General features: G+C 37.4%; 5 protein-coding genes and 1 pseudogene across 11 annotated transcripts in view; 3 read left to right on the top strand and 3 right to left on the bottom strand.

Annotated features, from left to right (window-relative positions):
* The first annotated feature begins 15256 nt into the window (after window positions 1–15256).
* LOC103445900 (uncharacterized) lies at window positions 15257–19288 on the top strand. Of its 2 annotated transcripts, none has more exons than XM_008384953.4 (11): window positions 15257–15558; window positions 15665–15712; window positions 16112–16276; window positions 16355–16421; window positions 16647–16711; window positions 16811–16889; window positions 17015–17133; window positions 17245–17324; window positions 18232–18301; window positions 18583–18660; window positions 18751–19288. In XM_008384953.4, exons 1-11 carry the CDS (start codon window positions 15358–15360, stop codon window positions 18817–18819), a joined length of 1041 nt encoding a protein of 346 aa, XP_008383175.3. In that variant the 5' UTR covers window positions 15257–15357; the 3' UTR covers window positions 18820–19288. The 2 variants fall into 2 exon arrangements, 1 of the variants encoding a protein (XP_008383175.3); XR_011577185.1 differs by having other exon boundaries at window positions 15281–15558; window positions 17245–17995; window positions 18181–18301.
* Window positions 19289–21053: 1765 nt separating this feature from the next.
* LOC103445899 (probable ATP-dependent DNA helicase CHR12) lies at window positions 21054–33060 on the top strand. Of its 4 annotated transcripts, none has more exons than XM_008384952.4 (12): window positions 21054–21494; window positions 21825–21984; window positions 22639–22703; window positions 22937–23125; window positions 23595–23744; window positions 27604–27960; window positions 28523–28782; window positions 28936–29151; window positions 30343–30550; window positions 30639–30792; window positions 30961–31563; window positions 31972–33060. In XM_008384952.4, exons 1-12 carry the CDS (start codon window positions 21318–21320, stop codon window positions 32682–32684), a joined length of 3252 nt encoding a protein of 1083 aa, XP_008383174.3. In that variant the 5' UTR covers window positions 21054–21317; the 3' UTR covers window positions 32685–33060. The 4 variants fall into 4 exon arrangements, with proteins under 4 accessions (XP_008383174.3, XP_070671054.1, XP_017190699.3 ...); XM_070814953.1 differs by having other exon boundaries at window positions 31977–33060; XM_017335210.3 differs by having other exon boundaries at window positions 21115–21494; window positions 22934–23125.
* A 532-nt stretch (window positions 33061–33592) lies between these two features.
* On the bottom strand, window positions 33593–37406 carry LOC103445898 (RAN GTPase-activating protein 2-like). Of its 2 annotated transcripts, none has more exons than XM_008384950.4 (2): window positions 37101–37406; window positions 33593–35642 (listed from the first exon to the last, which is right to left on the bottom strand). In XM_008384950.4, exon 2 carries the CDS (start codon window positions 35629–35631, stop codon window positions 34000–34002), a length of 1632 nt encoding a protein of 543 aa, XP_008383172.3. In that variant the 5' UTR covers window positions 35632–35642; window positions 37101–37406; the 3' UTR covers window positions 33593–33999. The 2 variants fall into 2 exon arrangements, with proteins under 2 accessions (XP_008383172.3, XP_008383173.3); XM_008384951.4 differs by having other exon boundaries at window positions 33593–35655.
* A 3675-nt stretch (window positions 37407–41081) lies between these two features.
* Window positions 41082–41827, bottom strand: LOC103445897 (small ribosomal subunit protein uS9). The gene has a single exon (XM_008384949.4). The coding sequence runs from the start codon at window positions 41679–41681 to the stop codon at window positions 41244–41246; it is 438 nt and encodes a 145-aa protein (XP_008383171.1). The 5' UTR covers window positions 41682–41827; the 3' UTR covers window positions 41082–41243.
* A 4170-nt stretch (window positions 41828–45997) lies between these two features.
* LOC139193014 (uncharacterized) lies at window positions 45998–46740 on the top strand. The gene is made up of 2 exons (XM_070815972.1): window positions 45998–46467; window positions 46560–46740. The coding sequence occupies exons 1-2, from the start codon at window positions 45998–46000 to the stop codon at window positions 46738–46740; spliced, it is 651 nt and encodes a 216-aa protein (XP_070672073.1).
* A 19725-nt stretch (window positions 46741–66465) lies between these two features.
* The window catches only part of LOC103445920 (uncharacterized), a 6222-nt pseudogene continuing 1025 nt past the window's right edge, over window positions 66466–71662 (bottom strand). Inside the window, exons 2-4 of the transcript XR_011577559.1 lie at window positions 71038–71511; window positions 70928–70952; window positions 66466–67613 (exon numbers count right to left, since the gene is read on the bottom strand). The product of XR_011577559.1 is annotated as an uncharacterized protein (transcript). The remainder of the gene's footprint in view (window positions 67614–70927; window positions 70953–71037; window positions 71512–71662) is intronic.

The following is a 71662-nucleotide window of genomic DNA, read 5'->3' on the forward strand; positions in this document are numbered from 1 at the left end:
AAAATAAAAATTAACTTTTTAACTTGCCACACGCAACTGCTATAGTATAAAGGGTTCTATGTTTTAATATTACGTATATTTCTTTTACAAGCACTAATGTGATGGTTATGACTCGAACTTGAAAGACAGTGGGTTGAAGATTTTATTGAAAATGTTGGAAAATAATTTTAAATGTGAAAATAAATACTCTAAAATATGAAGGAATCTATATAATTTTATGTGTTCATCGTAACAAATTTTTTATTAAAAAATTATGTTTTGATTTCACTAAACGAAATAATCATAAGATAAACAATAATAAGCTTAAACTAATGATCATCGTACTAAAAGATCACTAAATTAACATTATAGTTCACACTCCTACTTCAAATGTCGAGGCATTGCTTTGAATTGAAAAAAACCATTGTAAGAATTATATAATGATAAAAAAAGCTCAGATAACAAAATAAAAAATTGAAAACTAACTGCAGAAACCGATCCAATCCAAAAATAAATAAAGACTTTTTATATTAGCATCTCACAAAATGTTGAATGCACCACATATTAAAGTTTAATATTAAATGATTTATTTATTCTACTATGCAATAACAATTTTTGTAACATCTCACATCGACCAACGGAGAGGAGGTGATGTGCCTTATATGTACATGCCGACCCCCATATAGCACGAGGCATTTTGGAAGCTCACTGGCTTCAGATTCTGTAAGAACTCCGAAGTTAAGCAAGTTCGCACGAAAGCAATCTTAGGATGGGTGACCTACTGGGAAATTCTCATGTGAGTTCCCATAAACAAAACCGTGATGGCGTGGTCGGTTCTCAAAGAGGACAATATCGTGCTACGGCGGAGTGGAGCTCGGGATGTAGTAGACCCCCAGTGGAAATGTGACAATTTGGTATCAGAGCCAATCTACCGTTCGATGCAAGTGTGAGAGAACGAGGATGTCGGGCCCCTAAGGTAGGTGGATTGTAACATCCCACATCTGATGTGCCTTATATGTACATGCCCACCTCAATGTAGCACGAGACCCTAGTCGAGATGTGACAATTTGGTATCAGAGCCACTCTACCGTTCGATGCGAATGTGGGAGAACGAGGACGTCGGGCCCCTAAGGTAGGTGGATTGTAACATCCCACATCGACCAAGAGAAAGGGGGTGATGTGCCTTATATGTACATGCCCACTTCCAAATAGCACGAGGCCTTTTGGAAGCTCACTGGCTTCGGATTACGTAAGAACTCCAAAGTTAAGCGAGTTCGCGCGAGAGCAATCCCAGGATAAGTGACACACTAGGAAGTTCTCTTGTGAGTTCCCAAAAAATAAAATCGTGAGGGCGTGGTCGGGGCCCAAAGCGGACAATATCGTGCTACGGCGGAGTCGAGTCTGGAATGTGGTAAGAGCCCGGGCTGGGATTAACATATTATTTATCTTCTTCAACTATCAAAATCCCTCCGACCTTCTATTGTTGAACAAAAGCCTATTTCACACCCACCTCTTGGCTGCTTTGGACCAATTTGGCATCAACTTTTTCAACCTAACCATAAGATAATCTTTGATATAATGTAAGGCAAGTTAATAAAACGTTATCACGCTGATATTTGTTTGTGTTTCGAAATTAGATATGGAAGAGATACCAAGGCCGAAGAAGAATCCTATATTGTAACTTCATGTTCCAAAACTAACGACACAATGATCTTACAAAATCAAGGTCATTTTGGTTTAGAGAACGTATGGTTAACTTGAAATGAAATTTTACATGCACTTATTAGACATACTCATTATCTGGCCTCATTTCACGTAAACCTTATCATATAACAATGCTACAACCCACCACGGGGTAGTTCAGTAACAGATGATGAATTTCAAGCTCATATTTCATATGGCACATCTTGGGTTTCATTTCTGATTTTGGTCAATCACACGATAATAGCTAAAGAGAAACTGAAATGCCTCTGTGACCCGGCCTCCAAAAGAATAGACTACCGTGACAAAGACTCACAGAGACATTTCAGAGCTATTTTAGAAGAAAATTAACATTATATACGACCCAAATGCCTCATGCATTAACTTTCCAATGCATGCAATGACATTATTTGCCATGAATTCCAAATTATGTATGCATGCACTCCTAGATCTCGTTATTAAGAAATTGAAAAGAAAATTAACATATAATAAGTATGATTAGTAATGTTCAGAAATAGTATTTATATATAGTTCACAAAATGTATGTAAATTGTTTAGTACCGAATGGGGAGGATATGTGGATAAAGATGCAGCAGCTTTAGAGCAACTCCACCCATGTGGGTTGCTCGGGGGACAGTGGAGAAGAAGGGGCCGGAGGTCTGGTGGAGAGAGCTCCAGCCGTGTGCAGGCCGAGCGACGGTGGGAGCCCGAGCGAAGGGGGGGTGGGGAGTCGACGGGCCTGTGGCCCGAGGCTTTGCAATTTTTTATTTTTTTTGTGTCAGAGAGAGAGAGAGAGAGAGAGAGAGAGAGAGAAAGAGAGAGAGAGGGGGGGACCAGTTGCAATTTTTTATTATTTAAACAAACAGAAAAAACTATTATTTTAATTGCTTATTGCCAGGGGGAGGGTTTTAAGGGTGGAGATGTAAATGTCAATTACTGTTCATTAATGGTAGTTACTATTCATTTAAGGCAGTTACTGTTCAATATGGTGGATTGAATAGTGGATTGCCAGGGGGGAGGGCTCCATGGCTGGAGTTGCTCTTAGACATTTCCTTGATGAGGATGCGCATAGAAACACAAACTTTCTTCTTCCAAACTCGATAAGCAACAAGTGTAGAATTTTAAGATGAATGTTTGATGTGGAGAGAAATGCAAAAATGGTTTTAATTTATATTTAAAAATAATTAAATGGTTTTGATTATAAAAAGAAAATTAAATATATGGAAAGTGTACCTAAGGTGTAATATGGCCTTTATATAATAGAAGCCATATCGCCAATAATTATTTACATTCTAATATTTTAGATTTAATTTTAAGTTTTGCATCCACTAATATTTGGTAAATATATTAATTTTTATATAAAAATATTAAATTAGTTAATTTATTTAAGATGAATGGAATATAATTAGAGTATTTAACCTATATCTAATAGAAACAAGCGCACGGTCGAAAGTCTTATATATTGTTATATAACGCGTCCAACACTTACGATTTTCAATGTGGGATTCAACATTCTTTGTTAATTTAACAAGAATAATATAACCGTGAATAAACGCTCACTACCACTAACGTGCAATCCCATAGTCAAATGTGTGTTTGTTGTTGACACACCCCAACCCGGTATGTTCACAAGGATTCTGAATCGAGTTGTGCTGGCCGACACCTGGAAGGTGACGAAGCTATAAAGTGTAAAGATGTGGAAAAATATGAATAAACTTGAACCTAAGAGTGCCTAAATACTAAAGTGCACTGGTGAGCGAGAATAAGCTCACTTCACACGTGACGTTAGAGCATAAGTAAGTATAGTAGAACGGATAAAGATTATACCCTCAAAAGTAGCCTTCTATCCTGAAATTGCCAAGAATTCTTGTCGATACAAACATTCAGCAATTAAAACCTGGAGGGGTGCAAAACAGAAGATGTGAGTGGGAAAAAAACAAAACGTTGAAACCATAATTATCTTTGTAATAACCCCTCTTTGTATATTTTCTGAGAATTCACCATGTATAAGTATGATATCAAATGTACGCTAACATTAAATCCAAAAGTATACCACAACACAGCAACTCAACAACAATATAAATAATCATGTGCTTAATAATTCATACTAGTACATAAGTCGGAGTCACCTATGGTGACCTGTACAACTGCACCCATATCTCATCAATCAATGTTAACTCATAAGTCAGAGTCACCTATGGTGACCTATACAACTTATCCATATCTCATCACATATGCTAGCTCATAAGTCGGAGTCACTTCTAGTGACATGTACGACTTATCCATAGCTCAATAAGTATACATGCACACGAGTCGGAACCAGCTAAAGTGGTCTGTACGACATGACTGGGTGTAAATAAATACGCTCAAGTGCTACGATCACGTGAAGATTGTGCAAATAATCGCGGATCACCTATAATGGTCTGTACGACAGGATTGTGCACCTACCTTGGATCCAAGGTAAGCGTAAGGTGTGGGAGGTGAACATCACGTGAAAGACTGTGACCTGGCCACGGGCAGGAGCACTAACACCAGGGTGCATGTTTATGAGCTCTAACTATATCTATTGTAACATATACGATTCTTGGGCAACATGTACGACAGTGTTAGAGTTGCCCATCATTGCAACCTATACGACAAGGTCGGAGTTGCCTAAACATACATGTAGTCATACCATAACCCCATTAATTCAACTAATACCATAAACTCACCTGAACTTACCTGAGTGTCCTGCGTTCACCTTTGCACTTCAAAGCGTTCATAATAATTGTGTGCAGGTAATATACATATAGATAAACTATGATGAAATCTGATACTCAACCACGTTATAGCATTTCCAATTATATACATATACATACATATATATATATATATAATGTGGCATAAAAATGCATAAGCTATAATGCCATACTCCCGAATTATTTATTTTCGGGAATACTTATAGGTGACAAGCCCAACTAGACACTAGTTTAATTAATTATCATTACTTACGTTTCCTTACTTCAAATTCTTGATTGTTTACACATTGATTTATGACCAACATTTAACCACCAAATCATAAGGTTAAATCTCATATTCTCCACCAATGTCTCTCACATTGCTCAATTCCCTAAACAAGGCTATTGTCTTAATTATTGTATGGCTGCATCTAACGTCTCGTTAGACTGCCTACGTACCCTACACAGGGATCAAGCCATTCGTAGTTCACATTAGTACTTCAAAGCGTTCACAGTAGTTATATGCAATAATCAATTTATAAACGTTTGTGGAATTGTCAATCATATATATATATATATATATATAATATACAATAGAAAGGAAAAGACTCACTCATCTGGAATGCTACAACTCCCTAGCACACACATAGAGGTGTCATGAACGATCAGCGCCTAGAACAATTATCAAATCACATCTCAAAATTCTTATCGATAGAATACATAATTTACACAAAACGCATTCCTACGTAACTCACTTCGAAAGATCTACATCCCAGATTTTCAATCCGTTACTTTCCAAGATTCACATTATGTTCCTAGAACCATATCCTAATGTTTCATTATGATCCAACGGTCGGATCTCCACTAATTGCCAAAACCAAGTGGCGGTCAACATTTTATTTTATGAACTTACATATCCAATTCAGGAAGATCTGTACATCGGATTCTTGATCCATAAGTTTCTATGGTCCTCAAATATTATGTACTATAATGTATTAAAATTTGGTGACAATCCAACGATCGGATCATCAATTCACATAATGTTCAAGTAGAGGTCTTTATCAAAATTATGTTCAAACGATGAGATTTCATCAATCGAACTTTACCAGTGGAATTGGGGTGTAAAACTTAGCTTAGAAAAGTCAGGGGTGACTCGGCTCACGCGCCGCCGCACACGGCGGTCAACTACCCCGATTCGCCGGAAAATTCAACTATCTCCAAAAATCCTCAAATTTCACAGAAATGAAGATCTTAATGAGAGGAACAACTTTTATACCTTCCACGTAGTCCAAAAGTGGACAGAAGATGGTCAATTTTGCCCATGAAGCCAACAGGTGCCTAAAGCTTCCCAGTGTCGATTCGTCGTCTACGGTGGTCCAACGGGGTCAAGGTTGGTTAGGTTTTGCTCCTAGGATGATGGGCTACAAAGCCCAAGTGGTGGCATCGGTCATTGCTTTACCGATTAGCCAAAAAATTGAAAAAGGTGGCCGGAGTACTATTGATTTTTGTCGACTTTTGTGGTCTCAAACCACCACATACTGTGGTTAATCAAGGTGGTTCTTGGGTGGGTTTTATAAAGGGAAATGAGAGCTTTAAGATGCTGGTGGTGCATCGAAAATCTCCACCGGAGTTGGTCGGAATCAGCCTTGGAAAATGGGAGCTCGCGGTGGGTGTGGGTCGACGGAAGGCTACTTCCCTTTTCTTTTTTTTCTTCCTTTTTTCCTGATTTCTGACTGGGCTTCTGCCCTTTTTCTACCTTTTATCTAATTGGTCCTCCTTAACCAATTAACTAACGTTAAATAAACAACTTCAAACGTTCGTAACTATACCGTTATAATCCAGACTCGCAAACGACTTTCGTCTATGTGTTCGTACCAACGATTACTACTTAAATATGCCAAAAGAATAAGACACACATTCCTTTAGATGATGGTCAACATAAATCAAAATCCTTACCTCTAGGCATTTTCGTCAATTCTCTCGATTAAAATAAATAAAAACGAAATTTTAGGGACGGGTTGTCACAGTTGTTGCACTAAATTTTTCTCGATTTAATATTTGATTTAGTTAGAGTAGTTGCTGGTGAATGTTTTTAGTCATTAATCGAAAAGATGGAAGTCGATTTTCACATACATCATGATGTATCGACAGAAAAAGATTTATAAACATCAAAGCATAGTTGTATCGTGCAATCAAGTTTTAAGTGGTCATACATCTTCTTAATGTTTAGTTCACAACATAAAACATTGTCATTTACATATAACAATTTGACGAATGTTTAGATTGAGCTCAAATATAAAGTTAATAAAATAAAACTACAACAGCCTAATTGAAAAGAAACTCAAACTACTAGGGTCAAATTCAATTTTATTTTCTGTCACTAATTACACTATTGTAACCAAGTAACTTGCCCATAAGAGCAAGTCCATCCCTAAAAAAATGCGCCAGCACCTAACCTATGTAATAGACTCGAGCGTGTATCACACACGCTTGACGCAAAAAAAAAAAAAAATCAATGGGCTTTGACATTAGGCTTATGCAAGCATGACGTCAGATGGTCCAGCTATTGGGTCTATCGATTCTGAGCCTGTCTCTTTGTAATACCCTAGAAAATTTAAAATATATGAAAATGTAGAAAATTTATCGATAAGTAGAAAATGCCCCTCATTGATTAAACGTAATTTTAAGAGGATGTATTTTATCCTCGTATATTTTATTATATTTCTTGACATATATGGATAGAGTTTGATCCTACGAGCGTGTAGGCGAAAATCGTTCGTGAAACGGAGTTATAACGAAGAAGTTATTAACGATTGAAGTTGAGGGCAAAGATAGTGATTTTTCCATTAAATTGAATGGTTCCAGATTTTCTGGAGAAATTGGAGTGTCACGTGTGTGGCTATGATGAAGAGGGATGTAGAGAAAAGTGAGAAAGGAGGGATCAAATTGCCCAATCAAAAACAGAAGAAATGAGGGGAAAGAAGGGAAGAGAGAATGAGAGAACTGGTTAACCCAGTTTCTCCACCCGACCCGGTTCCTTGACTCAGTCCTACCTTCTTCGTCTAACCTTTGTTCGAGGTGGTTCCGATGTCTATAGAAAACTCTCATCAAGCCCAATGTCTCCATGGCATTAGATTTCTAACCCAAATTCACAAATCGAAGCCACAAAACCCAAGGGTGTCCCAGTGGTTTTATCCTTTTTCCGGTGAATCCGATAACGATTGTCGTCAATGTCTACCACCAAAAGATTCCCCTTAACCCCAGGGACAAGGTCCAAGCATTGGATGAGGTGTCGAAGTTTGTTTTGGTGGAAAATCGACAACTACCCAAATATTGAGGGTTTCGTCGGAAAACTGGGTTTCTGTTCGCCGGAAACCGCCACGCTTGGCGGCGGGTGGCCAGTAAGCCGATGCTGCCGTTTTAAGCCAATTTTGATACCCATAATCTATATTTGATATGCAATTGGTGTGATTCACTTGTTGAACATAGCTAGTGATTGTTAGTCACTTGAATGATTTTCGAAAAATGAGTTAGAAATTGGAATTGTGAACTATGAATGACTTGATCCCTTTGTAGGGTACGTAGGCAATCTAACGAGGAGGTTAGATGCAGCCATAATATGATCAAATTTCATTTATGTGGCTAATAGTATATTGATTAACCATGATTTTATTTTGGCCTATCACTAGATTTAGCTTCCCATTTAGAATTTTTGGGTCGTTACACTCTTGCCTAGCTTAGGCTGGGGTGGAGTGATTTGGCTGGGGGCCAGCCTGTTTTGGGTGCTGGGTGCTGGGCAATCCACTCCTGGTGGACTTGCTCTAAAATAACTTTCATGTCAATGTTTTTCTCTGACTTTTGCATTTTTTTCAATACCTCGTCTGCCAACTATCTGTTTTTTGATTGGTTTATATATAGACATAGATATATAGTTAAGAGTTGGAAAAATTACATACAAAGTATACTTTTAATACTTAATTTTATATTGAAACAACATTTTAAAACATTTCAAGAAGAGACAAAAGTTAATACATGTGATAGATTCATCATTGCATTTTTTCACTAGAGTGTAAGTTACACAAATACCCTATACAAATTGATTATACTAAAAATTACCCTTTAGTTGGAGGATATGAAAGCGAGTCTGCAGTTAAAGGTCTCTCGCTTGGCAATTTGGTCATCCCATCTTAGTGTACATTTTTCATTTCAAGATCAGACATTTTTTCTCTGTTATCTCATCGAATTAGAATTTTATATGAATTTTGAAGGAAAAAAAACCGTCAATAAGACTTCCACCCACCCACCCCACTTCGCTCCGCCGTGTGCAAACTGTCAATAAAACATACACCCACCCAATCCACCATTGGCACTCCCAGATCTCCTTAGTCCTCACCCAGCCAAGCCCTTTTCTCTCTTCGTCTAAACTTCCACACTAGGTTCATATAAGAGGTTTTGATTCAACTCACTGCTTATCACTACCTTTCAGATTTCAAATGTGCAGGGAGACATCAAAACCAAGTTTGAAATGTGCAACAAGGCACGCTGTTTTAATTGGAATCTCTTAATTGGTTTATAAAGTTAAATTGTAAATTATATAAAGAAACAAAAATTGAAAGAAAAAATGGGTTAGTTTGGTGGTGGTGGTGGAACCACTTTGGTTGAAGGTGGAGATTGTGTTGCAATCTTGCATAAAGATGGTGAAGGGTGAGATGAAGGTGAAAACCATGGGCTCAAAATGGATAGTTTTCCACTTTTTCTTATTTTTATTTTACTTTTCTTAAAATGGCCCCGCATTGCAATTAAATGCTTTAAGTTGCGAAATAGGAGTTCAGCAACTCGTGCATAACTCTCTTTAGCAGCAAGGCTTGCTAGCAATTATCTTCTTTACATTTACGGTGATAAAAATAAAATATTTATATTTACAGGTTATATTGATTCTGCAAAAATGGTCAAAGATAGTTGAACTAATTTTGCAAAAATAAGACAGGTTAAACTGATTCTGCACAAAATGTAAAAATAATCGAAGACCAGTTGAACTGATTCTACAAAAATAGTCGAAGATGGGTTGAACTGATTATGCAAACATGGTCGAGGGGTTGAACTGATTTTGCAAAAATGATTGAGGACAAGTTGAACTGATTCTACAAAAATAATCGAAAACGGATTGAATTGATTCTGCAAAAAAATGTCAAGGGGTTGAACTGATTTTGCAAAAATGATCGAGGACAGGTTGAATTGATTCTGCAAAAATAGTCGAAGATAGGTTAAATGTTGAAGACGAGTTGAACTGAATTTGCAAAAATATTTGAGGACAGGTTGAACTGATTCTGGAAAAATGGTCGGGAACAGGTTGAACTGATTATGTAAAAGTGGTCGAAGACGGGTTGAACTGATTCTGCAAAAAATGGTCGAGGATTGATTGAATTGATTATGCAAAAATGGTAGAGGACAAGTTGAATTGATTCTAGTAATAAAAGGATATAAACTAAGTTTGCATATAGTTTCAAAACTGATTATGTAGAAATAGTCGATGATAAGTTGAGCTTTTAGCACATATTAATTTTGTTAGAGTTGTGACAGTTAGATTTTATTATCGGAAGAGCATCCGGTCCGGATCTTTCCCATCAAATGCCCAGGATCAAGTGATATAGATATTTGAAATTTGATCCAATGACTACAAACAGGGAGGCTTTTTAAAAGTTATAATAATTGTAGCCGTTAGATCAAATTTCAACGGCTCAGATCACTTGATCCTGGGCCTTTGATGAGAGAGATCTGGACCGGATCCTCTTCCTTTATTAACAACCATAAAGCCTTGGGGGTATGGCTGATATTTTAAAATATTGTTTAAATGTTTTTGGCTGGGCTTTAGTAGTTTTTATGCTTTTGTTTCTCATTGACATGTTTAAAAACTAGTGGAGTTTCTTGAAATATAGTCAAACATTTTGTTTCTCTATATAAAGCTCCCTTGAGTTTTGTTATGTTTTTCTTTTCTATTATTTTGTATATCTCGTGATGTTAATCAAGTCGCATGTCTTTTTTTTTTTAAATGTTGTTCTAGTTTTTTATATCCAAGTTTGGGGATGAATAGTTTTGTGTTGTCCTATGTACTATCTATGCCGATTAATAAAACGGATAATTCAAAACTAAAGAAAAAAAACTTTAACGAAAAACTCTCAGTACTGTTCATTTTTACACTAACAAGTCAATCATGGTACTATTCACTTTACCCTTTATTTTGTCATTTTCGTTAAAACTCAAAGTTTTAAAGCCTTATTCATTAGTTTTCCTAAGAAAAAATGGTTAATTTTTTTTTTCTATGAAAACAAAATAATTATTAAGCGGACACTAAGGGTGTAGTCAAACTCGGATTTGACAGGATTTTAAAAGACTTTAAAATCCTAGTGTAGTCAATTAAAAGATTTTAAAGGATTTTAGAATCCATTCAAATCTAGATGTAGTCAATTAAAAGATTTTAAAATCCATCCAAATCTAAGTGTATTAAAAAAATTAAGATTTTGGAGGATTTCAATAAGTTGTGAATTTTGTGGGATTTAAGAGCAAGACTAAAAAGAATCCAACCTCACCCCTTAGGATTTCAAATCCTTTTCTATCTGGGCAATCCTCAAATCTCTACCAACCCCAGCTACACACAGGTAACCACCATATACTTTGGTGGAATCTCACCCCCTAAGATTTCAAATCCTTTAATAATCTAGGCAGTCCTCAAATCTCTACCAACCTCAGCCATACACAGGTACCACAAGGTACGTCTGTGGCAAAAGTGTGAAATCCAGCCCGTTCCTGGATTTCACTGTTATGATTTACATATTTGAATTATTGAGATTTTGTATTATTGTTTGAGAATTTATTTTAATTTGTTTGAATTTAGATTCTTATTAAAGTAGTTACGAGGCTTAAAGTTTGGAAATTAATTATTTAAAATTTGTAGACCATTCGAGATCACAATTTATATTTTCGAATAGAGCTTGATCTCACGAACATGTAGGCGTAAACCATTCATGAAACAGAATTATAACGAAAGGGTTATTAACGATTAAAGTTATGGATATTTTAGTAAATTTGGCCCTCATTAAAAGGCTCCAGATTTTTTGGAATGATCAGATTGTGACACGTGGATGGCTAAGGTGAAAAGAAAAGAAAAGAAAGGAGAGAAAGGATGGGGAGAGAAGGACCAATGAAAAACAGAAGCAAGGAGGCGAAAAGGAAAGGGGAGAAGGAGGGGAACCGGACCCCCTTCGACCCGGTTGTAGTTTTGACCCCACCCGTCCATATTTTTCGATTCCAGCCACCGTTGATGACGGGACCGGTGCCAAAATGGTCCTTACTTCAAACCCAGTCGTTCTCTATCCTTTTCACACCCAAAAAACTGACGCAATTAGAGTGATTTTAAAAGAAATCGTACAGGGGGAGGGGTGCGACCGGTTTGGCTTCGATTCACCAAAACCTGAAGCAATTTCCTTCAACCACCAACACCAATAGACTCCCCAACCTCAGAAACAAAGCCCGTGCATTGGTTGGGGCGTCGAAGTTGTTTTGAAGTCAAATCAATAACACCTAAAATCAAGGGTTTCCGACTGTTCATGGGAAATTTGAGATGTTTCCCGGCCAAATTGGACATGGCCACAGGTATGAAACTTGCTCCCCTCACTGAGATATACTTGCCTGTAAAATTTGGTAATTTTTAAAAATAGTTAAATTTTCTGGCGAGATGGGGTAGCCGGCCGCCACGTGCGGCGGCGCGTGGGCTGAGACCCCACATGCCCTTCCTAAACTGATTCGGATACCCTGATTCCTTATGTGATGTTCGATTGATGAGATCTCGTCGTATGACTATAGTTTTGATAAAGACTGCCACTTGGACATTAAATGAATCAACGATCTGACCGTTGAATGGTCACCAAACTTTAATATGTTATAGTACATAATATTTGAGCACACTAGAAACTTACAGATCGGGAATCTAACGTACGGATCTTCTCGAATAAGATTTGTAAGTTCGTAAAATAAAACGTCGACCACCCCTTGAATTTGTGATTGGCGGAGATCCGACCATTGGATCATAATGAAATATTAGTATGTTATTTTAGAAGCATAATGTGGACCTTAGGAAGTTACGGATCTGAAATCCAATGTGTGGATCTTTCGGATCGAATTACGTAGAGTTATGGATCCTATCTTTGACTGAGAGTTGACTTTTCGACGACATGTCTCGAAACGTTAGTACTACGGAAGACTAAGTGAAGTCTAGTGGGCCTACATTGGTTAGAGAGTGACTTGAATATATGTGATATGGTTATTACCTTAATTTCTTATATTAATATCATTTGTGAATATGAATTGGTCTTATAAATATGATTATATTGAAATGTGATTTTTATATATTTAGCCATAGACTTATGTTTATTAAACATGATTTGGCTTGTGTACTGATGATGATTGTGATATATGTGTGTTTAATTATTTTTTAGTAATGTGAATGGTAAGTTTGACAAATGTTGTGACGATGTGATCATAGAATCCTATTAGAAGTATTCTGTAGAACTTATATGCTTATGAGACATATTAGTTGGTGGCCATGAGAAGTTGATGGTGTAGGTGACTACGTTGTAAGTGGTGGGTAGGATGTGTGTTGAATTTCCTGCACCATGGAGCAATGGTACATGAATGGTCCTGCTTAGTTAATTCGCAATAGGGGACCATACTATTTATGGATCGTGCTTGGTTAATCCGTGATAGGTGATCCTTATATCTTTGATATGGCCATATACACACACTCAGGGGTGATCATGCTTGGTTAATCCACGATAGTTGATCACTGCCTAACAGTTTCGTAGGTGTGACTCTGCTTGGTTAATTCGCGATGGGGGTCACTACCTACTTGGTTAATCCGCGATAGGGGACCATATTTTTTATGGATTGTGCTTGGTTAATCCGCGATAGGCGATCCTTATGGCCATACATACTTAGGGGTGATCATGCTTGGTTAATCCACGATAGGTGATCACTACTTAACATATGCGTATGAGTGACTCTGCTTGGTTAATCCGCGATAGAGGGTCAATGCCTACTTGGTTACTGCATGGGTGGTTCTGGTTGGTTAATCCACGATAGGGGGCCACTTCCTGTTTGGTTACTTAAGTAGACTTGGCTTAAATGTGTCGCTCTATCCTTAGTTTTTATATATTTGTGACAATGGTTTCAAGAATCTTGTGAATTGAGTTAGAAAAGTTGTTGGACGTCTAGGTGACTCATTCAAGATTTTCTACGATTCGATTATGATTTCATAAGGTATGAATTTAGAAGATATGGGAATGATTGTTATTATTTTGATCATATTAATTAATTAATGTGGCTAGAGAATGGTTTTGTGCTTCATCTGCTCTTAAATATGATGTATGTTGTGAATTGTGATATCATGATGAGACATAATGATTTATATGTTGGAAGAAAGAGAAATCATGATTTTCATAAGGGTTTTTTATGTAGCCTGAGTCCAGGAATTTCATGTTGTTAGGTTATAGTAAATGATTGAGGAATGCTATGCTTTTCTGCTTGAACTCAGTGGGATAAACGTCTGATTTTGTGAATGGTGAACTACGAATGACTTGATCCCTATTGAGTGTACGTACGCAGTCTAACGAGGAGGTTAGATGCAACCATAGAGTATACGAAAAATTACTATGCGATTTGATTCTTGAGTTCTACTTTGCCCATATCCCGGAGGTGGGGATATGTTAGAGATACGAGTATTTGATGACGTCACGTTTTGATTCTGGACGTATGTCGGGATCGGGATATGACAAAAAAGGCAGTCGATGGTGATGGTTGTTGGTGGTGTAGTGTTCAAAAGCTCACCAAAGTTATGTTGATCTATCAATTGAGAAAGAGATGGAGCCATGATTGTGTGAAAGTGAATCCGAAAAGGGAGGGGATAAAGTGGCTATCGAGTAAAGTAGGGCAAGGGGAAATATTTTTCTTTTTTTTTTTCAATAAAAAAAATTATATGAAAATCCACCACAATCCACCAAAATCTACAAACTAAATCCATTCAAATTCTTTAAAATCCATATGAATTTTGTAGGAGTCTTCCTAAATCCTATCAAATATATCACTTTTAAAATCCTTTTAAATTCTTTACAATCTTAGTTTGACTACACCCCCTAACACTGTGTTTGGATAAGGAAATTTAAGATTATTAAGCAATTTCAAACTAACGGAAATAGAACTGGCGAAATATTATTTTTTAGAATTTGTGAATTTTCTTGTTTGGCTAACCTAAAATAGCAATAAAATTTGAATACATAATTTTTTATTCTTAAACTCTCACTCATAAAAATGACACCTATTTATATGAAATTTAAACTTAAGAATTGGAGGTCCCAAATTCCAAGATCTTTTTTCACGCGGAAATCCAAAATTTCTATATTTATGAATCTAAATAAAGGAAGTAATGCATTTCAATTTATAAATTCTAATTTTTTGGTCAAAATTTCAAATTTATTTCTCTCATTTAAACATACATAGTGTAAGTTATTGGCGAGTGTGGTATTTCTAAAAGAAATGTGGGGTACTAGTTAGAATTTTCTATTTACAAGCTCCAAACTCTATTTTTCAAGGATAATGCTAGGGGGATTAAATTTGTAAACTTTATGATGCATCATTTAATTTATAAAAGCTTAATAATTTAATTATCAACTTCTATATCATTTAATTTATAAAATTATATATATAAATTTAATCTTTCTATATCATTTATCAAAGCTTAATAATTTAATTATCAACTTCTATATCATTTAATTTATAAAATTATATATATAAATTTAATCTTTCTAACATTATTCTTTATATTTCGAAAAAAAAAAAAAGACCCTGAACTCTAAAAAAAAAAACCATCGGAAAGGCGCGGTAAGGACCCAAACGACCACGTCGAACAGAAATGGGGAAGAAGAAGAGAGCCGAATCAGAAGCAGAAGCACAACCAGAAGATAACAAAGTCGACATTGCCAATGGAGATTCTCATAAGAAAGAGAAGAAGAAGAAGCACAAAGTCGACGGGGCCGCCGTGATACGCACCGTGAGCGTCGCCGTCCCCGGTTCAATCATCGATAACACTCAATCCCTCGAACTCGCCACCAGAGTATATTTTCTCTCCGTCCAAACGGATATTTGCTTTCTGTTTATCGTTTCACTTCCTCTTCAATTTGCTAATTAATTAATTTTATTTATTGCTAAATATTTCTCAGTTGGCCAGTCAGATTGCTCGTGCTGCGACGATTTTCCGAATCGACGAGGTTTTAATTTTTAAACTTGTTTATTTGAACTATGATTACCAAAATTAGAGGTTTAGGCTCTGTTTGGATTGCTTCGATAAGGGCTAAAAGCGCTTCTTGACAGCCATAAGTGCTTCTGTCTGCGTTTGGCAGAAAAGTTTAGAAGTGCTTATGGCTCAGAGAACGATTTCTGGAGAAGTGCCTACGAAAATGCTTCTTCAGGAAGCACTTCCAAGCTGGAAAAGCACTTGGATTGTAAGCAAAAATTTTATCTTGTTTATAAATGAAAGCACTTTTAGCGAAAGCGCTCGCGACATTAGTGGTTTCTATAGAAGCAATCCCAAAAGGTCCCTTAGTTATATCAGTTGATGTTTAAATAAGCATATTAGTCTATTTTGTTGTTGATTATTGTGTAAACAGGTGGTGATATTTGACAATAAGAGTGAGTCTGGCTCATTGCCAGAAGCTGATTCGGATGAGAATGAAAGTGGTGCTGCTTTTCTTGTACGAATTTTGAGGTACCTTGAGACACCTCAGTATTTGAGAAAAGCTCTGTTTCCGAAACACAACAGCTTAAGATATGTGGTGAGTTCTTCGATTATGCATCATATGTTGTTTTTGTTTATTATCAGCTTGTATTCTCGACTTACATTGGTTTGACAGGGTATGTTGCCCCCGCTTGATGCTCCGCACCATCTGCGAAAACATGAATGGGGTCTGTTTCGGGAAGGTAATATATTGAAATAATGCTTCTTCTAAAATACAAAAACTTGTCTGATACTTGCTTAAAAGATGACAATGTTCAAGATATTGAACAAGAACCAACATGATAAATGAAATGGTCCAGACTTCGGATGTACATGGGATGATGGGATTGTGCTACTTAGTTTTGTTTGGTTGTTTGTTCTTTCTGTTTAGATCTATGACCAAATAACTTTGAGAGCTTGCGTTATAGGTTTCACACTGAAAGAAAGACCTCCCAACCTTGTGGGAACACTAGTTGATGTGGGCTTGAGTAAGGTACTCTCTCACATTCTAGTTGTACTGCAACTTGATAGTTTCTTCCTCGCCTTTCCCTCCCGACTTAACCATTAGTTAATTTAATGGTGGAATATGCAGAATGTCATTGTTGATCAAGTACTTGATCCTGGAACCAGAGTTACTGTGGCTATGGGGGCAAGTTGGAACTTGGATGCTGGTAATGATTTTGTCCTGAATTTTTTTTGGGCCTTTCCTATTCTCTCTGTCGTCCATTAGTGGAGGCTTTTGCTGTTGACTATGAATCTTATGTGGGTATTGGCCTTTTCTATTGCATTGATCTAGATATCTCACGGCAGGTTGTCTCATCCTCGAAGCCTAGGGAAGAAGCAGGAACGTATTGGGGGTACAAAGTGCGCTATGCTTCCAATATTACTTCAGTAATGAATGAATGCCCATACAAGGTATTCATGCATTGACTCTCTCTCTCTCAGCCCCCTTCCCTTAAATACATGATTTCTTGTTAACCTTTCAGATATGGCGTTTCTTTACCAACTTCTGTTATTCAATCACAGGGAGGCTATGATCATTCAATTGGTACATCAGAGCACGGTCAGATTATTAATTCCTCTGATCTCACTATACCTACCTTCAGGTACTTTTCTCTGAACGTACTAACCATTAATAACATTTTTTTTCCTTAGATGCTCTGCATTTCGCATTATCTGGGTAGCTGGTCTTTAGCCACTGAAGGCAATTGTTGTTCTTTGTATGTTGTAATTTGATAGATGCCTACTGTAGTTTGTATTCATTGACTAGATTGCTTAGTTATTGGGCAGGATCTGGTTTTACCTGCTATGGAATTTCAGCCTCTTTCAATCTGTTAACCTCTTTCTAGATGCACATTCTTTTAGGGATATGGAGAAAAATAACATGATACTCCTTCCATTTCTTTTCTATAGGTACTTCAATTGTTAACTTACGTGGGTTCTTTAGTTTTCTGGTTAAGTAAGTTCGCCTGGCGGGCCTTCTCAGAGATTGGCCTGAGGGCAACCGTTTCATCTCTATTACAATATTCTATCTGTAAAGTTGCATTAAAGTTATTAAACAGAAAATGAAAATTGTACAAGCGTTTTTTCAGTCAATATTTTTTTATTCGAATAGATGACTGTATTCAGTTGTGTTAAAGCATCATGGGTATTTGAATTTTTTTTATAATCAGTTTTTTGCAACATATCAGAATTCCTTTGATTTTTATTTTTAGACACTTCATATCTTCGTAGTATTACTTCTTCCAACTATATTACAATTTTTTTTTAGCATGAGGCAAATGTGAAATTAAGAGGTCGCACTTGGTGCGATGGCAAGTGCCTTCGCCCATGAGCGGTAGGTCTCGGGTTCGAGACTTGGGAGCAGCCTCTCCATAAATGGGGGTAAGGCTAGCCGACATTCACCTCTCCCAGACCCTGCGTAAAGCGGGAGCCTTGTGCACTGGGTACGACCTTTATGAGGCAAATGTGAAATTAGATACTTGTTAATTGACTGAATGAATATTTTGGTAGGCATCTATTGATTGCTTTTGGTGGACTTGCTGGATTGGAAGAGAGCGTTGAAGAGGACGCTAACTTAAAGGTACGGTTCCTAGGGCTTTAGTGTGATACTGTGAATTGATCAGGGCCTTGGTTTTACAACTTAAAGTAGATATTGAGTAGTAAAAAACAAACTACTCCGTACATCTGAGCAATCTAAAAAATTTGTTAGGACAGAAAACAGCCCCTTATGGACTTGTGAACATCTTTATGATCTTGGAAACGCTTGCATGAGGCAAAACATCTAGTAGCTAACTTAACTGAAAGTAAAAATATAGAAAGGAAGCAGTGATTGAATTCTGTTTTTATTGGATCTTTTTTAAGGCAAAGAATGTGCGAGAGGTATTTGATTTGTATTTGAACACATGCCCGCATCAAGGGAGTCGAACAATTCGAACAGAGGTACTTATGGTGTACTCTTTGCTCTTCTGCTTATGGATGAAAAGTTCTTACTGAAAATACTGCGGTACTATTTTGAATTTTCATGAGCAGGAAGCCATTCTCATATCACTTCAGTATTTCCAAGAACCAATCAGCCGAGCATTGAAGAGAACTCATTGAAGGACATTAAAAATTCCCACAGTTGTCAAGATCACAGGGAACCTGAAATCAAGTCACGATTCTTCCGCATCGTAACTTGGCTTGTAAAATTATCCTCTTCTTTTTTGTTCATTTGTTTTTTCGCAACTAGTCCACAAGCTCAACCTTAAGCTGCGCGATTAAGCGGACAATTTGTGATCTGAATTAAGCTGATAGGTTGGAAGGAAAGTATGGTCAGAAGCTTCATTGATGTTGAGCATCATTGATGTTGTAGTCCGGGTTAGTATTGAAGAGCTTTTGTATTGGCGCTTCGAGTGGATGGATCGAGCGCAGCTAGTGAATTTCGGAGCATTAACTCATTGTTTTCTTGTTGTAAACGTGTGAGATTTTTTTTTTGGGAGCTGAAATGGTTACATCATCTTACAATTTGTTCATCATTTTATTGATGAAATCATTGTCCTTAAAAATATTTATCAGAAGTTTTAGTTAACTTTGATGTGTTGTCGCCATCTTATTGGAATCTAAGAAAGCCAATAACCAGCAGATGATGTTTTACTGCAGTGGCGGAAAACAATTATGTTTATGCATCTTGTGTAGGTTCGATCTTTCTCCCCTTTACAACTAACAATTTAACGCACTCATGCTATCGTTTGCTAAAAAAAGAAACCAATAACCAAATATGGATTTCAAGTGTTGTTAATAATACGATATTTTGAAAATAAAATTACTCTAATTCGAATTTTTTTTAATTTTTAATTTATTTTTTATGTCAATAGGGTATTTGAACTTGGGTGTGAAAAATGGGACAGTGTGTTTGTCATAACCAAACCTAACTCACATCTACCAAAATGGAATAGGTGATTTGGCTTATTAGTTTTGGATGTGAAAATGCAAAATATTAATAGTTATTGTTGAATAAAAACCGAAAACTAAATCGATCAATTTGATTGGTTATAATTTCAAAAATGGTGGTGCTATCCACACATCACTTTTTACTTTTTAAACACACCTTATTAATTTATGTTATTTTATCATCTTAAATTCATTCGATTAGATGACAGAAATTGAAAATGGTATCTGAAAGGTAAAAAGAGTGTATGGATAGCATCATATTTTGAAAAATAATCATTATCAAGATAGTCAATTTGGTTAACGGTAAAGTGCATATGAAACCAAAAGAGATCCGTACACACCCTATGCAAACAAAGAAAATTGACTAAGCTCTAAAAGGTCGATTTTGCCACTCCGTTTCATGATTTAAACGCCTTGTCCTTGATTGAAATGTATAGCAAACTACGCAACTTCAATTATCAAAATTAAATCTACAAGTTCGTAAGTGAAAAAAAAACCTTAAAATAAAAGTCAGTTGGAAACAAATTACATTACCCAAAAAATCCTTTGGAATCAAAAAGACCTCAAAGAAAGACTTTGTAATTTCTCATTTAATAAAAAAGGGACTTTTAGATCTAGGTCCAAAAACATAGATGATTTTTAGGAATGAGTCCAGTTATCTAATTACATGTTTTTATTTCTTTTATATTTTTGTCTAAAAATATTAAAATCAATTAAAATCTTCCAATATTATGCATTTTCCAACTCCAAAAAATATAATTAATATCTTATAACAAAAAAAACTAATATACTAACATAAATTTATCTGTAAAACATTCTACCCTAACTCAAGTAACAAATATATGAATGAATATTATACCTATAAGTAAGATATGAAACCTAACTAAAAGGTAAAAAAACATAGATACCTACCAACAAGACACATTAATCTTAGTTGATTATAAAAAATCTATCATATAGGTAGATGAATTAATTAACCTGTGATATAGGTTGATTATAAAAATTAAAAATAAAATCTATAAATGAGGTTTAAAGCAGGAGGAAAAACAAAAAAGAACAAAAAATAAATAAAAAGAAATAATAAAAGAGATAATTAGGAAGAAATTTGATTTTTATAATAAATCTTATCATTTAAGAGCTAATTATTGATAATAAAAATAATTAAATTTAAAGAATTGGACTTATTTTAATAAATTAGACTATTCCTACTATTGGCTAAAAAAATTAGACTTATATCAAGTTTCTCTATAAAAAAACACAAAAAAAAGTAGCAAAGGGCACAACCGGTATAACCGTCCCTATTTCTCATCCGCCCAGGGGCATTTCCGTCAAACAACAAAAAATAGAGCCGTGTTTGGCATGAATACAAGTACAAGAATTCGGTCGTAATTTTTCCAATAAAACCCAAAAGAGAAAAAAGACAGCGACAAAACCCACCCGAACGCCGAAACGAAGACAACAACCCAAGTAATCCGATAAACAGAGAGAGAGAGGGGACAAGAGAGAGAGAGAGAGAGAGAGAGAGAGAGCGTGTGATATTTGTAAAGCAACATCTCACAGATAAAAATTCCTCCCCAACAATAATTCATTTCAAAAAAAGACCGTTTGAAATCAGATCGTATTTGGGAGGGGGTCTGTGCGTTCTTTCTCTCCCGCCAAGGTCCCCCATGGCCGAGCTGGACAGCAGCAGCGCCAGCCTCGACCACGTCCACAAAACCAAGTCCCTGATCTGCGCCCTCAACCTCCTCTCCCGCAACCTCCCCCTCCCTCCCGACCTATTCGACGTCGTTTCCTCCATCTATGAATGCGCCCCGGATGCCCCTCTCGACGGTGACGAGGGTTTGGTACGGTTTCTTCCCACTCCCTTTTGGTTTTTCGAAATTTTGGGTTTTGGGGTTTTGGTTCTTGGGTTCTTGCCAATTTGGCGTCTTGGGTTGGTTTTTTGTGTGAATTGGCGGTTTGGGTTCGTTTCGATTTCAGGGTTTGGTTGAAGGTTGTGAAATATGAGATTTTGGAGGAAAAAGTTTCGACCTTTATGTGTTAACTCAATTTAAATTGTTCACTGGAAGAGTAAGGGTTTTTTTTTTTTTTTTTTTTTTTTTTTTGCAGCTTCTTGTTGTTTATCTTTTTGCTTCGTTGATTCGAAATTTATTAACTATATGTAATGCTTGCAGGATGGCCCTCATAGTTCTGCTTCAGGAGAGGATTTGTTAGCAGGCCTTGGAGATGCACTGTTGGAACAACGTCAAAATTTCACCTCGGGTGCTTCATTAATAGAATCGAAGCAAAAACGTTATGAAAGCCACATTCAGCATCGGTTAACCGAACTTGAAGGTGACTAGCTTTTACAATTTCATGAGAACTAATCACCTGGTGTTTTACATTCCTTTGCTCATTTGCCATTCCTGCTAGACTTTATGAATGATATTTATTCAGCATCTAATAGCACTTTCGTATGTTTGGTAGAGCGGTGATATAATGTTTTATAAATAGGCTCCTAGTTGTTGTATGTAGAAATTTCTGCACATTCAACTATGTCCAAACAATGTGAAGGAAAGAACGAACAAAAGAAGAAGGAAAAGCTAAATATTTTTTATGATTGATCTGGTTGGCTTCTGTCCTCTCACCTACATTTTAAAGTTGATGTGAAGGTTACGGATTTGATTATAATGTGACCTCTGGGCCTCACCTCCTTTGCTGAAGAGGGGCAAGGTCAGGTTAGACTAGGTCTTTGGTCTGCAATTTTTCCTGCAAAAGAACCATAGTGGTCATATGTTCATATCTTAACCTGCATTGCACTCAATTCGAAGACGTCATCGTTTTTGCACCTTTGGGCCATGTTTTAACCAGTAATGTACTTAATTCAATGATCAGCTAGAAATTATTACTTCAACCCTATGAGTAGTGTTCTAAATTGCTTTTCGAGTCTCATTAGTGTTTTTATGTACAATTATTGTCTAGCCTTACTTACTACTGATTTTGAATCAGAATTACCTTCAAGTAGAGGAGAGGACCTGCAGACAAAGTGCTTGCTCGAACTCTATGGGCTAAAGGTAAACTTGATGTACTGAAATTGTTTTGAAATTTCCATTTCAGAAAGACACTTTCTGTTTTTGCCTGTGAGTCGAAAACTTTTATGTACTTGTTAGCATCTTCCATTTTCCTAAAATATACAACGGAAAAAGTTATTATTGTGATTGTTATTGAGAATGTTATGTTTTATATTTTCTGGTACCGATGGATGACATGCATATGTCCTTGTTGGCAAGGACTTCTATTCTAGCAGCTTGCAGAATTGCAAAAGAAGGTTCGCTCTGAAGTGAATTCAGAATACTCACTCCGTATGCATTGTGAGCATCCTGACAAAACATTGTTTGACTGGGGCATGATGCGGTTGCGTCGTCCACTCTATGGTGTTGGAGATGCTTTTGCCATGGAGGCTGATGATCAGTTCAGGAAGAAACGAGATGCTGAGGTTCTATCCTAATACATGCTTTACTTATTTGAAATGGTCACACTTAGATGGGGATAATGAAATCTGGGTATTTAGAGTAACATAGAATTGACAGAATGGATTGGCAGTCTTTGATTGATTGTATTTGGCTGGTAATTTTAACACTCCTCTTTTAGTCTTAGGCACTCTGCCTGCGAATGCAGAAGAAATTGTTAAGTATTCAGTTTGGCGTGCATATGGCGATAAGAGAAGTGCCAAAATTGCTGTCCTTGTTTTTTTTTCAGGCTACCTTCTTTTGGTGTTAATAACAAGTAAACGTGAGGTTTAATTTTGTTGACAAGAAAGCTATAAAATATCCGGGGCATTTCATAATTTTTTACATGTTCTTAAGAGAGAGACTAATAATCAGTAGGATGATCTAAGTGAATACATGTTAAGTGCATCAGTGCATCCTGAAAGCTGCTGATACAGTAACATACCTTTGATGCAGCGCCTCTCAAGGTTAGAAGAGGAGGAGAAGAACAATATCGAGACTAGGAAAAGAAAATTCTTTACAGAAATACTTAATGCTGTTCGTGAATACCAATTGCAAATTCAGGCTTCTATGAAACGTCGGAAACAGAGGAATGATCATGTCCTGGTATGCTTTTTTGTCTTTTCATAATTATTACTGTTTTCTCTTCACCTGTAATGTCTCGGTTTAAATGTATTGGGATATATAGAAACAGAAAGCTTCCTCTATAAGTTTTCCAATTGTATTGAATGAATAAATCAGTTACACATGTGAATATATATAGCCTTAGCTGCCTTAGGCTAGTTACAAGAATACCCTCAACTACCTTAACTAATTACAGTTACTAACAGAACTAATTACATTTAGCTTGAACAAACTATTTAACAGTAACTATATTGGATGACTTGTCATTCTCCCTAATACACCCCCTCAAGCTAAAGGAGGAATCAGAGAGGATTCCAGTTGGAAGCTTGGAACACAGGAGAATCTGCTTTTAGACAAAGATTTGGTGTGGAGATCAGCTAATTGGTCTTCACTATAAACATATTGGACTTTGATGAGATTTGCTAGTACCAACTTCTGGATGTAGTGATAGTCAATCTCAACATGCTTGGTTTAAGCATGAAAAATAGGATTAGATGCTAAAGAGATTGCTGAGATATTATCACACCATAGTGTAGGCAGTGTAGGTAGAGGGAAATGAAGATCTTTGAGAATTTTGCAGACCCAAGTGAGTTCTGCAGCAGTATGTGCTAAAGAATGATATTCAGCTTTTGTAGAGGAACGAGCAACAATGCTTTGTTTCTTTGCACTCCAATTGATGAGATTAGAGCCAAGAAATACACAATATCCACTGGTGGACCGCCTATCAAATGTGCAGCCAGCCCAATCAGCATCAGGGTATGCTGAAAGATTGATAGGACCTTTAGTGAACCATAAACCATGGGAAATAGAACCTCTAAGGACCCTTTTTGCTGCTTGAAGATGTTGTTCTCTTGGACCATGAGAGGCAACAAGTAATGTTCGAGCTGTCTCAACAAAATGTCTGTGCTTTTTCTCTGCACAGCATTTTGTTCAGGAGTATGTGGACAACTAAACTGATGTAATATACCATGTGCACTAAGAAATGAAGCAAGAGAATGACTAGTGAATTCACCGCCTGAATCTGAACGCAGAATTTTGATTTTATTTCCACTGAAGTTTTCTACATAGTTTTTGAAAGTAACAAATGTAGAAAATACATCGGACTTAGACTTCAATGGAAAAAACCAACTATTTTTGCTAAAGTCGTCAATAAGTAGGTAATACTTGAAACCACTATTAGATGTGACAGAGGCAGGTCCCCATAGATCACAATGCAGAAGTTGGAGACTTTGAGTTGTTGATGAAGAAGCCAATCCAAAAGGATGCTTGTGGTTCTTAGCAAGTGCACAATCTGAGCAGAAAAAATCAACAATCTTCTTGCCTTGCAGTGCAAGATTATTGGTAGATATGACCCTTCTAAAAATTGAGGAGGATGTCCCAAGTGCTTGTGCCATACTGTGACAGGAGCTTTGATGCTGAGAAAAGTTGAAGGTGGAGAAGTATGAGAACTGGTGGAACCTTGTAGGGGATAGAAACCATCCCTAATAGGTCCTTGCAAAAGCATCTTCCTCGAAATGCTATCCTTAACAGTGGATCCATAAGGGTCAAGAGTCAATTAACAGTTATTATCCTTAAGAAATTGATAAGCAGACAAGAGATTATGTTTCATGAAAGGAACATGTAAAACATTTCTCAGCTTAAAGGAATTATGAGGAGTGTGTAGAGATGATGAACCAATATTATAGATAGATAATCCTTTACCTTCTCCAATGTACACTTTGTCATCTCCAGTGTAGGGAGTAGGAGAAGAAATATTGGCTACATCATTGGTGATGTGGGAAGTGGTGCCAGAATCAATTAACCAAGGTTGAGAGGGTTTGGCTGAATGATGCACACACATAGTAGCAAGTTTGGCTGGAGGAATTCGATCACAGATGTCTGGGTTCATACAATCAAAGCAGTCAATTGCCTCATGACTGGTAGAACTACAAATCTGACAAGGAACTTTGAAAGTGGAAGAACCTTGGTAATTGCAAGAGCCTTGATAATTTCAATTTCCACGATTGTTGGTGAAAGTACCACGATTAATATGAAAATTGCGATTGCTGCGATTTGAGGAGAAATTACCTCGAGGTGGCTTACCATGATTTGAGTTAAACCGAGATGCTGAGTGAAGTGGTTGGTTCTGAGCAGCAAAAGCAGGAGTAGGAAGCAGGGGAGGCTGAGATTGCACTGAGAAGGCTTGAAAGGGCTTAGTTGCAGAGGATGAAATAACAGTCTTGTGGCGAGCCATAGATAACTCTTTGGTGAGTAAGAGACCATGGAGTTCATCAAGGGATGTAGAGGATAACCGTAGCATGATGGAATCAATAAGGGACTTGAATTCATCAGGCAATCCATGTAGTGTGGCAGCAATTAGGTCACGATCGAACATTGAAGCACCAACAACTTGCAAGGAATCAGCAATTTCCTTGATTTGTTGAAGATACTCAGGGATGGACTGTGATCCTTTCTGAATTGATTGAAGTAGCGATCACAATTGGTGAATGTGAGCCTCAGAAACTCCACCAAAGTGCTGTTCAAGCTTCACCCAGAGCTCACAAGAAGAGGAAGCCCCAACCGTGAACGGAATGATCTCTTCTGATTGGGTAGAATTAAGCCAGATCAAAAGATTTTGCTCCTTTTCATACCAATCCTCGAAGGCAGGGTTCATCGAGCGATCAGGCAAGAATGGTGAAGGACAAATCTCAGTGCCATCAATGATACCAAGAAGTTTGTATTGCCTGAAAATTGGAGCAAACAATGTTCGCCATGGCAAATAGTTGGGTCTTTTCCACTTGATCGGCACCATAATGCCGATGTTGTGAATCGTAAGAGAGGTATACGAATTCAGAGGACTTGGATTAGAAGAGGAATTAGGGTTTTGGACCGAAGGGGAGATGATCGGAGAAGATGATCTAGTTGGTGGCGATTCAAATTGAGCAGCCATATCTTGCAGAGATCAAGCTTCAAGAGAGATTGGAGACGAAAAATTGAAGAATCAGAGAGAAGAAAGCAAGAATCAATCAAGAATCGATCGATTTGACGAGCGGAAGAGAAGGTCGGTGCTGTGAAGCAAAATGGCAAGATACCATATAGAAACAGAAAGCTTCCTCTGTAAGTTTTCCAATTGTATTGAATGAATAAATCAGTTACACAGTTGTGAATATATATAGCCTTAGTTGCCTTAGGCTAGTTACAAGAATACCCTCAACTACCTTAACTAACTACAGTTACTAACAGAACTAATCACATTAGCTTTAACAAACTATTTAACAGTAACAATATTGGATGACCTGTCATTCTCCCTAATAGGATAAACTCATCAAAGATGTTCATACTTAGTTTTGGAAGAGACCTAGGAACAGTCCTTATCACTTAACACAATCTTGATCTCCTACTCAGTGATGAGCACAATATCCATGCTCACCATTAGATTGAAATCCGGCAACTGATAATTGAATCCGGATAAAGTACTTTTGTTTTTTGAATGTATGTTAGCTGTTGGATAGCTCACAAGCATAAATTTTCATGCTCCCCAAAGAGTAGGTGATGATGACTGTACACACTCACACTCACACTCACACACACACACAAACACACGCACACACACCCATATTATATGTATACATCTGTATCAGAGATGCTTTAAATGGGGATCTCGTAAGCAAAAGGGATCACATGTAAGCCCAACTTCATCAAAACAGCAGTCTTTTAAATCTTCTTTACATCCTGAAGACAGGACTTGTTATATTAAGGGCCTGAACTAATACAAAATATGTTGGAATGGAATAAGGTGATTGCTATTCTTACTACATATTAATGGTGAAAGAGTCCTTTTATCATTATCTTATTTTGACAGAGTTGGCATGGAAAGCAAAGACAACGAGCTACACGGGCTGAGAAATTGAGGTTCCAAGCCTTAAAGGCTGATGATCAGGAAGCATACATGAGAATGGTTAAGGAGAGCAAGAATGAAAGGCTAACAATGCTTCTTGAAGAAACAAATAAACTCCTCGTTAATTTGGGAGCTGCTGTTCAACGGCAGAAAGATTCTAAACATTTAGAGGGTACTGAAGAAATGAAAGACTCTGAAGGTGATTTGACTGACTTGGAAGAAGATGTGGAGCTCATTGATTCTGATTGTAATGATGACAGTAGTGACTTGCTTAAAGGTCAGCGGCAATATAACTCAGCCATCCATTCTATTCAGGAACAGGTAAAAGATAAAGTGTTATTCTATGCCATTATAGTTTTCTTTTTTCTTTTTCACTCCATTGTTTATATTCCACTGTTGTACAATTTGACCTTTATAATTTATTTGTTTTAACTACTTTCTTGAATGGTATTGGTATCAGACCTTGACAGCTTTAATTTGGGCTTCCTAGGTCTTAGCATAAAATTAAGACACAAATCACTCATGTGGAAGTTCTTTTTGTGAACTTTATGGATTTATGAAAGCTCGTGTTAATCAAATGAGCAACATGGCTTGAGTTACTTAATCTATAAGACAGGCACATGCTTTCTTTGTCTTAAGGATATTGAATTGAGCCTTCTTTGGGAATTTCCTTGGCCTTCGACATGCTTTCATTATTAGTTTCTTGGCTATTATATTGTATGTGGGTGGGTTATGCGTATGAATTAACTAGTATAAGGGGTGGTCCATTTGCCTCATTTTCCGTGTGATCTATTTGAAAGCTTTTTAAAAGTTCTATTTGTGACAATGTTGGAATTGCTGAGTGCTTTGGAGTAGAGAATTTACTAATAATTAAATTCAACAGGTGACTGAGCAACCCTCCATGCTTCAAGGTGGAGAATTAAGGCCTTACCAGGTTGAGGGCCTACAATGGATGGTTTCCTTGTTCAATAACAATTTAAATGGTATTTTGGCTGACGAGATGGGTTTGGGTAAAACCATACAAACTATATCGTTGATTGCATATCTCATTGAAAACAAGGGTGTTACTGGACCCCACTTGATAGTGGCACCGAAGGCCGTACTACCAAATTGGGTTAATGAATTTGCAACATGGGCTCCTAGGTATGTTTACAGGGTCTTTAAACAGTGATCTCTCTGTCTGTGTCTGTGTCTGTGTGTGTGTATATATAAAGATATGATATATACCTACCTACATTTATGATAACATGAAAGAAGAATTATGACGGATCATTTATGTATTTTCTTCTTGACCAGTATTGCTGCCGTTCTTTATGACGGACGTCAAGATGAAAGGAAGGCAATGAAAGAAGAATTATCAGGGGAAGGAAAATTTAATGTGTTGATCACACATTATGACCTTATTATGAGGGATAAACAATTTTTGAAAAAAATCAACTGGTACTACCTGATCGTTGATGAAGGGCATAGATTGAAGAATCACGAGTGTGCTCTTGCACAAACACTTGCAGGGTACGTGCTACATGCCAATAGAGGCCTATTTTCTTTTGATGCTTTATATAAGTCTATGTTTCTTCTTTCAATTTTTAGTTTTTTACCAATTCAGTAGGGCTATATATTAACCTTGTTACTAACACTTGCTTCGATGCTTCATTTTATGCTTTTGCTTTCCAAGTGGTGGTCATCTTGTCCACTCCTTGAGTAGTTTAATAGTTTATGGCAATAAAAAAAATTTCTTTGAAAAAAAAAGGATTTATTTATTTTCTGTTTTTGGATGGGCAGAAAGCTGCTGTTTAGCTATTTATATCCTAATCTGATAATTCACAAAAGCTGTTTATTTCCTACCTCTGGGTGAACAAACTTTAAAGATGAAAAGAAAAACTTTGTCCCGTTTTTTCTTCTTTCCGAATATTTTTAACTTGGGCGTTTTCTGAGAGCTCGTACTTTTGCCCATACCTAAAAAAATCTTCTTAACTTTGTGGGAATGCTGCTTTGTAATAATACATTTGTGGTTAAGGTTAAAGGTTGGTTGTAAAATTGGACTGAGATCATCAATGTACTTCCAAAGAAACAAAGAAAGAAACAAGTTTTTCTTGCAACAACAACAACAACAAAGCCTTTTCCCACTAAGTGGGGTCAGCAAACAAGTTTTTCTTGCTGATCACGTAAAAATCTAAAATGTATCTGACTGCAGCCAGAGCATTCCTAAACTTATCTAAATTGGTGGTTGCTCTCTGTTGTGTCATCATATGATTTTAATGAACAAATCTAATAATACCAATGTGATTTTTCTCTGAGGGTGTGGCCTAGTTTTTTGTCCCCACTTCGTAGGCTCCCTATACTCATGAAATGTGAACTGAGACTGTTTACTTTGCAAAGGGCTTTCTCTGTTCAGGTAAAAGAAAGTCTCGGTCTTATATTTGAAGTTTGAACAAAGTCTTGGTATACTGATTTGATGCAAGTTTGAACTAAGTCTTGGTCCTATAGGTTCAATAGTGTTTTGAGTTTTTATGAAGATTAAATGCAAGTTATTGCCTCCATTAGCAAATACATAAATGACTTATGTTCCATAAATTTAACGATCGATTATCCTTTGGGTTCTTGAAAGGTATTTTGGTTACTGTCTGCTGGTTTCTCTTTTTCGTACTTTTTGTTTTTTATAATATGACGGGTTCTTTAATTGAAATTTTTACCTTTACACAGTTACGATATGCAACGTAGACTTCTGTTGACTGGTACCCCAATACAGAATAGCTTGCAGGAGTTGTGGTCCCTGCTTAATTTCCTTCTCCCACACATTTTTAATTCAGTTCAGAATTTTGAGGACTGGTTTAATGCACCTTTCGCGGATCGGGGCAGTATTTCTCTTACCGATGAAGAACAGCTATTGATCATTCGCCGTCTACATCATGTGGGTCTTTGCTCCCAGTTTCTGTTTATTTTGGTTTTGTGGACTTTTTTTTTTCTAAAAACAATTGAAACATTTCTTTATGTTGTAGGTTATACGGCCCTTCATACTGAGGAGGAAAAAAGATGAGGTGGAGAAGTTCCTTCCTGGAAAAACTCAAGTCATACTGAAATGTGACATGTCAGCATGGCAGAAAGTATACTATCAACAAGTTACGGATGTGGGCAGAGTTGGGCTCGATAATGGTTTGTAGCTTTGTTGGAAATCCTCTACATTAATGTTAATGCGTTTCACCATTCTTCTTACCTGAATCTAAGTTGAAACATTGTGACAGTTAACGTCCTTGAAAAGCAGTCTAAAATTGCAATGATTATTTATTTTGTCATAATTTACTGATAAGAACTTGTGTTTAGGTTCTGGAAAATCAAAGAGCTTGCAGAACCTGACAATGCAACTCAGGAAGTGTTGTAACCACCCATACCTTTTTGTGGGAGATTATAACATGTGGCGCAAGGAGGAGATCATCAGGGCATCGGGAAAGTTTGAATTACTTGATCGTCTACTCCCAAAACTCTACAAAGCGGGGCACAGAATCCTGCTTTTCTCACAAATGACTCGTCTCATGGATATTCTTGAAATTTATATGCAACTTCACGACTTTAAGTATCTTCGACTGGATGGTTCAACAAAAACTGAGGAAAGAGGGACTCTGCTTAAGAAATTTAACGCTCCAGACTCTCCTTATTTCATGTTTCTCTTGAGCACTCGTGCTGGAGGCCTTGGTTTGAACTTACAAACGGCAGATACGGTAATAATTTTCGACAGTGATTGGAATCCCCAGATGGACCAACAGGCAGAGGATAGGGCCCATCGTATAGGTCAAAAGAAAGAAGTTAGGGTATTTGTGTTGGTTAGTGTTGGATCGATTGAAGAAGTAATTTTAGAGCGTGCTAAACAGAAGATGGGCATAGATGCCAAGGTCATCCAGGCTGGACTGTTTAATACAACTTCCACAGGTTGGTTGTACTTCAATTTCATGCAATTTTCTCTGTTATGATGTCAACCTTCTAGCAAGAAAGAACTAGGTTTTATTGACTGCTTCAATACGTTGCCTGCACATGCTTTCTACACATGCATCACGTTCATACAAATGTAGTTTCATAATACACATGCATGTTGTTCCAAAGTCAGAACCACTGCACTGAGTCGCAACTATTATCGATCTTGAGCTTGCTGTTGAACCCCGCATAACTACAAGGTCAAAACTGTTTTTCTTTTTCCACTCACAGTAATGCAACACATCTGCATCAGAAATTGAATGGAAGGGATGTCTTGCACCTTGCACGGTTAAGATAAACACATTCTCTTTATTTTGTGCTCCACTATGGCTGTATTCTGACAAAAGACATACCTTGTGTTTGCAGCGCAGGACAGAAGAGAGATGTTGGAAGAAATCATGCGCAAGGGTACAAGATCGCTTGGGGCAGATGTGCCAAGTGAGCGAGAAATCAACCGCCTTGCTGCCAGATCAGAAGAGGAGTTCTGGCTGTTTGAGAAAATGGACGAGGATAGAAGGCGAAAAGAGAACTACAGATCTCGCCTTATGGAAGACCATGAGGTTCCTGAGTGGGCATATTCAACACCTGATAAGCAAATTGCTACGAAAGGCTTTGACAGTGGCAATATCACAGGAAAGCGCAGGAGAAAGGCGGTACAGTCTTATTCTGATGGCCTTAGTGATTTACAGTGGATGAAAGCTGTGGAAAATGGAGCAGACATATCGAAGCTTTCAGGCAGAGTAAAAAAGAGAAATCACGCGCAATCAGATGGCGTTGTATTAGTTAGTGGTAATGCAGGAACAGAGGAAAAAGTTACAAAATTGATTCCAAATGTTCCATTGGTGAGAGAGGGAGATAGTGAAGATACCTACGTGTTGACACCAGCCTCGAAGAGACACAAGTCTGAAGGGCCTAAAATAGAGAAACAGGAAAGTCACGCAGCTGGAGGAAGTAGTTTGAATGGGCCTATCTTGACGTTCAAGATACATCGGAAGAAGAGATCAAGCTATGTTAACCCAAGTTCATCCTCTGATGGCAGAGGGCAAAATGCCAATGTCAGAGGAAATGGATGGGCTTAATCGAATTGGCTCAGCTACTTACCTGAGCATGATTGTAGTTGCTGTCTTGTACATGGTCTTGCGCATTGACCAGCTCGCAGCTGCTCGGTTTACGCAAATGCTTCACGACTTTGTAGACTGATCTGGTCATGGGTGACACTGACTTAACCACCATACATTCTGGTTCTTGTAAGAAGTTTAGCACTTGGAGCAGCAGCGTGAACTTTATGAGCTCGGAATTATCGATAGCACATTCCGATCTCTTTGTCAGGCTCAGTAGGATAATGTATCAAAGAAGAATTATGGTAGGAAAATGTATAAATTGATAATCTTTTGGTTTACAATTAATTAGAGATTGCATCTGTAAAGTTTAAAGTTTACATGACTGCTTTTGAAAGCGTTAAAAGCGATTTTTGAGAATAGAAAACGCTTATGATGGCTTTTGGCTGATGAAGTTAAAAATGCTTATAGGCCACGAGTACCATACACTTACCACGTATCTGTACCATCTCTCTAGTAGAAATGATGATACAAAAAGTAACATTTTTTTATAGGTCATAGGAACCTTCTTTGAAAATCAAACGCCTCTTCAAGAACCGAGTTCAAGTGTTTATACAAGCACTTTCATAAAAATTTCAACGTGTTTGTAATAAAAGCACTTTGAGCAAAGCACTGAAGATAAAAAGGGCTTCCTATAACAGTAGTGCTAAACGAGCGAACAATCCTGCTAGCAATAAATGGCATGCGTTTAGAGCAACAACCCGCAGACACAATGTGGGAAAGAACAACTGTAAGAGTAAAGCATCAAGGCTGTGTTCCACTTCCATGAGTAAAGCCTCTTAGAGAAAAGAACAAAGCCTTTTCACTCATGGAACAAAGCCAAATCAGAATCATCAAATCACGTCATTTAACAGTAGTAATATCACATATTTCGTTCTAACGTCCCCCTAGGTAGACATCCGATAAAATTGGAACGTTATATTCTGTTCTAACACCAGCAGCAATGCTTTGCTGCATCTCATAAAATAATATCCAGAATAACCCTCATACATAGCAACATCAGAAATCAACTAGAGCCACATCTATCACAAAAAACAGGAACTAACAATGATTAACTGACTACATGCAGATAAAAGAAGCAATTTAAACCCAATTCTACTAACACCCGTCATCACACAGCTCTAAGAAACAGCTGGTGCCAACTGATGCATAATAAGATTCAATAGTCTTCCTAAAAGCTGCAAATACCCTCATCAGTAATTGATGTTAAAGAGGGTATTAACTCTGCGGAACCTAATCAGGAAAGAGAAAAACACCTAGACATACGAGAGGACCTCTATTCCTCTTGGCCAACTTCAAGGTTTTTCAGTTTTGATTCCAATTCATCCTCATTGCCTTCGCCCTCTCCAGATTCTTTGTCGTCATCTTCATCTTCATCATCGTCATCTTCTCCTTCAGGGTCATTCTCATCCAAAGATCCAAGCACGTTGGGAGATTTCTTGAAAGCATCCTTCAGCTCATCAATGCCCTCATCAGAAATGAAATTTGCATTGATGTTGAGCAACTTAAAACCGGGCTTCTGAACCACAGCCTGCGCCAAAGCACGAGCCCCTGCTCTTCTGATTTGGTTGGTGTTGAAATCAACTTCCTGCAACTCCGCATGGCCCTCCAACACCTTGCTGATCTGAATAGTGCCTTCATCCTTAAGGCTGTTCTCACCTAAATTCAGCTTGGCCAGATGTGGTTTGGCTGCTATACAAGCTGCTATAGCAGGAGCAGCTTTAGCTGTTATGTCGTTTCCAGCAATGTCAAGGACTTCAAGTGCAGGAGCTGATTCCTTGAGAACATTGGCAATTGCAACTGCACCCTCATCTTCTAGGTTCAAGTAACTAAGGTAAATCTCTGTCAAATTGTCATGCTTGGAAAGAGCTTTACTCAATGCAACTCCACCTTCTACACCAAACATGTTGTCCCGCAAGTCCAGCTTTTCCAAATGGGTACAAGTCCCAAGTGCTTCAGATAAGGCAACTCCTCCCTCAGAGCCAACCCTCGTGGAGGAGCAACGGAAATTGTTCAATAGGGGAGAACGCTTGACAACCTCAGCAATAGCAATTGCCCCTTCATCTCCTGTCATATTATTATGAAAATGGAGGACTCTAAGCTTCTCTGTGGAAGGAATCAACTCACAAACTGCTCGAGCAGCTTCTTCTGAAATGCCATCATTCATCAAATAGAGTTCCTCCAAGTAACTTTGTGATTTCAGGAGTGCCCCAAAAGCCCGAACACCTTTCTCACCCAAGGCATTGTTGGAGAGATTCAAATACTTCAAAACACTACCTTCTAAGGCAGCGGCAAATATATTCATGACTTCAAGAGCTTCTGCCTCCGGTCTTCCTGCTATAAAATCTGAAAGGTCAACTTCTTTCAACTGGTTCTTAAGAGAAACCAATATGGGCTCAGCAACACGGGCTGCTCCGAGACCAAAGCTTCTATTGCTGAAGCATATTTTGGTGTAAGTGTTCCCTGGCACCTTCAGTGACTTCAAAAGCTCCTCAGCTTCCTCAGCCTCTATAAAAGCCCGTTGGGCCTTCGATATATCAAACAAGGTCTCAGTGGGAGTGGTACCAGATGTCACTTTTCCATCCTCCTTGCTTCTAGGTCCTTTTTTGAGAACTTCAAGCAGGAGCTTACTGCATTCCCGGGCATAAAGCTGCACTGCAGAACTGCCATCCCCATCAGGTTCATTTTCATAGTTTTGATCTGCAGTAGCAAAAGCGACATCCTCAATTCGTTTTGCATTTTCCTCAGCCTCTTCCTTACTCAGACAGCCATACTTCTCAGTGAAAAGGGATTTAGAGCTAAGATTGTTTATCATCCGCTCCACAAGCACTTTCCTTGTATTTTGGCTAGGAGGCCACAGTTTAATTGAAAATGGACGGCGTTCTGAATTCAGAGTTGTGGCATCCATTGCAACAAAACCTACAATTGCAGGCTGCGGTTATGTAAATGACACTCATAAACACTAAAATGAAAAGATAAGCAACCTACTTATGACATACATATAAAGTTCCAAGATATTAAATGATAACCATCAAGAATTTTTCAAATGAATGTTTCAGGATATGAGAGATAAAACTCCTATAATATCAGAAACAACATCCTTTACACAACATAATTCTTGACAACAGAAAAAAAAAAAATTAAGTTAATAAATGCAGATGATAATTATTGACCTAAAAACTGCAAAAGAAACTCGGAATTTAGAAAATAACAATGATGCAATGGAACTTCTCTTCCTCTTCACGGGAGGGGAAAATTTGTAATGCAAACAAAACTAAAGCACACAATTAAAACATTCTTAACTATTATCATGCAACTCACTTCATTTTTAACTTTTAACCAATTTTATCCCATATATATAGATTCCCCATATGTTATGTTGCCCTGTAATAAGCATTACCAATCAAGTTTCTTCACTTTCCCACCTCCCTTTTCCCCCTTTCTAGCAATCAGAGGGTATAGAGGACATTTCACTCAGACCAAAACAAGAGGAAATTTCACAGTTCCATTTGGTAAAAGGTACTGTTAACAAATGCAAATGATAGATTGAAGCAGTGACTTTTCTGCTTCTTATAATCTAAAACATTGAAAACATTATCATACAATTAAAGAATCACCATACGGAAAATTTCCCTTCCATTATTTCGGATAACTTTTCACCCTATAACACTCAAGTCCAATCTCCATCTAGAAGGGTCATAAAAAATTGAAACCGGTCAATACGGCACACTCACAACAGATGTACTCCCTCTCATAAAAACCAAAGAGAGAACCTCACTGGGCTGCTCAATTATCCAATTATCATACTAGATCCAAAAGTTTACAGCCCTGCAGTCCCCGGCCACGGGATTGATTCGCCTGCAGACCATGTCATTCATTCTCTCTTTTCTCATCTCCAACGCACACTCGTATATATTAAGACCAAAAAAAAAAAAGAAAAAAAAAATCATATCTATAATTTTGGCTATAGCTGATGGATCCAACAATCTCATTGAACCAACCCCATTCTCCAAAACTAAACATAAAAGTTAAAACTGTCAAATAACCAATGTCATGAACTTATTCATTGGATAAATGTCAAGGTACCAAAGAAGTAGCAATAAAAACCCACAAAGATTCAAACTTCCGCAGTAAATATAATCTGCAACTAAAATAAAATTAATCAACTAGAAATCAAATATAAACCCAAATGAATCTGAACCCTCCAAGCAAAACAAAAAACAACCCAGAACAGATAATCAGTCAAAGAAAACGAAATGGGGTTTAGTGGCTTCAAAAATTTCAAATTAAAGCCAGATTATCAAGCACAAAACGTTGCCCTAAAACCGGAAAAGTAGGTAAAACCGAAGCAAAAGTTGAAGAGAAAGAGATGGGTACCTTGCTTTTTCTCTCCCGCTTTTTGGGTACTTTGGGATTTTCTGAGATTCAAACGGAGCTCTGAAATGGAAGAAAGCAAGAGAGGGAAAAGAGAGTGGAGGGAAAAACTGAAAATTAAGGGCCAAATATGTAGGGGAACATTGTGTCAATTATCATGTGCGTTTCCGGCCGCCACTTTTGATGTTTGGAAAGCAAGATAGCAAAGTGACATATGCGGATAGGGTTTGGTTCCCAAACTGAATCAGACTAGTACCCTTTGGCAATTTCCTTTTTCTTTTGTAAGTCGCAAAAATGAGAGTTTGTTGCAATGTTCTTCCCCCTTTCTTCATGCTTTTAAAGAAAAAATGTAAATACGTTTGGAAATACATGTATAAAATATTTACTATAAATATTTTAAAATTCGAAATACTATTGAATTGGCGGTCAATGAGTACAAGTCATTTGAATTTTAAAAAAGCGAGCGCTTATCTTTTCAACAGTAATGTCTTCTATACCAGTGCAGGAGAAAGTTAGACGGTTAGATTTTCATTTCAACGGTAACATTGAAAGAGTTTTTCTATATATACGTAACAACTGCCAAAGAACGGTCAGCGAGGTATTTACAATGACAAACCAAATTTTACAAGGAAACACATGAAAAATTAGATAAATCAATCACTAGAAACAAAATTGAATTTTTTTAAAAAGAAAACGCATACGGCAGCAGCTCCAAACCCAACCCAACCCATTCTTACCCGTTCCACCTATATTAGTGGCCTCCCATGGCCATGCTCACCCACCCTTCCCTCTCTATCTCTAGGTTGCAACCATATTGAGTTAGCGTGACAAGCCTGTAGAGTGCGAGTTAAAATAAGATATCGTGTGCTTTGGGGCAAGCACACAATATTGACGTAAGATGTTGATTTTTGTGTGGTACAAGAAAAGCTCGCTTATACGAGTGTTGGGAGTCGCAGGTAATAAAAGTAGTAGCTTTTCCAACTACATCTCATAAAAAGCTTTGTTTATAAAGCAATAAATGAATCTATACAAATACGTATTACACGACTCCAAGTGGGTTAGTTTTCTCCAGGAAGGGGCTTAGAAACAAGGACCACACATTGATAACGATGAGTTGAAAACAGTTAAAATGTTAAACTCGTGGGACTATCCGTTAGGTGCATTTGTTGCCAACTTTTCTAAAGTTCTTGAGAAACAAAAGGAACAAGGGGAGCAATTGAAAGAGATTTATAGATTACAACATAAGCCACTCAACTGCCTTAAGACACAAAGTACCCTTCTTTTAGTTTCACTGAGCTTTGGAAGCACCAAAAGGAGTAGGGTTCTCCTATTTGAACGGTTACAGCTAAGCCCTGCAATGATGCAAAGAAGCATTCAAGAGGTGGTTGATAACAAGGTTTCGAAAGAGGTTACGATCTTTGGTAGGTTTTGGTAGATGGACTAGTCCCTGGAAATGCTGCTTTTACTCACTATGTTTGGATGAAGAAATTTAAGATTACTAAATAATTTTAAAATGACGGAAATTGAAATGACAAGATTTTATTTTCAAGAATTTGTAAATTTTCTTGTTTGGTTAATCTAAAAGAACAATGAAATTAAATACTGAATTTGTTATTTTTAAACTCTAAATCATAGAAATTGGGAAATGACACCTATTTACATGGAATTTGAACTTGAAATTGGAGGTCCCAAATTCCAAGTCTTTTTTCCATACGGAAATTCTAAATTTCTATGTTTATGAATCCAAACAAGGGAATTGGTGCATGTTAATTTATAAATTCTGACTTTTACCAAAATTCCAAGTTTATTTCCCTCATCCAAACATAGTGTAAATTCATGATATCTGGGTTTTGTAACTTGTGTCCCAACTCCTGCACATCACAATTGCAAAGAACCGTGTCCTAGATAATTATACGTGTCAGGAGGTAATCAATTAGGTGTGCAAGAAACGAAAGCGAAGGGGGCTTGAGGGTTTACGGGATTTCAGTGATCTAAGGAACAAGGGTATGATCGAGAAGGGATATCGTCCAAATGAGTACACGTACACAGCAATGCAACGATGCGAGGACGCGTTTACAAGCGACCGAAAGTTGTCGTTGAATCGGTTAAATAAAGCTTCTCTTATATGGTCTCCAAAACATATGCCTGACAAGCTGATAACTAGTTTAATTTTTGGGCATTGTTTGCAGTGGGTGAAATGCATTTCATGTTTTGGCAAGGCCGTCATCGGCATTGTTACATGAGCGATGACATGAATGCGCCGTTCCCTCTTCATCCTTTATGCACAGAAAACAGTTGCTAACAGGTTGATTGAGTTCTGTTATTCAAGTAAAGGGGAAACGATTGCGATGCTCTCTCTACCCGACATCCCAGTAGACGAGTTATTCACAGAGGCACAGCACAGTGGCCAGTTGGTTATATTCTTTGGGTGGAGGTGTTTGGGCGGGTTGGGGTTGGAACAAGGTTTGGGGAGATGGTGGGGGAGAGGTATGGGAGGTTGCGCAGGACAAGGGGGATGAGCTGGGCAACTCTGGGTTCCAACTTTCTGATGGGTCAAAAACACCAGTTGAAATTTGATCAAACGGCCAAAACCCAAATAAATAATGAGATAGGCAAATTTGCTAGACAATTATATAAGAGAAGAATGGTGCTTGTACAAGTAGTGTGGTCATAAGATTTCTGTGCAGGAGATTAAATATTGCTAACGATTACTTAACAGGGCTGAACTTAGATATTTGATCAAGATTTCCCAGAAATTTCTAAAGAACTTCGTTAGGCACATGAAAATGAAATCATCAGACAATGGCACTTCGTTATTGAAGGCAATTAAACGATATAGGCACTAGCAGATGCAAAAATTAGCATTTGGAAAACTGAGCAAGAAACCTCGGCCAATTAAAGCAAAGGTTAGAAGGATAGTAGAAGCTGGATATACCATCTGCGGCAATAAAACCCAAGACCAGGGTTTGAACATTACAATAAGCAAATGCATTTCCAATTTTCTCTAGGGCAAAGATCAAATGAAAATCATACCCAATGGACCCTAACCTTAAATACTCCAACTAGGGGTGCAACTTGGGTTGGGCCAATCCAAACCCGCCAATGTCCAACCCGACTTTAAACCCGAACAAGCGGATTTCTTTTAGTTATAACCTGCCCGAACCCAACCCAATTTCAACCCGTTCATTGATTGGGTTGAGTTGGGTTGATCATTTGCCGTCCATCCCCAACCCAACCTAACCCGACTAACCTAACCCAATCTAACCAAATTGTAACCTATATCAATTAATGCTCATACTACACCCCAAGTGTGCCAAGTCCAAAAACCAATGCCCTTTCTAATAACTTTTTAATACATTACCCTTTATAATTTACTAAAGCTTTTAGGGAATAAGAGACTTTGATTAGTCAGCCCATATTCGTAGTCTCTAAATCCTTAAACTTTATAGTAGATTGATTTATGAAATTAGAGTTAACTAGCTTTGATGCTACTTGGTTTAATTTTTTTAGGAATTCTTGGAAACAAAGTTGTTAAAAGATTAAACTTAAAAAAGTTGGGCAACCCAAACTCAACCCAAGTAAACCCTAATCCAAATAAACCCGAATGAAACCTAACCCGAACCCGAGCCCGAATTGTAAAAGTTGGGTTAGGATTGGGTTGACCTTCCAACCCACCCAAATTGCACCCCTAACTCCAACCACCCTAAACATGTTTGGTTCATGTTTTCCCGATTCGAGAAATACGGCATCCTGTTCCAAGTTTGGTTCCATAAAATTACAACTTCAATTGTAACTTCATAACAACGAATAAGCTAATTAGGTTCACTAAACCTAAGCAATAAAAGGATGCCTAAATTTAAAAGCTTGCCTAAGTTTATTTCTAAATATCAAAGCAAAACCTGCCTCAATCAACCACAGTAAGAGCAACATTCTCTAAGCAAAGAATCGAAAACCCAAAAAACCAAGCCCAGAAACATTCAATCATTCTTCAAAATATGACCAAATTATAACTAAGCATAAACATCCAGAACACTTTCAAAATCCATAGCAAATATTAAAACTAGGAATTAAAACAAAACACCGATTGAGATCAATTTCGATACGAAAGCGATAGTAATAACATAAATTGAAAAAGGGGCAATACTCTCAACGGTAGGACTTCTGGAACCTGGCTCTGGCACCGCGACCACCGAACTTCTTGGGCTCGCAGCGCCGGGGATCAGCGACGAGGAGAGTCCTGTCGTACCTGACCAGGATGTCCTTGATCTCCTTCTTGCTCTGCTCGTCAACGTACTTCTGGTAAAACGCCACAAGGGCCTTGGCGATGCTCTGACGGATGGCGTAGATCTGGGAGGTGTGGCCCCCGCCTTTGACTCGGATCCTCATGTCGACGCCAGCGAAGCGCTGTCGTCCGAGCAGCAGGATCGGCTCGTAGGCCTTGAATCGGAGGATCTCAGGCTCGACGAGCTCGATTGGGCAGCCGTTGATCTTGATCAGGCCGCGTCCACGCTTGCAGTAGGTCACTGCCACCGCCGTCTTCTTCCGACCGAAGCATTGCACGGACTCGATAGCTGGGGCAGCCATGGCGTTGCTCTCTAGGGTTTGGGGTCTTCTCCTGGGGGCTCTGTGTGTCTGCTCGCTATGAGCTTGGAGGCGCGAGACGGAAGTGTGAGAAATCTTAAATGAGAGAGAGATATAGGGTTTTTGGTTGATTGGACGGCTGAGATTGTTTTGTGAAGCAACAGTAAGATGGGTACCGAGGAAAATGTATTTTTTCTGGACTGAGCCATTACATTGTTTCCGTCCGGCCCATCTTTAGAGGCCCATACTTTATGTTGGGTTGTAAAATTATGAATAAATCACACTAATGCATGCAATTTTTAATTTGGATTTTGTGAAACATGGAATATTAATGTATCCATTAAAATTGACCAGATGAGATTTGGAGTGAGTTCAAAAAACCTAAAACTGAAAAAAAACTGAAAACCAAACAAAAAAAAAACCAAACCGAAACTGTCAAACCGAATCGAACCTAATCTGGCCAGTTCGGTTTCGGTTTCGGTTTCGGTTTTTAAGGTTCGGAAACTGAACCAAACCGATATATATTTAATTATTTTTTTCAATATTATAAATAGTTTATTCATACAATCATAACAAAACATAACCTGTTGCCAAGTTGGTTTTAGTGAAGCTTTTCAAGCTGCAGCGCATGGGTTCGAACCTTTATGCCTCTAGGATTTCAGAGAATTTTTAATTTTTTTGAGAAATCAACAAAACCCTTTAACCCTAGCCACTAGTAGTAGCAGCCACACCTATTATTTGTTTCATTCCCCTCTTCTCTCTCTTGTTCCCTGCCTCCATTGTAACCCTAACCTAGTAACCCTCTCGTGCAGCCTGAGCCTCTTCTCTCTCTCTCTCGCTCGGTCTTCAACTTCAATCGCTCTGTCTCTCTCAATCTCTCAAGCGACCTACGAAGGCGCGACCCTTCTCACTCTCAATCTCTCACACCTCGTCCTTATCGTCAGCTTTTTCTTACCGTTTCGAGTCCTGACAGCAAAAGGTTAGCCTCCTCCTCCTCCTCTCTTTCTTTCTCTCGGTCTTCAACTTCAATCACTCTCTGTCTCTTTCAAACTCTCTGTCTCTCTAGGTCTTGAATCCCAGGCGACCCACGACGACACGACAGTCTCTCATACCTCGCCGTCAGCTTCCTCTTGCTGTTTCGAGGAAGTTGGCTTCTTCTTTTGGTACACGGTGAGGAAGTTAAATTCTAATATCACCTCAGCTCACTTAGATTAGATGATTAGACTCTTATACGTTTGCCTTTTTCCGTGATTTATAGCGTATAACTATAGTTTTTTTTTTCTTTTAAACCCCATTAGATTTCCAACTGCTAATAACCTGTTAAAGTTTGGGACTTGATGTGTGCTTTCATAGAACTGGTTCTCATAACCTGTTAAAGTTTGGGACTTGATGGTTGCTGCATTTTGAGCTTATTTTTCTGCTCTGGTGATGAAATTTTGTGTTGAGATCAGCTTGCTTCCCAATTTGCCAATTTCTTATTCATTGGTTCTTTAGATTTTGATGCATATATTTTGCTTAAGTAATTGTAAGCCTTCTGATTTTGTGATGAACATTGATTGTAAGCCTTTTGATTTTGTTTGTCAATATGGAATTAGGGAGTTCTGGAGCATTACACTCTATATGGCTAATAGTAATTGAAAAATATTTTTATATGAATATGGAAAGCATGGACATGGAATTTGGAAGACTTGATTGCAATTGAACTTTGAATGTTTATAGTTTCCATTCTTATGCTTGAGGAGGGACACTCATATATGATTTTTCTATATATTTATATCTTGTTTTTGCAGTACTTGACCCCTACTCCATTGCCATTATGTAAAATTTTGACATGACTAATGTTTCTTGGAGCTCTTGTGAATTTATTTCTTACCTCTTGCCATGACTTTGTTAAAGTTTGGGACTCACATCTTTAACCTTGCTGTAATGTTATGACCTTTGCAGAGACGTGGGTTGAAATTTTGATGGTCATTTCATGTTGGAGAAGTAATCTTCAACAATATTATTCATATTATTTTGGGTGCTTATGTTTCTTAGGACTTTTTTTAGCTATTGGGAAAAAAAAAAACCGAACCGGGCCGAAACCGAACAAAAAAAACCGAACCGAATACAAACCGAACCGAACACAAACTGATTAAAAACTGAACCGAACTGACCCGAACAGTAATTTCGGTTCGATTTTTGGTTTTGGCAAAAAATCGAACCAAACGGAACCGAACCCACCCCTAGATGAGATGTAGATGTCACTTTCTTTTTGGATTACACAACTAAACGAAATGTGGATGGAGCATTCTCAATGCAAACTGAGGATTAAGACGAAAACGTAATGAGAATATTAATAATTTAGGCACATTCGATTAGATTTAAGGGGCATTTAGATCCAGCTTCAAAAAATTAGCTACTTTCGGATTGAGTCCAATTGGATGTCCTTACCAGTTTAGGTCTAATTGATCTCGTCTTATTTCCGTTTTGCCCTTTATAGTAAAAACAAAAATATATTTAAATTTCCTAATTAATGCATTATTTACTCAAATTTGAATTTCAAAAATTGAGTTTTCAACTTCCTCAGTCCACTATTTAAGGAAAAAAGTTAAAAGTAAGTTCATGTCATAAACCCACGACTTAAGTTGAAATGAATGATATTAAAAAAAAGAGAAAATTAGTATCAGATCCCTAGTTTCTAATGTTCATTGACTAAGACATTATCAATTTTTAGATTTTAATCAAAGTCCCTAGCATTAATATATTAATGAATTACATGTAAGTGACATAATTTTTATAATAAAAATTAGTAATTGATTTGGAGTTTTAATACTCACACCCTTATTAATTTTTAATTCAAACATTTCCAAAATATAAAAAATAAAAAATAGAATCTGTACCCATTAATTTTTTATATAAAAAAAATTCAATTTTTTAATCTTATATGTACCCGTTCTTAAATATACCAATTTGTTATATGAAAAATGCACCCTTTCTTTAATATAAAATGTACCCATTTTTTATATAAAATTCATTCAATCTTTTCTGTAATCCATTTTTTAAACTTATACGGGTACATTCTATTTCGTTGATTTGAGAATGTATCCATGTCAAGTTTAATAGAATAAATTTAATAATGTTATTAAGCCTAATATCTTTTTTTTTTTTTGTTTTTGAAAAATGCACCTATGCTTTGGTACAATAATTTTTTGGTTAGTTTTGATGAACGTACCCATGTATATATGTATATATAGATATATATATATATACACAATATATTGGAGAGTATAATTTATCTTTAATATTTTTAATTCTATAAATTATGAGTTTTATTTAAAATCTCATTAATATAAATAACTACAAATTTCATTTTTAATTTAAAAATATAATAACCTACATAGAAATTAATTATTACATTAATGTTAGGGATTTTAATAAAAAACTAAAAATCACAAAGGTTTCAGTCAAAAAACATTAATAGTTAGGGATTGCATCCAAAGTGTCCCCTTAAAAAAAACTATGATATAGGTAGAATATGAACAAAAACTTATGATATAGATAAACTATGAACAAAGACCTATGATATAGGTAGATAAATACTTTTACTTTGAATTAGAACATCAAGAAATAATGTGTGTATGCACTCCATGATATAAGGTGGACAGAACAAGATAATCTATGATATAGGTAGATAAGCATATTTAATTTGAGATAGATTATCAATAATGTGTGATTGGTAGGTAAACCAACTTATCTATGATACATGTAGTATAAAACACACAGGTAGACTAGAAAAAATTGTGATATATAAACACCAACAAGATCCATGATGAATAAAAAGATGATTTATGCTTTCTTACACGGTCAGAATTTCAGATTTGAGGTGATTTGACTCGGCTCTGTGTCGGTGGGATTCGCATATCTGGTTTGCATATACCTGGTACTTTATGGGTAGGTGGGGGAATATTTACTCCACAACCGTCATACGAAATCATCAGATGTAATTTATGGATAACTCCATATCTGGTAGCTTCGGCAAGAAGATGAGGAGTAAATGCTGCCTAATAGCTCCAACAATTAATGAGGTGAAGATGGATACAACTACTTCTGGATCCGAAATTAAAAGCTCTAGGAGTTCATTTTTCACAGGGATAAGGTATTTTCCAACAACAATTTTGTGTGTGGTCTTTGTATTCGGAAAACAAACAAAACAGAGAGGAGCTGAGAGGAAAAGTAAAAATAACCATTCAAAAGATCATTTGGGTAGGGCCTCTACAATCCATCTCTCGTACACCTTTGTACAAGTGGTTTAAGGCATAGGTCATAGCGAGGGACATATGGCACATCAGGATGTTGATGAATTGGTGGTTCACTTGGAAAAATCCTTGGAGCTGTCGATTATGGAACATGGGGTTAAACTGGTTGGTGCGGCCCTAGTTAACAGAAATTTGAACAAGTGGGGTGTCAGAAACATTCTTCGGTCCTCTTGGAAAGAGCTTGGGGAGGTTGATGTCAAATGGGTCCAGGAAAATACTTCTATCATAACAGTCCGAGATGAAAGTACAACAGCAAAGATCCTCAACCAGGTACCTTGGCTAGTGATGAAACAAAACTTCTCTGTAAACAGATGGCATCCAGAACTTGCCTTGGAGGAAATAAAGATGGAAATGGTTCCTTTTTGGGTTCAGATTCATGGGGTGCTTCTCTGCCTCACTTCAGAAACTAATGTACGACGTCTCTCTAAGGAAATTGGTGAATTTTTGGAATTTGAGGATCCGTCCAAAGCACGAGGGTTTCTACGGCGAAGGTAATTGTCAATACCTTAAACCCCTTAACCATTGGCTGTTGGCTACCGAGGGAGAATAATAAGGATACTTGGGTGGAATTTCAATATAATAGGTTGCAGGATTTTTGTTTCCAATGTGGGAGAATCAGTCATGCAAATACTGATTGCTTTTTCAAACTAATAAAGGGAGGTACTGCTGGGTTTGGAGAGTGGACCAAGATGGCTTCAATTCAGGATGTGGTGGAATCCCCCAGATCTCTGACTATTGGTGTGGGGGGGAAAGAAGACCAGTAGGTGCAATGAGAACTAGTACGAAGTTAGATACTCAGCGGAGCAGGGCGCAACGGAGTAGGGAGAGAATTGGGAGGGTGGTAGTAGCTCTGTGGGTCTTGGGTCTAATAAAATGGCACAACATACTAACGGAGGAATGAAAAGATGGCACGTGTTGGATAAGTACGGGGAAGAGGCAGAGACATACAAATCTTAGTGGATAATGACTGAAGGCTCTCCTCACATGACCCATCGAGTACTTATGGGCTTTAGGCTTACGAGCTCTCCGTAATCACACATCTTTGCCTTACAACAAAGACATGGGTGCAATCCAACGGTCATGATACAAGAGATTTAGGAGGAGGATGCTCAGAGGAGGGAAAACAGAGATCACTATTCAAAGGAGGCCGAGGCCAGCCAAACGAAGCGAGGAGCATAGCAAAGGGACCTGGAAATGATCCAATCTCCTCAGAAAAAGGTCAAGAACATCGAAAGCAGGGATGAGAGAAAAGAAAGAGCCGCAAAGAGGCTGCAAAAAATGAGTATCAGGGAGATATGCTTGATGATGGAGAGAGCTATATATGCAGAGGAGGAACTCCAGGAAGTCTCAGTTGAATATCATGACATGTGGGATTATATGGATGAGGTTTCTAAGCCAGAAAGGAAATCACTTTTGGCAAAAAGAGCAAGATTTCCCAAGGTGGTGGCGGCTGGCCTTCAATAGCTAGACGTTCACCATGATACACCTCTTTTGGAACTGTCGTGGTCTTGGATCGGACACTGTAGTTCGAGCCCTACATGAGCTTATTAGAAAGTATAGGCCCTCTATGATCTTTCTCTCGGAAACTAAGATGAAAGATCATAGAATTGATGGTGTGAGGAGACGAATTGGGTTCTCAAGAGGATTCAATGTACCTCCAATCGGGAAGGCAGGTGGCCTTAACTTATGGTGGGATGATTTGCTGGAAGTTGATGTCACTTTTTCCTCAAAGCATATCATTAATGCACATGTGCGTGATGTGGGGGAGCTTCGTTGGGTAAGGGTAACCGGGGTTTATGGTGACATGCCCCAACCCAGATATCCAAATGACACTTGGATGACACGTGCTAGCCGCCACTTGAGAGTGACGAAAGCCATGAATATATGAATTTGTGGAAACATGAAGGAACAAGTAATCCAAAAATTATGCAGCAAACAATAATCACAAGGAATACACAAACAATGAGAAGCAATAATAATGATCCAAATTAAGCATAAAAGAAATAGAATATTCAATGGTCATAAATCCGAAATAAATGATGTACGAATATGTCTAGAGCATACCACAAACGGAAATACTAGTGAAAGGGAAAATATCAAGGTACAATTATTCATGAAAGAAATCCATACGTAAATGGAATGGCGCTAGTCACTATGCCCTGAGGGGGGGGGGTGCAAAAACATAAAAGGTGAGTGGACCATAATTTATATTAATACTAATAATACGAAAATTGATTTATTTCTGAATATACTAACCCCCTATTTTGAAAACACATAAAATAGTACATATGGCATGAAGCCTCTAGCATGCCATGAAAAACGTTCGTAAAACCAGTGCGTATAAAACATTGCTTAGAAATGGTAGTATAGCCGCTTGAAGGAAAATCCGTAAATCTTATCAATACTGTACTCACCAAGGGTATCATAGTCACTCGAAGGCATAACATGTCCATCACTCGAAGGTGAAGCTGTACAACATTGAGTTACGCTAGTGAAGAAACATGGTAGGCCCTATCACCCAAAGGTGAAGCTATATGACTTTGGGTTACGTCAAAGGAAAAACATATACATATAACATCACACACCGACACTGGTTTCACAATTGAAGCTGGGCATATGGCATAAATATCCTCAATTATGTCCTATGGCCATAGACGTCTACATACTCGTGTTGTATGGATGTGCTGTATGACAACCCACTACAAAAGCTCATAGCCTCATCTCATAAATCCATGATAAATCATATTCGTAAATCCACATAATTGCATATACGAAAATACAATAATTCATAACGTTTCGTAAAACATAATTTGATAAATCATAAATAATGCACAAAAGCAATTTTAATAAATCATAATTTCTTCATAAAGCATAAATCTAAAAATTCGTAAATCATCTCATAAAGCATAATCAATTCAAGAAATATGAAATGCATGCAATCCTAATATTTTATAAAAACATGCAATTTAAGAAGGGGTCCACTCACAAGTATTCCGCTATCAGAGAACTGCTCGAACTAGGGAGGACTGGATAACTTTCAACCGAAACACCTAAACACAAATGGAGACCATTTAATAAAACTCTACTAAAATGATGTAATTTAGGAAAACAGACAGCGGATTCAGATTCGATACGTCGAAAAACTTAAGGAGAGACATTAGGTTCCCCCACTCGCCCCATGGGGTGATGGTCTAGGAAGCCACTTGCCACCGCACACCCTGGGTCGTCGAAAAGTTTGTCGGAAAAGTCGTCGGCCCAGCAGTGGTCGCCATCGAGGACGGCGGTGGAGCACAGTACCTCCGACGGAGGCGCGTGTGCTCCACACACAAGCTATGACAAGCACCTATGTGCGGTCTACGAGCTGACCGTGGAAACCGAGACTAGGTCGGGGTCGGGTCGGACCCAGGTTGGATTTGGGCTTGGGTTGCTAGATTGGGCCGGGTGTTGGACTAGGCTTGGGTTACTAGGTTGGATTGGGTTAGGGTTAATGGGTTGGGCCGGTTATTGGGTTGGGTTTTCAGGTTATGGGTCGGGTCGACCCGGTTCTAAGCCGTGGGTCGGTCGAATTCCCCGAAGAAGAAGGTCAGAGCATGTATGAGGAGGCCGGAAAACTTCAAAACGCTATGACGACTTTATTTCTAAGTCAAATCCAAAAATTTAAAAGTCAAAATGAAGACATGAAGATAAGGAACAAGAGTATACCAAGATGAGGTTGAGTCGAAGTCGGGATTGACCGGAAAAAACCTGCAAAGGTCGGGTTCCTCGCCGAAAAATTGAGGAGTGTTTTCCCCGAGTGGTTTCTGTGTCAAAACACCATCAAATTGTCTCAAAAACTACCTAATCTTAGTTCTAAACATGATCTATGAAGATTTAGAGTAGTTATTGAGCTTACCTTGTCGGAAATGGCGAGAACTCGCCAGATTAGCTTTTTGCACAGTGAAGGTACTGTGCAACAGAGAGAGAAAAAACAAGGGGTTTCTCCCTGTTCTAGGCTCGTAGGACTCGCAAGGGAGGGAGTGACTTGTTGGAGGAAACTTGCCGGGGGTGGCCTCGGTGGTTGAGAGATGAGAGGGGAAAAGAGTGGTGAAGGCGAGAGACAATGAGAGAAAGAGAGAGATGTCACGGGAAGGGAAATAAAAACACCCTAGAAATGGGGAAAGAGTGTGCCACGTGTCAGCCAAAGAAAGGCATATTTGATAGTGAAATTACCAAAATGCCCTTGGAGTTCAAAAATTCGTAAAAGCTTCGTTTTAGCTCTGAATTCAATTTCGTTCGCGCCTACGTGTTTGTATCGACGAAAGCTATGAAAATCAAAGAAAAGAAAATTTCTAACATGTTGACGGATGAAAGTCAACCTTTCCGTCATTAGGGGTATTTTTGTAATTATAACCAATTAACATGTAAATTTTAAAATGGGTTGTTACATATGGTACCTCGTATCGGGATGAGGGAAAAGCAGCTTGAGGGGAGTGTTATGATGCTGCGTCTACTGATACTGCATATGACTGATGCTGGCTCTAACCTCTGCTCCATTCCATTGTTTTCTAAGCAAGCTTGGCTCGATTAACCTCATCGATCCAACTTGAGGGGGAGTGTTGTGATGCTACATCTACTAATGTTGTATATGACTGATGCTGCATATGAAGTCTACTACCAAGATGACCCCTAGGGTAAATCTCTAGGGTAAGGCTCATTGTAATTTTTTGGGTAAGGGTATGTAAATCACATTTCCTTTGATTTAAGGGAGGAGATTGATTGGGGTAATGTCTTTGTGTAAGGTTTAGATTAGGTAGGCAACACGCCTTCTTCTTTCTTGACGGCTGCTTGTTGCAGCCGTCTTTCCCATATTTTTACCCTCTCTTTTCTCATATATACTCGAACTCACTTTTGTACAAATATACATGAAATATGTTGATGCACAAAACCGGAGGTCTTGGAACAACGTAAATCCGACCGTGAATCTGCATGAATGTAAATAACACAGGATGTATTGTGGTTCACCCCAAGATTTGGGCTACGTCCACACTGATATTGTATTTATCTGAGATGTGAGGGAAAGAATGTGAGAGCCTCTGTAATGAGAGTGAGGCTTTGAGAGGGGGTGAGAGGGCCTAGGAATTGGCCTCCCCTATTTGTGAGGGTGATGAGTCCTTTTATGGAATAAGGGCTCCTCACTTATTACATATTTGCCCCTCCATTTATTACATAATTACATTTGAGTCCCTCGAGTATTTGTACGAGAACTAAATACGGAGGCCTTAAGTATGGTATAAACAAAATATACATTGAAACTTTAAACCGGAAAATCTACAAAGCGTTTTACATGAACTCATTAAAAAACAAGTAAAGAGAGATTCCATGTTTGACAATTGGTTGCCATGCAGTAACATCAAACAAATTAGCCGCATGGTCATCATCTAGCAACATAAACTCTAGAGCTATCTAAATAATTATGTAGAAACCAATATCTTCTCGAGTAAGAAACAAGTTTAGAGAGAGAATGAGAAATGTAGAGAGAGATAATTGTGATGAAAATACTTTTCATTACGTGATAATGTTATTACATTGAAGAGTATATATAACTCTTGGTTATGTACAACTATACCCTTAGCTAACTATGACTAATTACATGGTGTACCACTACTCATCTTAACTAACATTTTACTGTTATAACAAACTAACAACTTTTGATGCTGAGGCATTTGCCTCAATACACCATCTCAAGCTAATATTGGACTCTGCAAGAGTTCCAATGGGAAACTTGGATTTTAAGTAACAAAACCTATTTTTGGACAGAGACTTAGTGTAAATATCAGCCAATTGATCTTCACTACAAAGAAACTGAACTTTGATAAGATTTACAAGAACCAACTCTCTAATATAGTGATAATCTATTTTGACATGTTTGGTTCTGACCTGGAAAACAGGATTTGAAGCAAGAGAGATAGTTGTGATATTGTCACACCATAAAGTGGGAATAGAATTGATAGAGAAGCCAATATCATGAATTTTTTTGCATATCTAGGTAAACTCAATAGTTGTGTGTGCCAAGGACCGATACTCAGCTTATGTGGAGGATCGAGCTACAATAGCTTGTTTCTTTGCACTCCATCTGATTAGGTTTGAACCAAGAAAAACACTATAACCACTAGTGGATTTGCGATCAAATGTGCAGCCTGCCCAATCTGCATCTGAGTATGCAGTGAGATGAAGAAAACTCTTCTTAAACTAAATGCCTTAAGAAATTGTTCCTTTCAAATATCAAAGAACTCTTTTAGCCGCTTGCATATGTTGTTATCTTGGAACATGCATGAATTGGAAATTTGATTCATTGCAAAGGATAGATCAGGTCTTGTCCAAGTCAAATATCGAAGACCACCAACAATGGACCTGTAATAAGTAGGATTAGACAGAAGAGGACCACTATGATTAAGTTTGGTAGAACTAAGATGAGTGCAGCAAGGTTTAGAACCTTCCATATTTTTCTTTTTGGGAAGATCAAGTAAATATTTTCTTTGGTGAAGAAAGATGCCCTCAGGTGTTCTTTGAACTTCTAGTCCCAAAAAATAGTGCAAATGCCCCAAATCTTTGACTAGAAAGATAACACCCAATTTTTGAATGAAAGATTGACATAGGGCAATGTTGGGACCTGTAACAAGAATATCATCTACATACACCAACACTATTACCAAGGTAGGGCCTTTGAAAACAAATAAGGATGCATCTGAAGAAGATTGGACAAAACCAAAGGTGTGGAAAACCTGAAATAATTTGTCAAACTAAGCCCTTGGTGCCTGTTTTAGGCCATAAAGAGACTTTCTCAATTTATAAACATGCTAAGGCATTGAGACATCAATAAAGTTTGCAGGTTGCTCCATATATACATCTTCTTTTAATTCACCATGAAGAAAGGCATTGCTTATATCCAATTGATTTAAGAACCAATTGAATTGAACTACAAGAGACAAGAGAACTCGTATGGTAACTGGTTTAGCTACAGGACTAAATGTATCTTGATAGTCAATACCAGCTTGTTGATGAAAATCCTTTGCTACAAGGCAAGCTTTATATCTGTCTATAGTGCCATCGGGTTTCTTTTTAATTCGAAAAACCCATTTGCATCCAACAACATTATGAGAATCTGAGGTAGGAACTAAAGACCATGTACCATTAGATTGCAATGCATTGAATTCTTCTTGCATTGCAGATCTTCAATGAGCATATTTGAATGCCTGCAAGTATGTAGTAGGAACATATTCAAGATCAATGGGAAGTTGATGTTTGGTTGCTGAATATGCCTTAGGCCTGTATATTCTAGCTTTGGATCTTGTGACCATAGGATGAGTATTGACATCACTGACAATTGGAGCAGAAACAGATGAACTATTTGTTGAATCACTATGAACATGATGGTTAGAAGAGGTAAATGGAGAAGAAACATTGTGAGATCTAATGTGAGAACTGGATTGCATATTAAGTACAGGACCATCTGGAGTAGGAAAGGTAAGCAAAGAAAATTGCAAATCAATCGATGGTGAGTGTAACGATCCGTCCCTAAAAATTATGGTTTTAATAATTTTAAAATGTGAAATTACGAAAAATGCCATTTGAGGCAAATACGTTGACTTTTGTTGACCGCCTTGTCATGTCACGTAAGAATCATTTTCTTGGTGTATTTGGATGGTACTTGTTGCTAAGAATGCGTGGGCATAAACGGAACGTGATTTAGAGTTATAACGAAGGATATATTAATGTTTAATATCAAGGGCATTTTAGTAAATTGATTATTTTTTAGAAAGCTCCAGATTTTTGGAGTAAAATCTGGTAAGCCATGTGTTTGGCCCAGATTGACTGAAAGAAGAAACGGATGGTTGGGAAAAGAGATAAATGAGAGAAATGAGGGGCGGGACACCCAATCAGAAAGAAGAGAAGTAGAGAGTGACCAATAGGGAGAGTAGGAAATGAGGGGAAATGAGCGAGAGGTGAAGCACGGGATCACCAACCCGTTATCATTTTCCCAACCCGACCATGTTCCGCAGTCTTCTCCGGCGGTTTCTGTCAGTTTTTCCGTCAAATTGCTGCCATCCACCACCTAGAAAACCTTTCATGACCTTCCATCTTCCATTTCCAGTCAAATTTCACTAGGTTTAGCCTTGAATTAGTGAAGAACGGAACTTGTGGGTTCCGGGGGTGCCATGGCGGAAATCCAACGGTTTTGAAGCTAACTCAGCCAATTACCACCACCAATAGGCTACCCTCTACCCCAGGAACAAAGCCTATGCATTAGTTGAGGCGTCAGAACGAGGTTGGAGGTCGAATCAAAACACACCCAAATCTAGGGTTCCGACGGGTTCTAGTGAAATTAGGGCTTTTCCCCTTAGTCACATGTATGAAAGTTGTTCCTCTCATTAAGATCTTCATTCCTGTAAAATTTGGGAAGTTTTGGAGTTGTTGGATTTTCCAGCAAGTCGGGGCGGTCGACCGCCATGCGCGGCGGCGCGTGGGGGAAAAACCTGAGGTTCTTACCTAAGTTCCTCGATGTGTCGAATCCGAATCCGCCACCCGTATCCCCAAATTCTAACATTTTTGTAGAATTTAACTAAAATGTCCTTAATTGTGCTTAGGTGCGTTGGTGGGAAGCGATGTCATCCTCGCTAGTTTGGGTGGTTCTCAGGAAATAAAATCAGTGAGTGGACCCCTTCTTAACTATATATTTTTATAAACTACTAACCTCGCATGCATGGCATATTTCATGATTTGAGTGATTTATATTTTATGCTTTGCTTTTTGGATTTCTATATTATGATTTATTTAATTTACGTTTTATGAAACGTTATAAACTATTAGTTTTACATTGAGGAAAGGTTTACGACTATTGCTTTTATGCCCTTTGAAATATTACGGATTTATGAAATATTATGGAATGTGGTTTATGAGAATGATTTGAGTTGGATAGCTTTCATGGTTTAATACGATTTATGAGACGACGTTTGAGCTTTTGAACTTCGAGCTTTGATACAAGTTTTGAGATATATTTTCAATACTTACCTAGTGGGTTATCATACGACACATCCACACACCACGGGTATTGTTTATGACCATAGGACATAGATGATGGAGGAGTGAGTTATGATATATATATATATTATACCCCCAGCTCCACTGCCGAAAGCAGTGTCGAACAGTTTCACTAGCCACGGCTAGTGTTGGTGTGGATGTTATGCTATTTATTCAGCTTCACCTACGGGTAATGGACATGTTATACAGCTTCACCTTCGGGGTGATGGACATGTACTGGCCTTTGGGCGACTATGATACCCCTAGTTGAGTACTTCACTGATGACATTTACGAATTTGCCTTCGGGCGACATTTTCAACATTTTTAGCATGATTTTACACATATCGATTTTACAAACATTTTTCATTGCATGCTAGGGTTTCCATAAAACCTACTATGTAGTATTACATATATGTTTTCAAAACAGGGGGTTAGTATGTTCTAAAATAAATTGGTTTTCGTACTATTAGTATTATTATAAATTATGGTCCACTCACATTTTCTGTTTTTGCGCCCCCTTCAGGAATTAGATTCAAGGCACACGATCCCGGTGTCAGGACATTCCCACTAAGGCATCTTTGAGCCTCTTCTGTGTGAGTCCCATTTCTTGGTTCGTACTTTTCTATAGTAGTTCTTTCACATTATTCTTACTTAGTTGTATGCTCTGAACACGATTTTGCTTTAGTTTAATCTGTTCTAATTATATATTTTAGTTATACGCGTGTTTTAAATGGCTTCCTCGCCCTCGGGTGTTGGCAAACACGTGCTTCCTTATATTTAGGGATATCGAGGTTGGGGTGTGTTAGTGAGCTACCAGAAGTATTGGGAACTAATGATAACTTGGTGTACTTGTGAAATGGATAGGTGCCCTCATCAAAGAGAACATGTCGAGCTATATAAATCCTGCTAATAGTAGGATTAAGACATCAGTAGCCCTTATGTTGTAAACTGTAACCAAGAAATACACAAGGTTCACTTTTTGGATCCAATTTGAAGTGAACATAAGGTTTGAGCCAGGGAAAGCAGCTATAACCAAAAACCTTAAGTCTTAAATAGTCAAGAGGCCTGTGAAAAAGTAATTCCCATGGAGAGTTGGACAACCCAAAAATTGGCAACCTGTTAATCAAATAAAGTAATCGAGAATGCTTCCACCCAATAGAGATGAGGAACCTTGGAGGCAACAAGGAGAGTTGTTGTAGTTTCAACAATATGTCAGTGTCTTCTCTCAGCACAGCCATTTTATTCAGGTGTATGGGGACAACATAACTGGTGAAGAATGCCATGAGTTCTGAGAAATGAGTTAAAAACATTGGAAGTGAACTCACCCCCTGAATCTGTACACAAAGTCTTTATTTTATTTCGAAGAGAGTTTTCTACATAAGACTTGAATACAACAAATGTATGAACAACTTCAGACTTAGCTTTTAAGGGAAAGAACCAACTATACTTGCTATAATCATCAACAAGTAACATGCAATACTGAAATCCACTAGGTGAAACACTTGATACAGAACCCCACAAGTCACAATGCAGCAACTCTAAACAGTGAGTTGATGAAGAACTAGAAACACAAATGGAAGTTTGTGATTCTTAGCTAGAGCACAATCAGTACAAAAGAAATCAACAACATACTTTCCTTGCAATGCTACTTTATTACTAGAAAAGATCCTTCTAAAAATTGATGAAGAGGGATGTCCTAATTGTTTGTGCCAAACTTTGACAGGAGCTTTGACACTCATGAAAGCTGAAGGAAATGTGGAAGTTGAGTTGGATGCTTGAATAGGATAGAATCCATTCTTAACCGGACCCCACAAAAGTATCTTATCTGAAATATGATCCTTTACAGTGGATCCATCAGAGTCAAGAGTTAATGCATAATTATTGTCTTTTAAGAATTGATTATGGGTCATTCAAGGAACATGTAAGACATTGCTGAGTTTAAAATAACCATGAAAAGTATTTAAAGATAAGTGATCAACATGATAGATGGACAAACCTTTACCATTGCCAATATAAACTTTGTCTTCACCGGTATAGGTTGAAAGAGCTGAGATATTAGCAATGTCATTGGTAATATTAGATGTGGCGCCATAGTCAATCAACCAAGATGGATTCGATTTTGAAGAGTAATGAGCACAGAAAGCAGCCAATTTTGCTGGTGGTACTCTTCCAAAAATCTCAGGGTTCATCCTATCGAAGCAATCAATGGCTTCATGACTGGTGGAACCATAAATTTGACAAGGAACTTTAGAAACTGTATGAGAAGCTGAATGCTGAAAAGTGCCACAAGTTCGAAGGTAGGGTTGAAAGAACGATTAGGCCAAAGCGGTGACGAACATGATTCAGTGCTATCAATGATGCCAATGAGATTGTAGCGGCGAAGAATCGGCATAAACAAGGCACGCCATGGTGGAAGATAATTCGATCATTTCAATTTGATCAGGACCAAACCACCGATATTCTAAATAGTCAGAGAGGTATATGCATTCAAGGTTGAAGAAATTCTAGAAATTCCAAAGGAATTAAGGTTTGGCAATGTTGGTTCAATCGGAGAAGACGAATTCGAGGGCGATGCCATGGCTGATAGAGATTAAAGTAAAACACAAATTGCAAAGAAAATGTACAAATCAGTAAAGAAATCAATGAACATTCATCGATTTAAACAACGGAAGATGATCAATCACCGTGAGGCAAAGCGATGTGATACCATGTAAAAACCAATATCTTCTCGAGTAAGAAACAAGTTTAAAGAGAGAAGGAGAAATGTAGAGAGAGAGAATTGTGATGAAAATACTTTACATTACATGATAATGGTATTACATTGAAGAGTATATATAACCCTTGGTTATGTACAACTATACCCTTAGCTAACTATGACTAATTACATGGTGTACCACTACTCATCTCAACTAACATTTTACTGTTATAACAAACTAATAGTTTTTTATGCTGAGGCATTTGCCTCAATAAATTATACTCCAATCACACTCTCCAGTTCAGGAGTCATAATAATTATGGACTAATAGGAATAGAGTTTTTATTTAAAATATTATTAAAAGATTAGTAATTAATGCTTGGAGCTTCTTCCTTTTTTCTTTTTTTTTTTAATATCAGAAAGTCAACTTTCATTAAGATAAAAACTAGTACAAGGCCAAAAAATGATCGAGTAAACTGAAGGAAAAATTTTGTCCTAGCTAAGAACATGTGAGAATATTTGAATACATATGCAAACTATTAACACATTAAAGTAGGCATGCATTCAAAAACAATTCTAAAACCCATGACTTTCAAAGCCTAGTGAATGGTGAACCAATATATACTCTTTAACAACATTAAAGAGAAGAAAGGATTTAGAGTTTCATTACCCTTGAAGCTCATCTTTGTTTACACAAGGGATTCACCCAAGTGGAGGGCCTTCAAGTCACCTCCTTGCTCCTTGGATCTTCCTTGTGATTTTCTCCCTCTTGATGCTCTTTTGCTCCTTTGAGGATTTGAGGAAAGGATCTCCAAAACACCAAAAGTTTGATGTCTCTAAGTCTCCACACCAAGGATGAAGTGTGAAGATGAAATGGATGACTTAGAGAAGAAAAGATTGTTAGCTAAATCCCCTCTAAGTGGCCGGCCTCTTTAGAGAAAAAGAGAGAATAGGTTTCACCTCTTTTCATCAAGAAAAACCCTTAATGAAAATAAAGCTATAAAGTTGAATTTATACTTCATCACATGTGAGTGGCAAACTTGTAATTAATCCAAGTTTGACACTTCTCACCCTAATGGCCGGCCATATCAAATTGATTGGGCTAATTGCCCATTTTGTTTTAGTTGTCATACAACTTAAACATAATGGGCCTCGTGGACCAAAACGCTTTTGAGCCCCGAAACCCAAAACCAACATATAAGCCTAATACGAACATTTCGTATAATTAATTACCTAATTAATAAACCTTGACCATTCTTCAATTAAACCATTTAATTGCTTATCCATTTCATTTAATTTCTTCACTTACATCCTTACTCGTTGTACGATCCATTAGGTTCCATTTAGCGAGGTAGTGGGCGATTGTTACTCTTAAAGATCGATTGTGAATTGAAACCACATTTCAATTCTCCCTTAAAATTAGTGTTTGCTAATCTTTAGGGCTTCCACAAACCATGAGTGACACCTAGCAGCATATCATGGTTACCCAAGCTAAGTAGAAGTGGTTGGAGAACCTATCCAGTTACAACTACAATGCAATACGGTCATTCTCTAATACAATACTCTTAATCACATTGTTTTAGGTGATAGTTTGTTTCATGTCTACTATCCAATGTGATACTTATCTATATGATTCAATTGAATATGATTTGGAACAAACTTCCTAAGTCATATTCATATGTTTTGGCCAAAGACTCTCGAATCATATCTTAGAGTATTCTCCTTCCACCATGGAAGGTTAGAGATTCCTTGTTGCGCATTCATATGCCTACATGACTAGGTAGCTTGACCACAACAATGCCGTGGACACTCCAATGGAATGCCTTTGACATGATCAAAGATCAAGGACCTAACCATTAGACATCTATGATGCCTCAGGTCAAAGGACTACTTTGCATATTGCAACTTTCGAGTTCTTACATGACATGTATGCTCGAACTCTCTTTTGATCGTTGTTCAGTGTACTCGATCACTCTTTCGAGCACCTATGTGTTTGCCTTAGTGTCCAACACTAAATGACATGAGACTAGTCATACTCACGCTTGAGTCGACATAACACATACTAACCTTAGCGGATTGTCAATGCCCAATTGGCAATCCTATGGCTAGGAACGTTTTAGGAATGAACATAAGAGAAAGGTCTCGATAATCTAACTTACTTAAATCACTTATCTCTTAGATCAAATACATTCCTTGGATTCCCTTATTGCTTAAACACATGATACAATAAATAGTGATTAACAATAAGCTTTGCCCTTCATTAAACATATAAAAGTTTAATACAATAAGTATTTCAAAAGCTATTACATCAAATGAGTGGCTTTGTGGGCATACTTCCAACATAAACAACTACAGGGAAAGTAAAAGGCCCGAGCAAAATAAAAGCAGCAACCCAAGATACAACGGTAGGCCCACATAAGCTTAGTCATGAAGGCAGTAGAAAACAGAAAGTAAAAAGCCCTAATCTCCAGTGGCAAAGACCACATCACTATTGCCGTCACATCTTTTGATGAAGCCAAACTCTGAACCGAGAAAGAAGACACCAGATCCAAATCTCCTTCACGAACCCCTGCAAATATATATAAGCAAAGTATCATACGGGTAGAAGGGTGAGGTTAAGGGGGTATGTAGAATACCCAACACTTGTCCTCGATGGGGATCCAACATAGGTATGTCGGTTGGGGGATGGGAAGTGAATGAGGGTACGTAGTAGATTTTGCATCATTTTCCTGATCAGAGCCTGCCTATCCGAGTACATGGTGGGATGGGGATGTAGTATCACAACTAAGGAGGAGGGATGACAGAAAGTTAAAAGACAGAAAACAGTAAAATTAGGCAACAAATGCCGAATATGGGGCAAAAAGCCCAGATCGAGACAAACTTAGGGGATAGTTGAGACCCAGCTGATGGAAAACTAAGCTAAACTCAGAGAGAACCGTGATTTAAACGAAATAAAGAGACTGGAAAGAGGGGAGGAAGAGATGGATGCAGGGAGGGGGATGAAGCAGAGGAAGTGAAAGGGGAAGACAAGAAGAAAAAGGCAAATGAAGGAATGAAAGAAAGAGAAAATGAGGAGGGAAGAAGGAGACTATAAAGAGGAGGAGGTAGCAGGTTGCCGCCTACCTCGAGCAAGAGCAAGGGGAGGCGGCTGAAAGTTGAAGTCGAAGAAGAGGCTCTAGATCTGGGTTTCTAAAGAGAGAAACTAGGAGAGAAAGAGAGAGAGAGAGAGAGAGAGAAAGAGAAAGAGAGAGAGAAAATGTGTTTAAGTAAGATTCAGGAACTTGGAGCTTCTTTCTTACTCACTAGATTTAGGAGATCTAAGGAGAATTCATATCTTAGGCCATCTACAACCGAAGAGGCTATCTTTAGCCCCGTAAAAAATTATAGCCTGCAAGATATTATTTTTAAATGAACAGTGTCAGACCCCTCAATAATTTATTATTTTTAATGATGTTCTTTAACATTATTGGTTAATTGAATTAAAATACCATATTAAAATAAGTTTATCCGGATATATTTTGAATGTCACTTGTCGCTAAATGAATAAGGTTATCCGGACATATTTTGAGTGTCATTTGAAAAAATATTGAAAATTTTAAATTTAGATTATAGGAAGAGGTAAGAGAGGGATGTGTATGAAAAAAGTGTTTGAGGTGAACAAAATGTGAAGCATTGGATTAAAATGAGGTAAGATAATATGGAAAGGTAAAAAGGATGTGAGAAATGATGTAGAAATGTCTTAGGTATTTATATGAAAAAAAAATTAAATTTTTAATTTTTTTTTTTCAAATTTCGCCCTTAAAAATATATAAAAAAAAAACCAACAAACGAGCTACCAGGCAGGCTCAATGACACGCCACAACCCAAATATCCTAATGATACCTGGATGGCACATGCTGGCCGACACTCAAGGGTGACGAAAGCCATAAATATATAAATACGCAAGAATATAAGAGAACTTAAATGTGAGTGCAACGGAAGGACCAACAATCACAAATCCAAAACAAAAGATGCACAATTATGCCTAGAGTGCACTACAACATGGAAATACAAGTGCAAATAAGAAATCAAATTACAATTATCATAAAAGAATCATACACGAATGGAAGGTCACAAAGTCACTAGTAGGGAAATGCCTCGACGCTCAAAATGCCCGAAGGCAAATCCATAAATCTCATCAAAAATGCACTCTCTAGAGGTATCATAGTCGCCCGAAGGCAGTACCTGTCCATCACCCGAAGATGAAGCTGTATGACACTGGGTTACGCCAATGAAGAAATATGGTAGGTCCCATCACCCGAAGGTGAAGTACGACATTGGGTTATGCCAAAGAAGAAATATATCTATATATAGCATAACACACAGACACTAGCCATGGCTAGTGAAGCTATCTGACATTGGTTTCACCAGTGAAGTTGGGGGTATAACATAAGTATCCTCAACTGTGTCCTATGACCATAGACTAATACCCTTGATGTGTGTATGTGTCGTATGATAACCTATTATATAATCAATAAAAACATATCTCAAAACTCGTATCAAGCGTTAAAGCTCAAATGCTCAAAGCATCTATTCATAAAATCATAGAAACTTTCTAGCTCAAATCATCATAAAAAACCATGTTCGTAAAATCCATAAGATCTCATAAAGTATAAAAGCAATATCGTAACCTTTCATAAAGTGTGAGTTAAACATTTGATAACGTTTCATAAAACGTAAACTTGATAAATCATAAATGCAGAACTCCATAAAGTAAAGCATCATAGAAACTTTCTAGCTCAAATCATCATCAAAAACCATGTTCGTAAAATCCATAAGATCTCATAAAGTATAAAAGCAATATCGTAACCTTTCATAAAGTGTGAGTTAAACATTTGATAACGTTTCATAAAACGTAAACTCGATAAATCATAAATGCAGAACTCCATAAAGTAAAGCATCATATAAGACATATTCAAATCCTGAAATACGAAATGCATGCTAGTCCGATAGTTATAAAATATTCAATTTGAGAAGGGGTCCACTCACAAAAACTTCGCTCTTGGGGAGCTGCTCGAACTAGGGAAGATTGAATCACTTCCAACTGATGCACCTATACACAAATAGAGACTATTTAATACCACGCTACTAAAATGATGGAATTTAAGAAAATGGATAGCGAATTTGGATTCGGCACGTTGAAAAACCTACGGAGGGACCTCGGGTTCCCCCACGTGCTACCGCTCGCGCCGCCACCGGGCAGTGGCCTAGAAGGCCACATGCCGAGTTGGGTCGTCGAAAAAGTCGCTAGTGCCACCGTGGACGATGGCGGAGGTGCATGTACTCTACACACAGGCATCGATCGTGGAATCTAGGTTTCAGGCTCGGGTCGGGTCAGATCTGGCTCAGGTCTGATGGGTTAAACTGGGTTTGCTGGGTTGGGCCAAAGGTTTTGGGTCGGGTTTAAAGGATTGGGTTTGGGCTAGGGTTACTAGATTGGGCCTAGGTTAAAGGTTTAAAGGGTTAGTGGACTAGGCCGGATGACAAGTTAGATTTGGGTTAAGTTTGGGTTCAAGTTGGGTTGACTCAAAATAGCTCGCGGGTCACTGACCCATCAAAGAAGAAAATCGAACTTTTGGCTAGGAAACTCCTGGGCTTTGATTTGGGGTTAAAACTCGACCAAAATTCAACATTTAAACATCAAAACGAAGCTAAACTAATGAGAAACCAAATTATACCAAAGATATAACAAGACAAAGTTGATTAGTGGCTTGAAATGATTTACAACTAGCCGAAACCTCGCCGAAAATATGGAAATAGAAAGTAGAGTGCATGCATGAATACATAGTCCAAAACTCGACCTCAAATCATCACTAGACAAGGTTTAACCCATGAATATAAAGGTTAAACGAGAAATCTCACCTGGGTTTTGAGTTTTGAAGTTTGAAGCTCTCGGGTCCAATGGTGGACCACTCAAATGGTGCTCCAATGGTGCATGCAAGGATGTATTTGAGTTCCTTGAGTCTCAGGGATTCCAAATATGTGATTTTGGGGCTGGGTTTGTAAGAGAATCGAAGTGAGAGCAAGGGTAAAGCTCTCAGAGCTTAGAGAGTGAATGAGAGAATTTGAGAGTTAGAGAGAGTGAGTGCGAGAGAGGTGTCGAGCAAGGGGAAGAAGGGAGAGATGTGTCACGGGTGAGGGAAAAACAAAAGCTATGGGCCAAGTTTTGGGTTTGAGAGTCCCCAACCCAAAGATTTGGGCCGGAATGACAAAGCCCAACATGAGGGCATAATTGTAATTTGCACCTATTTTTAGAATAGGTTGTTACACTCAACATGCCCAGGCCGATAGCCAAAAGGCTCTAATTTGGCCTTGTGGAATCCACTTGGTTTTGGCATAGCCCTCTATTGAAGTTGGGTTTTGTAAAAAAAAAAAAAGGCTAAAAATTGGCCTGTGGATATTCAAGGTATGATAATATTCGATGTATGAATTACAAGAAAAGTATGGCTACACTATAACGTTAACATTCATACTCCAAGGTTACACTAAACAATGCTATTTAAAACTATATTACGTTTGCACTATCAAGATAGGTCATTATACTTGGACAAAATTGTATTACTCTATACGATCATTCGTATGGATACCTTCCTCCCCCCCCCAAAAAAAAAACCTATTTGAACGATTCTTATGATTTTTTTTTCTTTGACGTAGACCAAAAGACCCCCATCCTTTCATAATTTAAGAATAACTCATTTGTTTGTGATACTTAAGAAAATTAAACACCTTCTTAAACACACACAAATATTTAGTAAAAAGAAATAGATTCGTATGGATACCTTCCTCCCCCACCCCCCCCAAAAAAAAAACCCTATTTGAACGATTCTTATGATTTTTTTTCTTTGACCTAGACCAAAAGACCCCCATCCTTTCATAATTTAAGAATAACTCATTTGTTTGTGATACTTAGGAAAATTAAACATCTTCTTAAACACACACAAATATTTAGTAAAAAGAAATAGGATAAAAGGCATCTATATCTAAACAAGTTTTTCACAAATTGTAATAAAATCTCCTCTATGTGGACATGTCTTTCATCCTTCTCCCAAAAATGATCTCTTTTGTTGAAAGAAGAAAGACATGCCTGCATAAGAATGCTACTCTCTATGACTGTCATATAAGCATATGAAAACTACTATATATTACCAAAAGTTTATAAACCAACATACGTTTTTAAGTTTCCTGAACCAATATTGGTTGTCAAAATAATGTGTTAGTGCAAAATTGGCAATTCTTGATAAAATGCATGAGTCTGTAATAATTTAGACTTGTTACATATTTTCAATTGTAACTGTTTACGTCTAAGGATGTCTCTCACACTTTCAATCGCAAGGATGTTACGTAAACGAGATACTTATTCAGGTACGTTTGCATGCACGCATCCAACTACATTCATCAGATATCCCATGTTATTGTATTTGGGATAGGACTCTTAACCATCATGTGTTTTATCTCTTTAAGATGAGTTATCCTTTCTACATTTATTATTAAAACACATCTTTTGTTGGTGGGATTTATCTGATTGCATGCTTTAAAATAAACTTATTGTTTATCTGGATGTTGAAATGGTTTTGCCGTTCTTATCTTGTGTGCGGTGATTTTTGTCTATACATGAGAAGTCATGTCTTTGGAGAAAGCATGCATGAATATTTGTTTTGAGCAAGAAAAATAATTTTTATACTGCTGCTATTTTGTGTTTTTGACAGCATGTGTTTTTAAGAGAAAATATTATTTTTCATCCTGCTTTCATTTGAGTTTTTAATTGAATATCAATTATGAAAATATGTATTGTGATTTTCGTAATTGATTGTTTTTTAACAAACATTTCATCATATATACATTATGCATGATCAAGTTAGGATATTGCAAAGTTCGAGGGAAGGAGATTGACGACCGCATTAGTGTCGTGTCACTTCAACTCGAAGGTTGAAGAAAGATTGAGTATCAAAGTGCAAAGACAAAGCTGCCAGCTAGTAAGGTTGTCTAGTTGATGAGTTTTTGTAAGTCTTTATGTATTCTTTCTTTCTTAGTGCTTCCTGGTTTGGTAGTTCGAGGATTTTCCCAGTGGTAGGTTTTGCCTCATTAAATCCTACATCATGTGCGCACTCTTTATATTAATGTTGAATATTTGTGTAGAATTTAGTTTGCATAACTGGTTAATTTAAATCATAATTTTAATTAGTATTAAGTTGGAATCTATTTACATCTCTAGGTTAAATTAGTATTCATCCTAGGACTTTCATAATGAATTAAAGAATGCGAAAAAAAAAATCAAAATTTAGGTCGCGTTCATACAAAGAACTTCCATATGCTTATGGTGCACAAAGAATTTGATTCTTTGTCACTCTTGAGCAAAATGATATGTGAAACAAACTCATTAATTGGAAAACAAACAAATTAAGGAAAAAAATCACCCTCCAACAACAGCAGGAAAATAGAATTGTTTTGTTTTGTTTTAAAGAAAGTTCCAATTGAGGCAGTTTCTTTTGCATTGGAAAATAACTCAGAGACCTTTCACTACACTAGTGTATCTACTTATTATGTGAGACTGACGATGGTACTACTTGACGCAGCTTAATTAAATGATGAAAATAATAGATAGATAAATATTTCATAAAAAATTAGGAGAGTCACTATTTTTACTTTGATCAACAAGCAAGTTGGGTTACTTCGCTAACAAGATGAGATGTTGCAATGTACATAATTCATCATATCTAGTTTTATTTATTTATTTTGTATACCAAAGACAGTCACATTGTGCTTCATGCGGAATTGAGGATTCTCATTAGCATGACATAAATTTAGCTACACAAGAAATGATGCCAAGCGTTTGAACATTTTCTTAACATTCTCAGTCGTAGTCTCCGTCTGATCAGTCTTGGTCTCGATCCCAAGCGAAACATGAAAGCAATGATCCTCTCCTTCCACTTCAAACAGCTCCAATTCTCCTTTCCACCCGCTTTCCTTCACTAAATCATAATATTGAACACCTCGATCCCTCAGATGATCCTTTCCAGCAACACACACAAGCAGCTTAGAGCACCCTAGTCCAGTAAGGCTCGGTGCACCCTCACCCGCCGGATTCACCATCGGATTGTCTATCCCTCCGGGAGCTGATGGATAAACAAAGTCCCAAACCAAATAAGGTAAAGTTTTTTCAAAGTTTTCACCTTTAGGCTCTGACCCAATTGGCTTGGAACCCCAAAAATAAGGACAGGACAAAAATACCCCCAAAATTTTCACACCACCACACAGGCCCTCAACTCCTGCCTTCATAACTAGGTTATGTGCAATATTTCCACCTGCACTATCACCACCAATGTAAACTCTGTCAAAATATCCATAGTTGAGTAACCATGTCTCTTTGTTACCATCTGAGGAGCCTTTGTTAATTGAGTGAGAAGCAACCCATTGAAGAGCAGCCCAGCAGTCTTCATAAGCAATAGGAAGTGGGTTCTCTGGGGCAAGTCTGTACTCAACAGAGACAGCTACAACTTTGGCTTCTGAGACCAAGCGGTTGAGATAACGTTGGTGAAGGAATGAGAAGGTAGACGCCATGCAAAAGGCACCACCATGGAAGTAAACCAAGATGGAAAGCTTTTGGGTTTGGTTTTGAGGGAGATTTGGGAGGAAAAGGCGAGCCGAGAATTTGGGGTTGTCTGAGATGGTGATGTCCTTGGAGTAGACGCCAGTTTCTGGATCTTGATCAGGAGATGGGGGCACATATGAAGAATACGGAAAAGGAATGCGCTCCACAGTGCCATCTTCAAAGATTCTGATGAAAGGATAGGACTTAAAGGCTAATTCTTTGGCGATGGTAGCCATTAGAGAAGATGTATAGATAACTTAGATGTGTGAAAATTTACGGTGTGAAGATGCCTATTAATAGAGGTAGCGTTTTCCTTTAACTCATTAAGAAACAGATGAAGAGAGATGTCGCGTTTGAAACTTGATGTAATGCATTACGTAACAGCAAACAAAATAGCAACCATACGTCTTCGTCTAGTCAAGTAACTCTGGTTCTCTCACCCTTGAAACTTTTGCATTTTGTTTTCACGAAATTCATGTTGGAAATTTATATTATAATATTTATTGGATATTATAGTATTTAGTTTCAAAATATTGAATGAAAAAATTAATCTTGTTTGTTCTTAAGTGTTGCATCTGATGCAAATAATTGCATCATATTATTTGTAATTTGGGGCGTGTAGTTTGATGAGTGGTGTAGGTTACATAGATGCAAAGTTGCATCCTTACACCAAACAACACAATGGGTTCTATATAAACTCATGAAACCATTATCATTTGATATATAAAATTAGAGTTAATTTTTACCCTTGAGAAATAGGGTTTCCCCACTCTATTTCTCTCATTCTTCGTTTGTAAAATTTCGAGTCATGTTTTGAGAGTACAGAATATATAATGTTCGTCAGAGTCTGAATATTAAAGTGCTTCGACTTTGGATTATAGATTGTTAAATCCTGGGAGACGGATTCTTACCAAACTACAAGCACAAGAGTATGGGCAAAATTCTATCTTTAGGACATTGCATTTATGCAAGCCTTAATCTCCAAGTTTGTCAATTTTTCTAACTTTATCTCTAATTATTTATATTAATCTCATATATAATTGATGTTGTAAATTTCTTTATGATTATTATCATTGAAATTATATTGTTGTTTGTCATATTTTATAATATTGCTCCAACAATTCACACTCGAAAAAAGTCATCACACACTGTTGTCATACTCATCAAACCAAATAGATAAGTGATCGATTACACCATCACAGAATTTATTAGGCATTTTAAGCATAGTTGCGTTATGGATTGGTGATGAGTTTGTTGTTGGAAACCATCCTTATAAAATAAAGATAGTGCACCAAGAATTTGATTTATTTCACATATAAGTAATTGTGCGAAAAGAAAATGAACTTAGATTCTTTGCCACTCTTACTTTAACAAGCTAAAGAATTGAGTGAACTGATTTGTTAAACAAACTCATTAAATTAGAAAACTAAGAAATAATGGAAAATACCCACCGTCCAACAACAGCAAGCGAATAAAAATGGTTTGCTTCTATGGAAAATTCGATTTGGGGTACTGTCTTTTGCAGTGGAAGATTACTCAAACACGTTTAACTGAAGTAGTGTATTTGCTTGTCATGTAAAACTAACGATTCGGAATAAACCGGCTATGGTACCATTTGAAGCAGCTCGATTAAATGACGAAAGAAATGAAATATTGAATAACAAGGGTAACAAAAATATGGAGAAATTAGGTTCTCATCCTTCTTTTTACTACTCCATTGATTAAAATCATATTCCTTTTCAATTTTTGATCAAGGTCATTGGGTATTAATAACATCATTAATTATTTTAATAATAAAATATTTTTTTATTTCTAAATATATTCATTTAATGTTAAAAATGTTACAATTAGTATATTTATATTTATGACTAAATTTTTTATCATATATTTTTAGTTTTAGTTTGTACCCATTTTTAATTTGTAATTTTTTTTTCTATTTGTACCAATTTTCTTTTCAATTTTAATTTGTACCCATATATTAATTTCTTTTTGTGCCCATATTTTTTAAAGTTTATTGTATTTGTACCCATATATTTTTTTTATTTGTACTTTTTATTTTGCTAAATGTACCCATGCTAATTATATGTACCCATTCATGTAAAACTTTTTAATCTTAAAATGTACTCATTCTTAAATATACCAATTTGTTATATGTAAAATGTACCATTTTTTAAATATAAAATCTATTCAATTTTTTTTTTCTAATCCATTTTTAAACCTATATGGGTACATTCTTTTTTCTTGGATTTTAAAATGTATCCATGTCAAGTTTAATCGAAGAAATTTACTAATGTTATTAAGCCTAATATCTTTTCTTTTTTTTTTGTGATTTTGAAGAATGTACCCATGTTTTGATACAATAATTTTTTTGGTTAATTTTGATGAATGTACCCATGTTTATATACACACACACACACACACACACACAATAGTATATTTATATTTTAATATTTTTAATCCCACAAATTATGATTTTTTATTTAAAATCTCATTTATATAAACAACTAAAATTTCTAATTTTTAATTTAAAAAATATAGTAACCTACATAGAAATAAATTATCCATTAATTTCAGGGATCTCGATCAAAAATTAAAAATCAATAAGGTTTCAATCAAAGAATATTCATAACTAAGGACCGCATCCAAAGTCTCCCTAAAAATATTTATAATTAGCAATGTTGATTCAGCAGTTAGGATTGAAAGAAATTGCTCACTTCAGTAATATTTCATAAGGAGTTAGGAGAGTACACCATAATTAGGTCACTTTTTATTTTACTTTGATCTACAAAGGCAGTTGGGATACTTCATGCATTCTAAGAGCAAGTCCACCCCCAAGGACTCTGTGCCAGCACCCAGCGCATTTATCCACTCAAGTGAACAGTAATAGACTCCATTGAACAATAATAGGCCAAAGCATCTCCACCCTTAACAAAAAATAGCCTAGTCCATTTTATTAAAATATTATTTTTTATTATAAAATAATAATTTTATTGTTAATTTCTGAATTTATAAAAAATAAAATAATAATAATAATAATAATAATATCTAAATTTATTAAAAAGTTTCTGTATTTTTTAAAAGTGAAATTCTTAATTTTTTGGCGGAAAAAACGTGGACCTTTGATCTGTGATCGGATGGTCCAGTTTAAAAGTAAAATTCAATTTTTTTTTACCGTTGAAAATCCAACGGTCTAGAATAACTAGCCGTTGGAAATCCAACGGCTGCAAGTGGGCCACGTCGCCGAGCCCGGGTTGTGGTCTGAGTGCGCTTGCACGCGGGCCCCGCCGCCTAATTTCTTGTCTCTTACTCGCGCCCACGTGAGCTTGAAGGCCACACACCAGTGCAAAAAAGCAAACAGGCCAGTCCCTTGGTCAGTCAAAAATGGGCTGGGCTAGAAACTGGCATGGGCTGGGTGCTAGTCAATTGGGTCGGCTGGAGGGGATTCACTGGGTCCTGGCCTATTTTTTCGGCTAGGTGCTGGGCAAAAAGTCCTTTGGTGGACTTGCTCTAACAAGATACAATGTATAAATTCAGATTTAATTTTATTTATTTATTTGCCAAACAAAGTACAGTCAATCTCTACTTCATGAAGAAACTTATCAGCATGATATAAAATTGACAAGAAAAGAAGCCATGCGTATGCTCCATGAGGAAACTTATTAGCATGATATAAAATTAACTAGATAAGAAGAGAACCCCAAGCGTTTGAACACCTTCTTAACATTCTCACTATCAGGATCAATCTCAGGCTGGATATGAAATGAAAGCAATGATCATCTCCTTCCACTTCAAATAGCTCCACTTCTCCTTTCCACCCGCTCTCCTTCACCAAATCATAATACCAAACACCTTGATCCCTCAGCTTATCCTTTCTAGCAACACACACGAGCAGCCGAGAGCACGCAAGCCCAGCCAGGATCAGTGCACCCTCACCCACTGGATTCACCATTGGATTATCAATCCGTCCAGGAGCTGATGGATAAACAAAGTCCCAAAATTTACAAATCGGATTCTTCTCAAAATCTTCACCTTTGGGTTCTGACCCAATTGGCTTGGAACTCTAAAAAATTGGGTGGCCCAAATATGCACCCAAAATTTTGACACCATCACACAAGCTTTCAACACCTGCCCTCATATGCACCCAATTGGCTTGGAACTCTAAACAAAGTCCCTCAGCTTATCCCTCAGCTTTCTTTCGATATTCGTTTCGTGTTTTTGTGTAATGTGTTAGCTATATGTATTGTGAATTGGAGTGCAACTAGTTTGTGATGCTAAAAGGGTGTGTAAAAATCTGTGCTTTCTTTC

Source organism: Malus domestica, chromosome 16 (genome assembly GCF_042453785.1).
Source record: "Malus domestica chromosome 16, GDT2T_hap1".
NCBI classification, from domain to species: Eukaryota; Viridiplantae; Streptophyta; class Magnoliopsida; order Rosales; family Rosaceae; genus Malus; species Malus domestica.

What these genes read in the sequence shown, in the direction of transcription:
- LOC103445897 (XM_008384949.4), bottom strand. Translation starts at nt 41,681, where the DNA reads ATGGCTGCCCCAGCTATCGAGTCCGTGCAATGCTTCGGTCGGAAGAAG.
- LOC103445899 (XM_017335210.3), top strand. Translation starts at nt 21,318, where the DNA reads ATGGCCGAGCTGGACAGCAGCAGCGCCAGCCTCGACCACGTCCACAAA. An exon ending in GGAAGAAACGAGATGCTGAG is followed by an intron (nt 23,126 to 23,594) that starts GTTCTATCCTAA and finishes CCTTTGATGCAG; the next exon opens with CGCCTCTCAAGGTTAGAAGA. An exon ending in CTTGCACAAACACTTGCAGG is followed by an intron (nt 29,152 to 30,342) that starts GTACGTGCTACA and finishes ACCTTTACACAG; the next exon opens with TTACGATATGCAACGTAGAC.
- LOC139193014 (XM_070815972.1), top strand. Translation starts at nt 45,998, where the DNA reads ATGGCACATCAGGATGTTGATGAATTGGTGGTTCACTTGGAAAAATCC. An exon ending in CGAGGGTTTCTACGGCGAAG is followed by an intron (nt 46,468 to 46,559) that starts GTAATTGTCAAT and finishes TCAATATAATAG; the next exon opens with GTTGCAGGATTTTTGTTTCC.
- LOC103445898 (XM_008384950.4), bottom strand. Translation starts at nt 35,631, where the DNA reads ATGGATGCCACAACTCTGAATTCAGAACGCCGTCCATTTTCAATTAAA.
- LOC103445900 (XM_008384953.4), top strand. Translation starts at nt 15,358, where the DNA reads ATGGGGAAGAAGAAGAGAGCCGAATCAGAAGCAGAAGCACAACCAGAA. An exon ending in CCCTCGAACTCGCCACCAGA is followed by an intron (nt 15,559 to 15,664) that starts GTATATTTTCTC and finishes AATATTTCTCAG; the next exon opens with TTGGCCAGTCAGATTGCTCG. An exon ending in TTGATGTGGGCTTGAGTAAG is followed by an intron (nt 16,712 to 16,810) that starts GTACTCTCTCAC and finishes TGGAATATGCAG; the next exon opens with AATGTCATTGTTGATCAAGT.